This window comes from Chanos chanos, chromosome 7 (genome assembly GCF_902362185.1).
Source record: "Chanos chanos chromosome 7, fChaCha1.1, whole genome shotgun sequence".
Taxonomy (NCBI): Eukaryota; Metazoa; Chordata; class Actinopteri; order Gonorynchiformes; family Chanidae; genus Chanos; species Chanos chanos.
In genome coordinates, this window is record NC_044501.1 from 5,142,818 (window position 1) to 5,214,906 (window position 72,089).

Here is a 72,089-nt window from a genome sequence, read left to right on the forward strand (position 1 = left end):
AAACTGCTCTCTGACATACCTGGCATTCCTTAGGCAAGTTAATAAGTCCTAAATGAGAGAGAAAGAGAGAGAGAGAGAGAGAGAGAGAGAGAGAGAGAGAGATTTGGATTAAACTGTAAAAAAGGATTTGTTGACTCCAGTAAAGTCATCTTGCTTTGAGTGAGTTATGTCAATTTGTAGTGTCAAGTTTATTAGAGTTTATTAAATTAGCTGATTCAACTTGCAGTTTGTTGACCCAGCCTAACCCAGTCAAGTCATTTTGTTGTTTTGACTGAGTTTACTTTTGTCAGCGTATAGTGACAAGTTTATTACACTTAAATACATTAGCTGATACAAGTTACAGTTTGCTGACTCAACTTCCTGTGTCAAAGAATTTGGATTACAGAAGAATAGTTAAGAGAACTGAAAAAGACATTGGTTGAGCTTATTTCATTAAATTTATACAAATGTGAATCAACTTTGATCAACATGAAATAGCTTCACTTCTTCGGTTCTTGTTAGGAAACATAATGCTTTTCTTTACATCACTGGTTCAGTTAACTTCAGAACATATGTCAAAAATGGTCGTCTGAAATACAGTAAATAAGTTGGCCGCCATCTTCCTCTAACCATTGTTATCAAGTGGTACATTTAATTTTTATCTAGCTAGTTCATCAGTGGGCAATGTGAATTAATAATAATAATAATAATAATAATAATAATAATAATAATAATAATAATAAGCCCTCTTAGATTTCACTTAGCAAACTGGACAAATGCATAAATAATACTTTCAGATAAGTATTGCAGATGAGTCTCAGATATTCTTTTAAGTCCATTTGTGACTTTTCTCTGTCGACTCATTACAATGGTAGTCATTGCTCCTAAAACAACTAGAGTTTAAAAGAGTTTTTTTTTTCACAGTTCCCTCACACACACGAAAAAAAAGAAAAAAAAATCTAGATATATTCAAGTTTTTATATTTTGATAACTTGGCAAATGAGACCTGGGCTTGGATTTCACTTGGCAAATTTGAAAAATGGCTTAGAAGAAAAGGATTTGTACAGAAAATTGCTGGAAAATCCAGTAAAGTTGCAACGAATGGAATGTCACTCTATCTGTTTGAATATATCTAAAGTGCATAAGAAATGTTCCTTTTGGGGAACAACTGCTCACGTTCTGGAAAGGTCATTTGGACTGAGTTCAACATAATCCAAATAACGATCAAGATAACAATCAGAGCAAAGCTGTTAATAATGAGCATCTGTTGTCAGACTTGCTCAATACTTGACGTAATGCCAAAAACATGCACTTATGTTTGACATGTTTGCTTGTTGTATGTATTACTTTGAAAGTTTAACATTTTTCGGATAAGTATTGCACATGACTCTCAGAGATTCTTTTAAGCTCATATGTGACTTATTTCCCTCGACTCAGTGCAATGGTAGTCATAACTGTTAAAATCATAAAATTATTGTAATAACTTTTACACCTCTTTTCCTGACAGAAACTGTCTGAAAATATAACCACTATGGAGCAGGAGCGGTCTGAAAGAACAAATGATAAAAATAATCAAGGTATCAAAAAGTCCAACAGAGTGGAAATAAATGAGAGTAACTTAAATAGTCATTCAACAGACATGTATAACACGTTGTCCAACAAGAAAATTTTCCAATCTTGCAAAATGACACCTGCAAAAAATGACCTACCAGTCGTGGTTATAGACAGGGTGGTGAGCACTGTAGTTGATGGTGCAGAAGTTGATTGAATGTCAACAGGCTCTGAAAACAGGGGATAGTAGAAAGAATGAGAAACTGAAATCAGCATCAGTAACAAAAACAAATGTCATTTGGTTAAAGATTAGCATTCACAACCTAATGATTGATTTGGTTGATTTGGTCAATGTTAACTTTATTTCTATTGAATGTGTCCTCAGTGAGGATATGCACGTGTCACAGGTCAGATACAGGGCTAGTATTATAACAGTAAAGCTTGTAAAGCATAAAGCAGTAGCTACTGTCTCTACACCACCTTGGCCATTAATGTTTATCCATTTGAAATGCTGCAAATACTGTGTTTTTATAGTCTTCTGTTTGCTTTTGGTTTTGATATTGTATTTGTTTTTGCCCTTTTGAAATTTCCTCCGTATTCTAGATGTCTGAAGAGAGAGCAGCGTTTTGGAATCAACAGTATGAACAGAGTGGTCATAAACTGCCAATCCCTACTTTTCATTTACAAATATAAAAACCAGAAACACATCTGTCAGAATAAAGCCTCTATGGAGTTACTGTTGTCTATGACTGGACAGGTATTTCCCAAGCTACAATGACAGATCAGAGAGAATGTTCATAAGATTACCTAAACAGTATGCAGACTTGAAGTCTGGTGGCTTGACAAATTCATAGATGTAGTAATTTCCAGGACAGGCCTTCACTCGAATATGCGTTGAATTACTGGGACAGCAGACCTGTAGACTGTCCTCTCCAGCCTTTGGGTGGGAACCATTAAGCCACAGAGGGATCTGGGTGCCACATCTGTACTTAGGCACATGCGACTCAGGCATCTGAGTGCTCATTCCATGATAGAGAAGTCTGTACCAGCCTGACCAGTCTCTGTCACGGTCAGACCTCACTTTGCCGTCATAGGAGTTGATCGCTCTCCATGGCTCATCCAGAACATTATAGTTAAAGCATGGGTCAACACTGGGGCTGGTTACACCTGATATAAGCATTTCCAAATTAACAGGTCACTCTCCTATTCTGACTGCAATTCAGATCTATGCTTAATAATAAGATACAAGTCATTTTGTTGCTTTGACTGAGTTTACTTTTGTCAGCGTATAGTGACAAGTTTATTACACTTAAATACATTAGCTGATACAAGTTACAGTTTGCTGACTCAACTTCCTGTGTCAAAGAATTTGGACTACAGAAGAATAGTTAAGAGAACTGAAAAAGACATTGGTTGAGCTTATTTCATTAAATTTATACAAATGTGAATCAACTTTGATCATCATGAAATAGCTTCACTTCTCCGGTTCTTGTTAGGAAACATAATGCTTTTCTTTACATCACTGGTTCAGTTAACTTCAGAACATATGTCAAAAATGGTCGTCTGAAATCCAGTAAATAAGTTGGCCGCCATCTTCCTCTAACCATCGTTATCAAGTGGTACATTTAATTTTTATCTAGCTAGTTCATCAGTGGGTAATGTGAATTAATAATAATAATAATAATAATAATAATAATAATAAGCCCTCTTAGATTTCACTTAGCAAACTGGACAAATGCATAAATAATACTTTCAGATAAGTATTGCAGATGAGTCTCAGATATTCTTTTAAGTCCATTTGTGACTTTTCTCTGTCGACTCATTACAATGGTAGTCATTGCTCCTAAAACAACTAGAGTTTAAAAGAGGTTTTTTTTTTCACAGTTCCCTCACACACACGAAAAAAAAGGGAAAAAAAATCTAGATATATTCAAGTTTTTATATTTTGATAACTTGGCAAATGAGACCTGTGCTTGGATTTCACCTGGCAAATTTGAAAAATGGCTTAGAAGAAAAGGATTTGTACAGAAAATTGCTGGAAAATCCAGTAAAGTTGCAACGAATGGAATGTCACTCTATCTGTTTGAATATATCTAAAGTGCATAAGAAATGTTCATTTTAGGGACCAACTGCTCACGTTCTGGAAAGGTCATGTTTGACATGTTTGCTTGTTGTATGTATTACTTTGAAAGTTTAACATTTTTCAGATAAGTATTGCACATGACTCTCAGAGATTCTTTTAAGCTCATATGTGACTTATTTCCCTCGACTCATTACAATGGTAGTCATAACTGTTAAAAACACAAAATTATTGTAATAACTTTTACACCTATTTTCCTGACAGAAACTGTCTGAAAATATAACCACTATGGAGCAGGAGCTGTCTGAAAGAACCAATGATAAAAATAATCAAGGTATCAAAAAGTCCAACAGAGTGGAAATAAATGAGAGTAACTTAAATAGTCATTCAACAGACATGTATAACACCTTGTCTCACAAGAAAATTTTCCAATCTTGCAAAATGACACCTGCAAAAAATGACCTACCAGTCGTGGTTGTAGATGGTGTGGTGAGCACTGTAGTTGATGGTGCAGAAGTTGATCGAATCTCAACAGGCTCTGAAAACAGGGGATAGTAGAAAGAATGAGAAACTCAGCATCAGTAACAAAAACAAATGTCATTTGGTTAAAGATTATGGATGGTGAAGGATTGTGTGAAAGCATAATGAGATTGTATACAGCTAATAAGGTGGAGAAACATGTATGACATGCATGTATAGCATTCACAACCAAATGACTGATTTGGTTGATTTGGTCAATGTTAACTTCTTTTCTATTGAATGTGTCCTCAGTGAGGATATGCACGTGTCACAGGTCAGATACAGGGCTAGTATTATAACAGTAAAGCTTGTAAAGCATAAAGCAGTAGCTACTGTCTCTACACCACCTTGGCCATTAATGTTTATCCATTTGAAATGCTGCAAATACTGTGTTTTTATAGTCTTCTGTTTGCTTTTGGTTTTGATATTGTATTTGTTTTTGCCCTTTTGAAATTTCCTCCGTATTCTAGATGTCTGAAGAGAGAGCAGCGTTTTGGAATCAACAGTATGAACAGAGTGGTCATAAACTGCCAATCCCTACTTTTCATTTACAAATATAAAAACCAGAAACACATCTGTCAGAATAAAGCCTCTATGGAGTTACTGTTGTCTATGACTGGACAGGTATTTCCCAAGCTACAATGACAGATCAGAGAGAATGTTCATAAGATTACCTAAACAGTATGCAGACTTGAAGTCTGGTGGCTTGACAAATTCATAGATGTAGTAATTTCCAGGACAGGCCTTCACTCGAATATGCGTTGAATTACTGGGACAGCAGACCTGTAGACTGTCCTCTCCAGCCTTTGGGTGGGAACCATTAAGCCACAGAGGGATCTGGGTGCCACATCTGTACTTAGGCACATGCGACTCAGGCATCTGAGTGCTCATTCCATGATAGAGAAGTCTGTACCAGCCTGACCAGTCTCTGTCACGGTCAGACCTCACTTTGCCGTCAAAGGATTTGGTCGCTCTCCATGGCTCATCCAGAACATTATAGTTAAAGCATGGGTCAACACTGGGGCTGGTTACACCTGATATAAGCATTTCCAAATTAACAGGTCACTCTCCTATTCTGACTGCAATTCAGATCTATGCTTAATAATAAGATACAAGTCATTTTGTTGCTTTGACTGAGTTTACTTTTGTCAGCGTATAGTGACAAGTTTATTACACTTAAATACATTAGCTGATACAAGTTACAGTTTGCTGACTCAACTTCCTGTGTCAAAGAATTTGGACTACAGAAGAATAGTTAAGAGAACTGAAAAAGACATTGGTTGAGCTTATTTCATTAAATTTATACAAATGTGAATCAACTTTGATCATCATGAAATAGCTTCACTTCTTCGGTTCTTGTTAGGAAACATAATGCTTTTCTTTACATCACTGGTTCAGTTAACTTCAGAACATATGTCAAAAATGGTCGTCTGAAATCCAGTAAATAAGTTGGCCGCCATCTTCCTCTAACCATCGTTATCAAGTGGTACATTTAATTTTTATCTAGCTAGTTCATCAGTGGGTAATGTGAATTAATAATAATAATAATAATAATAATAATAATAATAATAATAATAATAAGCCCTCTTAGATTTCACTTAGCAAACTGGACAAATGCATAAATAATACTTTCAGATAAGTATTGCAGATGAGTCTCAGATATTCTTTTAAGTCCATTTGTGACTTTTCTCTGTCGACTCATTACAATGGTAGTCATTGCTCCTAAAACAACTAGAGTTTAAAAGAGGTTTTTTTTTCACAGTTCCCTCACACACACGAAAAAAAAGGGAAAAAAAATCTAGATATATTCAAGTTTTTATATTTTGATAACTTGGCAAATGAGACCTGTGCTTGGATTTCACCTGGCAAATTTGAAAAATGGCTTAGAAGAAAAGGATTTGTACAGAAAATTGCTGGAAAATCCAGTAAAGTTGCAACGAATGGAATGTCACTCTATCTGTTTGAATATATCTAAAGTGCATAAGAAATGTTCATTTTAGGGACCAACTGCTCACATTCTGGAAAGGTCATGTTTGACATGTTTGCTTGTTGTATGTATTACTTTGAAAGTTTAACATTTTTCAGATAAGTATTGCACATGACTCTCAGAGATTCTTTTAAGCTCATATGTGACTTATTTCCCTCGACTCATTACAATGGTAGTCATAACTGTTAAAAACACAAAATTATTGTAATAACTTTTACACCTATTTTCCTGACAGAAACTGTCTGAAAATATAACCACTATGGAGCAGGAGCTGTCTGAAAGAACCAATGATAAAAATAATCAAGGTATCAAAAAGTCCAACAGAGTGGAAATAAATGAGAGTAACTTAAATAGTCATTCAACAGACATGTATAACACCTTGTCTCACAAGAAAATTTTCCAATCTTGCAAAATGACACCTGCAAAAAATGACCTACCAGTCGTGGTTGTAGATGGTGTGGTGAGCACTGTAGTTGATGGTGCAGAAGTTGATCGAATCTCAACAGGCTCTGAAAACAGGGGATAGTAGAAAGAATGAGAAACTCAGCATCAGTAACAAAAACAAATGTCATTTGGTTAAAGATTATGGATGGTGAAGGATTGTGTGAAAGCATAATGAGATTGTATACAGCTAATAAGGTGGAGAAACATGTATGACATGCATGTATAGCATTCACAACCAAATGACTGATTTGGTTGATTTGGTCAATGTTAACTTCTTTTCTATTGAATGTGTCCTCAGTGAGGATATGCACGTGTCACAGGTCAGATACAGGGCTAGTATTATAACAGTAAAGCTTGTAAAGCATAAAGCAGTAGCTACTGTCTCTACACCACCTTGGCCATTAATGTTTATCCATTTGAAATGCTGCAAATACTGTGTTTTTATAGTCTTCTGTTTGCTTTTGGTTTTGATATTGTATTTGTTTTTGCCCTTTTGAAATTTCCTCCGTATTCTAGATGTCTGAAGAGAGAGCAGCGTTTTGGAATCAACAGTATGAACAGAGTGGTCATAAACTGCCAATCCCTACTTTTCATTTACAAATATAAAAACCAGAAACACATCTGTCAGAATAAAGCCTCTATGGAGTTACTGTTGTCTATGACTGGACAGGTATTTCCCAAGCTACAATGACAGATCAGAGAGAATGTTCATAAGATTACCTAAACAGTATGCAGACTTGAAGTCTGGTGGCTTGACAAATTCATAGATGTAGTAATTTCCAGGACAGGCCTTCACTCGAATATGCGTTGAATTACTGGGACAGCAGACCTGTAGACTGTCCTCTCCAGCCTTTGGGTGGGAACCATTAAGCCACAGAGGGATCTGGGTGCCACATCTGTACTTAGGCACATGCGACTCAGGCATCTGAGTGCTCATTCCATGATAGAGAAGTCTGTACCAGCCTGACCAGTCTCTGTCACGGTCAGACCTCACTTTGCCGTCAAAGGATTTGGTCGCTCTCCATGGCTCATCCAGAACATTATAGTTAAAGCATGGGTCAACACTGAGGCTGGTTACACCTGATGCAAGCATTTCCAAATTAACAGGTCACTCTCCTATTCTGACTGCAATTCAGATCTATGCTTAATAATAAGATACAAGTCATTTTGTTGCTTTGACTGAGTTTACTTTTGTCAGCGTATAGTGACAAGTTTATTACACTTAAATACATTAGCTGATACAAGTTACAGTTTGCTGACTCAACTTCCTGTGTCAAAGAATTTGGACTACAGAAGAATAGTTAAGAGAACTGAAAAAGACATTGGTTGAGCTTATTTCATTAAATTTATACAAATGTGAATCAACTTTGATCATCATGAAATAGCTTCACTTCTTCGGTTCTTGTTAGGAAACATAATGCTTTTCTTTACATCACTGGTTCAGTAAACTTCAGAACATATGTCAAAAATGGTCGTCTGAAATCCAGTAAATAAGTTGGCCGCCATCTTCCTCTAACCATTGTTATCAAGTGGTACATTTAATTTTTATCTAGCTAGTTCATCAGTGGGCAATGTGAATTAATAATAATAATAATAATAATAATAATAATAAGCCCTCTTAGATTTCACTTAGCAAACTGGACAAATGCATAAATAATACTTTCAGATAAGTATTGCAGATGAGTCTCAGATATTCTTTTAAGTCCATTTGTGACTTTTCTCTGTCGACTCATTACAATGGTAGTCATTGCTCCTAAAACAACTAGAGTTTAAAAGAGTTTTTTTTTTTTCACAGTTCCCTCACACACACGAAAAAAAAGAAAAAAAAATCTAGATATATTCAAGTTTTTATATTTTGATAACTTGGCAAATGAGACCTGGGCTTGGATTTCACTTGGCAAATTTGAAAAATGGCTTAGAAGAAAAGGATTTGTACAGAAAATTGCTGGAAAATCCAGTAAAGTTGCAACGAATGGAATGTCACTCTATCTGTTTGAATATATCTAAAGTGCATAAGAAATGTTCCTTTTGGGGAACAACTGCTCACGTTCTGGAAAGGTCATTTGGACTGAGTTCAACATAATCCAAATAACGATCAAGATAACAATCAGAGCAAAGTTGTTAATAATGAGCATCTGTTGTCAGACTTGCTCAATACTTGACGTAATGCCAAAAACATGCACTTATGTTTGACATGTTTGCTTGTTGTATGTATTACTTTGAAAGTTTAACATTTTTCGGATAAGTATTGCACATGACTCTCAGAGATTCTTTTAAGCTAATTTGTGACTTATTTCCATCGACTCATTACAATGGTAGTCATAACTGTTAAAAACACAAAATTATTGTAATAACTTTTACACCTATTTTCCTGACAGAAATTGTCTGAAAATGTAACCACTATGGAGCAGGAGCTGTCTGAAAGGGCCAATGATAAAAATAATCAAGGAATCAAAAAGTCCAACGTAGTGGAAATAAATGAGAGTAACTTAAATAGTCATTCAACAGACATGTATAACACCTTGTCTCACAAGAAAATTTTCCAATCTTGCAAAATGACACCCGCAAAAAATGACCTACCAGTCGTGGTTGTAGATGGTGTGGTGAGCACTGTAGTTGATGGTGCAGAAGTTGATCGAATCTCAACAGGCTCTGAAAACAGGGGATAGTAGAAAGAATGAGAAACTGAAATCAGCATCAGTAACAAAAACAAATGTCATTTGGTTAAAGATTATGGATGGTGAAGGATAGTGCGGAAAGCATAATGAGATTGTATACAGCTAATAAGGTGGAGAAACATGTATGACATGCATGTATAGCATTCACAACCAAATGACTGATTTGGTTGATTTGGTCAATGTTAACTTCTTTTCTATTGAATGTGTCCTCAGTGAGCATATATATGTGTCACAGGTCAGATACAGGGCTAGTATTATAACAGTAAAGCTTGTAAAGCATAAAGCAGTAGCTACTGTCTCTACACCACCTTGGCCATTAATGTTTATCCATTTGAAATGCTGGAAATATGGGGCTCTTAATATACTGTGTTCTTATAGTCTTCTGTTTGCTTTTGGGTTTGATATTGTATTTGTTTTTCTTCTTTTTAAATTTCCACTGTATTCCAGATGTCTGAAGAGAGAGCAGCGTTTTGGAATCAACAGTCTGAATAGAGTGGTCATAAACTGTGAATCCCTACTTTTCATTTACAAATATAAAAACCAGAAACACATCTGTCAGAATAAAGCCTCTATGGAGTTACTGTTGTCCATGACTGGACAGGTATTTCCCAAGCTACAATGACAGATCAGAGAGAATGTTCATAAGATTACCTAAACAGTATGCAGACTTGAAGTCTGGTGGCTTGACAAATTCATAGATGTAGTAATTTCCAGGACAGGCCTTCACTCGAATATGCGTTGAATTACTGGGACAGCAGACCTGTAGACTGTCCTCTCCAGTCTTTGGGTGGGAACCATTAAGCCACAGAGGGATCTGGGTGCTACATCTGTAATTAGGCACATGCGACTCAGGCATCTGAGTGCTCATTCCATGATAGAGAAGTCTGTACCAGCCTGACCAGTCTCTGTCACGGTCAGACTTATCTGGGGGTTTATAGTCGTCGGTCGCTCTCCATGGCTCATCCAGAACGTTATAGTTAAAGCATGGGTCAACACTGGGGCTGGTTACACCTGATGTAAGCATTTTCAAATGATCAGGTCACTCTCCTATTCTGATTGCAATTCAGATCTATGCTTAATGATAAGATACAAGGATACATAATGAAAGTAAGATCACAAATGCAGTTCACTAATCTGTAACTATGAATATGCTGTTTACTTACCTTCACTTACTGGAAAAGCCTTGTCCCACACATTCATCAGAACTAAAGCACCACCTAGTGGAGAGACACATTACCATGCATAAAGGTAACACAGGACTTTACTTAGGTACCTCACAGTACCTAAGTTTTCACACAGTTTACAAATGTCCCTTCGCAAGATTGAAAAATCAAGAACAAAAACATCCGTGTATACACATCATCAGTAAACTGGAATAACAGGCCCTTTAAGAGTTGTGAAATGCCCCATTACAATACCTGTTACTTATACTCTATCCTTTTATATACGCATGCCACAGTGTTAGACTATTACTGGGTATTTGACAAATGGAGATGATTTTTTTTTTTTTTTCACATTTCTAGATTTTAAGGGGAAAAAGATATTATAATACATAAAAATGGTTAGTTTTCAGGAACTTTCAGAAGTCACCAAGACTTCCTTATACTTCAATATCTTTTATCAGCTTTTTCTGTCAACACCTCACACAGTTGTGTAATGACCTCGTCTCCTCCCTCGCCGGTTTCAACCATTCACCGATCAGCGTCGCCGGTTTACTGATCATCGGCCGGATCACTCTCATCCCTTTCACCTGTCCTCACTCTGATTTCTCTGTACATTTAAACCCCTCACTTCCGTTGCTCTGGTGTGAAGTCTACACCTTTCATGTGTTTGCTGAGCAAATTTGTTACAGTTCTAACTAGTCTCCCATTACCAGCGTCTGTGTGTGTGTGTAACTTTTTGTGTCCTGTTTGCGCCTTGTCAAAGTCCAGTTTAAATCTTGTGTTTACTCTGTTTGAAACTTCCTACTCGTGTGGTTAAATATACTCCAGTTACTCCGCACCTGTGTCCAGCTCCGTGGTTTAAATCCTGACAAGTTGGCCCTGTGATGTGACATCATTTGTGATTGAAAACCATTCGATATGATAATTAAGATCTCAGGATTGAACGCATGCTCTGTGCAAAAAAAAAAAAAAAAAAAAAAAAAAAATCAATGCTCCCTTCAACACATCACCACAGATATATCCCATGTCTACATACTTTATATTTATTTTTCAACTCTTTTTTTTTTTGATGTACCAGCATTTTTGCCTCACAAACCTGTGGAAGGTTGTTGTAATATGTTCACATCATGATGAAATATATCATGTTCTTCATGAAATCTATGTTCATACTGTCCTTTATGCTCTGACTTTTTTATGAAATAGGTTTCCTTCTTTACGACTAGCACTACCTAACATTTAACTGTGATATCTGGTCTAAGTCATGAGGGCTTTTTGACCCAACTGTAGTTCATGCTCTTATTTTCCTTTAACTGTCTTGCATGTGTATCTGGCACAATACTGAACTTAGTAGGTGCATTTATGTCACAGTCATCTCCTTCATAGCTGGTTTGTACTCTGCTTGCTTTGGAAGTGGCTTTGGACAAAAGCATCTGCGACATGAATAAATGTAAATGTTAATGTAAATGAAATGTTTGCTTAAATTATCTGAGAGTAAACCAACTGAAGCTTTATAACCTACCTTTACTTCCCGTTCAAGACATAGCACCACACAGCATTACAGAAGACAAGGTACAATAGAGATAGAATGTAGAACAATTCATCTGATGTGTCAGATAAAGGTAAAATGTAATTTTGTTTGGGATGTTATTTTTGTTATCAGTAAACAGTGACATAAAAACATGCATTATCTTTTTAAAACGAATGAAAAAATGATTATAAATATAGTGAGCAATAAACACAATGAACCTAATCTCCCTCATCTCCTTCATCTCCTACTCCAATTCTTCACTCCTCTCTCCCCACTTCTCCGCTTTTTTCTTGTTTTATATTTCACTTTTCTCTCTTATTTTCATGACATATGTTAAATAAATCAAACTTAAAACAATCGAAACTTGAGTGTGGTCAAAGATCATCGGTGAGGAACACAGACTCCTGTGAAATAACACACAAGGCTTTTTGATCCATGCTGATATCATGACCTTTTTTTTTTTTAGCTTTCCCATGTGTAATTTCCATGTTGTTATATGTTGTTATATGTGTGTGTGTTTGTAACCAGTTTGCCTTAATTCCACCTAAATCCCAATTTAAGCAACATTAGATTCATTCTGTGCCGTTTGAATTTGACTGTTGTAATAAACGTTCACATTCTATTCTTTGAGCACGTCGTAAATCATTTTGTGGTCTACCGAATGTAGTGATCAAAGAGCTTAGTTATCTGGGAGAACTGAATTCGAAGAATATTATCATACTTGTTACATTAATACTATTATTTAATAAATGTTAATGCTAATGAAGAGTCATTTTGAATAATTTCTAAGTTTAGCGCACAGAGTGCTGAGCTAGAAATAGAATTCCTCAAAAGGAAACACCCTGTCCTGAACAACTTGACTCGAATCGAGTTCTCCAAAAAAAATTACGGTTATAGCTAAGCAATATTGGTATTCAGCCTAATGTTCACCATTGGCACAAAACTAAAGAAACACATGAGTTGTTTGATCAAAAACAACAAGTTGCATAGATCACGGCTTATGACAGCTGATATATGAGGATATGTTCACTTAACTGTTATTCCTACGGCAAAATTCCCAGCAACACCTGAGAAGCCTGGTCATTTCATACATCAAATGCGTCTCTTCTCAGTGTACAGTATGACAGTAAAACATGTGTCATGAAGGACTCTGAGAAAGCATCTACTGAAAACTTCTGCATCACAAGTCTCTGTTCAGTGAAATTTTAATTTGCATGTCTATGAGTCAGAAATGCTATCTTATCTCTCATCTCCGTAACATGCATGAGTATGTCCAGTACTGCTTTGCATAGTTGTTTTTAAAGAACCAGCATAAAGTAGGATCACGTTTCCTCTTTATTGTTCAAACTGGAAATTTAATGTGTTAAAAGTTAATATGTTTAAAAGAAATATTTAAATATATCTAATATGTGCTTGAAAAAGTGAATCTAATTATTCAACAAGTATGTGAAAAAATGAATCTAATTATTCAGCAAGTGTGTGACCTCATGAATAAATTCTTCATCCACAAATTCAATTTTATCCCTCAGCAGAGAACTTAACAAACCAGAAGACGGAACATCTTCTCACACAGAGTAATGTAGATATCCCTGTGTAACTATGTGTTATTTCCTTATGTAAACTCAACACACAGACAGAATGGTGCTTAAGGCTTAAATAGACCATACACTTTTACACTTTTAGTCAGCAGGTGTCAAGGAGGACATAAAGAGGAAACTTTGAGAGATCATGACTCTTGCTTTTGAATTATGACCATAAAATCCACATGAATAATATCCATAGGAATTAGAGGCACTGCTGGAATGCCACAGACACCATTAGAATGCAGTCAGTTTCTTTTGCAGAAGCATCTTAGCCTTTGAAATGACATTTTTTTGTCCAGGTCAATCATCAGTTCCTCATTCAGGATTCCTGTTCTGTGACGGAAGGTGCCAACTAACTAACCTGAATCTAATTATTCAACAAGTGAGTGACCTCATGAATAAATTCTTCATCCACAAATTCAAATTCATCCCTCAGTGGAAAATTCAACAAACCAGAAGAGGAAAAATCTACTCACACAGAGTGATGAAGGTCCCCATCCTTTTTCACCCTTCAGCCGAGTCAGACTTGTCTGCTCAGGTGCACAGATTGTAGAGAATAAGACAAATACAAACTACTGTGAGACAACAAGAGAAGAGGAGAGAGGGAGGAACTGGATACAGAGGAGGTCAAATGAAACCTCCACCTGACAGTGACGCACCTGCTTTTCTGTCAGTGTTGCTAATTCCTTTCACTTATTAAATGTTGTCCTTGCACACGTGTACAGCTTTTCTTCTTCCTCTTCTTCTTCTTCCTCTTCTTCTTCTTCTGCCATTGTTTTATGAACTCAGCTACTGTTATACTCATCATGTGAACATTGGCCATCACAGTTAACCATTCACCTCAGACTAAGGTGAAACTGACCTGCGACAGGAACTGGTTCCCTGGTCTTGATCACACTGAAAACAGTTTTGATTAATTAATATGTTTGGTAAAAACATTTAGTTATATTTAAATAAATAGTCAAAAGTATTATTCTTCACGACAGAATGAGGAAATCAGCGACTAGGCACTTCAGTGTGATATTTCTCTTCTGTTTGTGGTTTTTTGTTGTTGTTGTTGTTTTTGGGTTTTTTTTCTTTTTTTGTTCGTTTATTTTGACGTGCTCATTTGCACATGTGCTGTATTTTTATGTGGACCAGCACATATCTCTCACTCAACACTGAAATGCTGTTAGATCATTAGAATGATGATATGATCATTGCTGTATTACTGTATTCAGGGCAGTCAGGCAGAATCTTCTGAAACACAGGGTAAAGCCAGGGGGCTGGTAATGATCAAACAAATGGTCAACGGTGGTGTTCATGACAGAACAACCAAACTATGCCTGGAGACACTGGTAGAATGTGTTGATACAAGTGAGACAGTGGAATAATATTTCATACAATACATTCAACACATATTTATCACGGGATTTGTCTGTTGTTAAGGCATTGTAAAAGAAAAGACTAATAATTTAGGTTGTATTTTTGCTAAGAGAAACCATGCACAAATAAACACAATCATAATTCTTTCACAGTCAGATGATAATCAGTTCATATAAACTGTGTTCAAGGTCATTTCCTCCACTTACCGTTTCCTGGGCTCTGTTCTCTATCTCAAAGTGGGAAGGGAATTTGCATGTGGAGAATGACGTCTTCCTCATAGTCTCAGTGTGGTTGCCCTCAGCAATGACCCTGACACTGTTTTTGATTTAGTGACTGTTTAGTTAGACTCTTAACCAAGCAGTAATATAGTATTCATAGTAGTAGAAGTTTTCTGCATTAGTTATTTTACATGATTAGTATCAGGAGGAGGACACTGGGAAGTGAGGAACTAAGAGAGAGTACCTGACTGAACTCTTTGCTCTGACTGTGTTGTCAGGCCCTTGAACTGGTGAACTGATACACCACATTAAGAAGGTCTGACTAGACCACTGTTTCTTCAGTAAACTCCATCTCAAGGCCACTAAATGATTTAATAACATTAAAGACAAAAAGACGTTAAAAACGTTAAAGACAACTGACATGTCTAAAAGTTGAACTCACAGTAACAAACAAATTATCTGCCTGATGTCACACTGAGTCCTTCAGCGCATACAAATACGTGAGCTCTTTCGCATGACCGGCTGTATATTTTGAATATTTATAGGGAATGCGGCCAAATACGGAGTCACTCCTTTGATTAATAGCGCGTAGCTCAGGTACTTGAGAACAAAGTGCAGAAACCCATGTAGGCTATTACCGGTGAAACGTTTACGACTGCGAGAGGGTTTTTTTTTTTTTTATGGCTTGTTTTGTTTTATTTTTTAACGCCGTAATTTCCTACTCAACAGGAGCACACATCGGTAGAGTCGACGCAGCATCCTAGGGACTCTTTCACAATTGATTGTTGCAGTCAGACTGGAGTCAAAGGACGGGATGAGTGGACTAGTGTATCAGGAGTGTGTTTAACGGCGGACACGCTTAGGTTTTGCTGTGGACTGAAAAGGGTTTGCGATTTCATGAGTGAAATGCGGATCATTGTGCGTTCCTCAGACTTTATTGAATTTATGGCTGAGAACTTGTTTCACGTTAAATTGCCTAACTAGTGCACTCGATTTCCGAGTAAGTATTAAACCAACTGAAGTTGAGATAAGAAACCTGGCGAGCTCACATGCAAGCGACTGCCGTATCAACGAGTTGAGAGACTGGTGTACTTTGGTCGTTATTTATGAATTTTCTTTATTGTTGAGAGAGAGGGACATTGAGAACCTTTGTTACGGCGGAGTGACCGGCGTGCTCATTGGGATGCCCGTTCCACTGTTTCCCTGCGACATCCCGCCAGGGACTCATCTCATTTGAAAAAGAAAGTACGAATTCCTTGTTCCTCCTCATTTGAACGTGGATTTAATAGTGGTGCAAAGATTAAGCTATTTTGCACTGCGTATCGGGTATTGAGAAATAGGCCCTGCAACATCAAACTGTTCATTCGTTAGAGCAGATTCACATCATTTTTTTCATTTGTTCATTCACTCATTCATTCATTCACTCGTTCATTTTCTAAACTGCTTATCCTAATTAGGGTCATGGGGGGTGCGGGCGCCTATCCCAGCGCTCACTGGGCGAAAGGCGGGGAAACACCCTGGATACATCGCTAGTTTATCACAGCACATACATTTTGTCCTTTTTATTTACTCTTGTCCTTGCTAAAGCTCTCTCCCATCCTCTTATCTAATTAAGAATTTCCTGATTGGTAATGAACATAAAGTCATAAAGAACATAATGAGTGATGTATATTGCAGGACCAGTGTGTTGTGTGTTTGTTATATTCAATAATCATATAAACTCTGTGTTATGTACTTGAGAAAGGCCTGTCTGTGACCTTGTATTCTTTCTGAGTTGTAAAGTGGTTCTTCACAAAACCCAGATATTTCCTCTTATTTTGTGGTATATGTTATGTAGAAGATATTACTATGAAACATGCAGCACAACACAGGAAATGAGATTGGACAGACATGTGACGCTGTCCCTTTGTGTGTTTTAAGATGATCATGAATGATCTTGAAAGTATTGATATCCATCTATCTATCTATCTATCTATCTATCTGCACACACACACACACACACACACACACACACACACATTCTACCTTCACCACCATGACTGAAATTTACTTTTCATTTCAAAAGGATGACAAACAAGCAATCCTGTTTTTTCAGTACTCTTGTGTATGTGGTAGTTGTTCAGGGCAAAACTGTACTCCTGCATCAGTATGTTTTGTTCTTTAGTGTGAGGGAAATTCTCCTATATGGAAGAGATGTTGCTAAGTTTATGAAGAATAAACCAATATAGATAGTATGAATCAGTCTTTATTACATGATCATGGGAGAAGCACACCTCAGAGACGAAGCACAGTTGTCCCTGAGGTAAAGGAGTGCAGAGCTTTTCATACAGAGAGACAAACTTCCAAGGACATGTGTGGGCGTTTACAAGATACCTTATCCCATGGAGCACAGGATACCTAGTGTTCACTCCACACGTGTCACAGACACACAGAGGCCTTGTCTTCTACTTGATAAATGCTCATTGTTTTAACACACAGGTACATTTCACAGAATACAGTAATTAGGCAAGCACAGCTCCCTACAGTATTAATACTTCATCATGATAATAGTGATGAGGCACATTTTCCTTCTTAAAGTTACAGTCATGATGCAAAGTGATACTTTTCCCACCTTAGAAGAAATTCCTTGAATTAAACTTTTGATATAAACTCTAAGAAGAAGCCTTCCAGATCTGTAGATATTTGCTCAGGTTTTCAAATTTTTCTATTCCCCAAGAGAGGTTTATTTAGAGTAAAATGTGTCACAACAGAGTCAGATATCACCGCCTCCTGCCCTGCTCACTCAAGAAAAACTAAAAATGTTCAAATTAGGGGGAGGGGACATTAGCAGAACAGTGTCATTACTCCATAGCCAAGTTTCTGTAAGAAAAAACCAAATCTAGTACATGACAATTATATATATATATATATATATATATATATATATATATATATATATATATATGTATCATCTGTGACTTATTTGAAAGTAAATGAACTGATTCTCACTGAAATTCACCGGTTTTAACTGATTCTCACTGGTTTCTGTTAGCATGAAACACCTAGTTATTTTTTTTATCATGTATAATTGTGAATATCTAGCTACGGCCATTGGAACTTTAGCTTTTTAGTTTACTTGACTGAACTTTTTTAGACTTGGCAATAATTGCTTTAAGTTAAGATTTTGAAGCTTTTCATGGTCCAGCTGAATGTCTGTGATGAGAACTTTACTTGTGGCAACGCCACAGTGCGCCCCACCACCTCTTGTACTGCCTCCTGACCTGAAAACACAGATGAGAAGAGAAACAGACAGGGTCAGATGAGGGTAAGTCTATGGTCGCTGATACACCGTCTATGTGATGATACATGAAAGCTTGCGCACTTGAACACACAAAAAGCAGACATTACAAGAGAGTTGTAGTAACAGAAGGTCATTTCCATTCTAATTTCCCTGTCTACAATCAGATGGAAATACTTTACACCCATTAAAGCCCCTTTCAGATATAAAACCTGGAAAATTTCCATGTTAACTTTTCCAGCAATGTTGGAGGATTCTCCCTTTCACACTTGCAACCCATTTCCAGAACATACATGACATGAAAATCCTGGAAATGTAGGATATGATGTTAAACATACATGATGGAAGACGCTGTGTTCTGAACAAAATGGTGGGTGGACAGATAATATTGAGAGTCAGTTTGTTGACAATGTTACTAATTTACAATGCATTTTGTCAACAGCTTATATTATTACACGCAACATGGGGCTCACAAAGATATGTTCATGACATTAGAAATATGATGGATGATTAACTGGAGAGAGGCAGAAAAGAATATGAAGCAGCTAGACTCAGATATGTAAAATACGTCATCAAAGCGTAACACGCTTAGTAATTTTATTGCTTTGGTTTATACTTCAGTCTACCTAGAACACTGAAGAGAATGTCACTTAGTCTGGTCCTGGAACATTGTCATTTAAACTTTAATACTCTTTTTCACTTTTCACTTTTAAATTCTTTTAACTTTTCAAACTTTTTCAGCACTACATAGGACAGGGTCATAGCTTACACGTGTAACAGGTGAGACTAAGTAGGACAATGTCATAGCCACAGGTGTAACAGGGGAGACCATGTAGGACAAACTCATAGCTACAGGTCTTACAGGCTAGACTGTATAGGTCAAGGTCATACCCGGAGGTCTAACAGGGGAGACCAAGCAGGACTAGTTTAAAACTTAAGGTGAGAATAAGTGGCACAAAATAGCTACAGGTGTAATGAGTGAGACTAAATAGGCCCCTGGGGAATTGGAGTTGTAGTTACCTCTTCATTGAGGACACAGTGGACCAGGAAGATGAAGGTGCCTTGCTGGGAGTTGAAGAAAAGGAAAACAATCTCCATGACCTCACTGAATTGTGTGAAGAAGCCCAGTATCCATGGGCAACCGAGGATAACAAACTGGGCCAGGGATTTGAACACCATAGTCCTAGAGAGTAGGATACATGCATTTACAGACATTTTAACTATCTGATGGGTAAATACAGAATTAAATTTTCAAACTCCATTGGGTTTGTAGATTGTTTGTTACCTGGTGGATCTGAGCTGTGCGACCTCAGTGTTCACTTTCTTTATACTCCAGCTCAGACAGATGATTATGACAATGAAAAGAACCAAATTGACCTGGACAGGTAAACACAGAGTCAAATATTATCTTCTCTAGAAATAAGACTGGAAATACAGTGGGGGAAAAAAAAAATCTTTTTTTCACCAGTGATGAATGAAAACTCAGTGATATATCTGGCACTATTACAAGTGAATGTGATGCTATTCCATTTTTAGATAAATGTTCAGCTTGATATTGTCTTATGTTGCATGATCATTCATAGCATCTCAAATTCTCCCTTGGTCAAATACAGACTTATCTACAATGATGGACAATGTGTAATGTGTACATACTGCTAGAATGAAGCAGACAGGACCCAGGAAACTCCAGATGAAGTCACTGTCCATCTTAATCCAACACCTACAGACAGCAGAAACACACAATACAAAACAACAAACTGTCAGTCAGTAATAACATGGTAGTTAGCACTTTGCACTTTGTTTTGAACTTTGCATTCTCTCTTTATCATATTCAGCTGAAACGGAAAGACTGAACAATTCTGAGGAAGCCAATCATATCAAATCAGCATGTGACCTCATAATTCTCACTCTTATTGTCCAACACTCTGTCTCCTCTCTGTACTCACTCCTCACTGCCATATCCATCAGGCACCACCCCCACAGACACTGAGACCACGGCCAGAGAGATCACATAGCCAATCACAAGCAGGAATCCCCAGTGAACCACCTCCTTCTGTTTGGATCTGATCTTTGATAGGTTCTTGACTGTGATGAAGAGTAGTATGGCCTCAATGAACATCCACACAAACGCAGAGAGAAAAAGGAAATGGAGTGTTCCAGCTATTGCAGCACAAACTCTCTGAGGAGATAGAAAAAAGATCAGAAAGTTGAATGAACATCACATCATTGCATCAGCCCATCATCATGTGTATGAATGCTAAAAATGAGCATTTATGTTTGTGAAGTTCTAACTGGCCTATTGTTACCATTGTGGGGTTAACTGAAAATGTGAGACCCAGTGTGCAGTTTGAATTATTTTAATGTGTTATTTTGCCATGATTCCAACAAGAATGTATGAGTGAGTGGTTAAAACTGATGTATTTTCTGGGACGATGAAACTGAATTCAACTGACTCTTAAATGGTACTCTTCCACTTGACTGATGAAACAGGTTTAGTCCTACTACTGAAAAGCTACCTGACTCCAAAAGTAGCCACACCACCACCAAACTGAAAAGCAGTTAATCTAATAGCTTTGGTACTTGTGGCAACGCTACTGCTCGGCTATGGTTATTACCTTGTGGATGCGTATATAAGGCAGGAGATGTTGGGTGAGGAGGAAGAGGAGATGGGCCAGCAGCAGACAGAGAGAGAGGTTGAGTAGAGCTGTGTTGGTCACGCTTGAGTTCTTCCCCAAGACAGCAAAGGTCAACACAGCCAAGAACAGAAAGACCAGCCCAACAGTTACTGCTACTGTGCTCACAAGATCCTTGAGATAGTTGCTCTGAAAAACAACATTTTTTTTAAGCACACTGGTTCTTTTCCCTGTTTCAAAAACATTTCAACATTGAAGCTCTGTGAGGAGTGAATCCTTTGTTTGTCGAGTTTCATACATGCACGTTTACTCTCAATTTAACACATGGTAAATTAACACACTGTTAACCACACTGTAAATTGAGTCTAAGTTGTGCTGCCACTGATTACAGCCACTAGTCGTTTCCCTAAATATCAAAGGTCATCAGTGAATATTCCTCATACATTGAGTAGACTGTATGTTGTGATTATCTGCTCCTGTGTTACCTTGGGTGGTCTTTTAGTTTGCATGATGAGAGCGAAAGTGGACAGGTGTACACAGGAACAGACTGTGTAACTGGAGTTGGTCTCAGTGATGGAACAGCCGTCCACAACCCATTCACTAACGTTCCAGTACACACAGTCCAGCAGACCTTTAGGATCCATTTCCTAATCAAGAAAGGCATGGAGATGTAAAAAAAAAAACCTTTATTTAAAGGCTGAATGTGTCATGCTCAGCCATGACACCAGCAGATAAGTTAATGAAAAGGCAGAATCTTGATCCGAAAAAAGAGGTTCAGCAACAGGGAACTATCCAAGAAAACACACAGAGCTTACTACAAGGCTTGATCAGGAATTGTACACCAGATAGCAACTCAAAACTGAGCAAAGAACTGAAGAAAACAAGAGGCTTAAATAGACAGACAGACAGAACAAGACACAGGTGAAAACAATACATCAATAATGAACTAAACAGGCATAACAAAGACTGAGGACACCACATGGCCAAAAAAAGAACTACACTTTCCAAATACATGACAGGACCCCCCCCCCCCCCCCCCCCCCCCTCCGGAGAATGTCTCCCAATGTTCCTTCTGGCACAATCAGGATGTGTCTGGTGGAAGTCCCTGATAAGGTTGGGGTCTAGAATGGGGGCTGGAACCCAGGCTTGTTCCTCTGGGCCATACCCCTCCCAATCCTCCAGATATTGCAGACCTCCCTGAACCCAATGAAAGTCAAGGAGGCAGCGGACTGTATAAGCGGGTTGGCCATCAGTGATCCGAGGAGGTGGGGCTGGTCTATTAGCGGGAGCCAGGAGTCTAGTGATTACAGGTCGTAGACAAGAAACAGGGAAGTTGGGGTTGATCCGCAAAGCCCAGGGAAGTTGCAGATGGTAGGAGACCGGATCAACCCTTCTCAGGATCTTGAAGGGTCCCAAAAACCGAGGAGCCAGCTTGTGGGACTCCACCTGCAGGGGAAGGTCCCGTGAGGACAACCAGACCCTTTTCCCAGGGCGTAGTAATGATATGGGCCTGCGCTGGCGGTTGGCCTGGAGTTGGTGGCGTCATGCAGACCTAAGAAGGGCAGACCGTACCCTCAGCCAGACAGGTCTGCATCAGCGGATCAAGTTATGGGCCGACCGGACTCAAACATCAACCTCTTGGTGTTATGTGCATATTCTGCCCAGAGAACATACCTGCTCCAGGAAGAGGGGTTCGTGGAGGCCAGGCATCTGAAGATGGTCTTGAGGTCTTGGTTGAGCCTCTCCAACTAACCATTAGACTCTGAGTGGAAACCAGAGGAAAGACTGACAGTGGCCTGTGTCAGCTTGCAGAGAGCCCTCCAGAACTGTGAAGTGAATTGAGGTCCACGGTCGGAGACCATATCTACAGGGAGGCCAAACCCCTTAAAACTTGCTGGCAGACAAGTTCAGCGGTCTCTTGAGCAGGGGCGAGTTTGGGCAAGGGGACAAAACGACAGGCCTTGGAACACAATCCACGCTGATCGGGATGACTGTGTTTCCCTGGGAAGGAGTGAGACCTGTAATGAAGTCCATGGAGATGTGGGACCAAGGGCGTTTGGGTATGGTTAGGGGATTCCTCAGATGTGTCTCTGCTGGGTCTTTGTCCATGGCTCAGTCTTGCTGTAATGTATGACCTGGGAATCAAACCCGAGGCTCTGGCTTGAGAGCCCAGTGCCACCAAGTGCAAGACCCAAATGCAGGACGCAAGGCAAAAATAGGACAGTTAAAGTGATTTCTCTTTAATGAGTTAATCAGGGCAGAGGTATCCAAGACAGTCACGCAAAAATCAGTAAACAGAGAAAATGGCAGGCAAAAACAGAGGTTCAACAACAGAGCACAATCCAAGAAAACACCCAAAGCTTAGTACAAGGCTTGATCAGGAATTGCACACCAGGTCACAACTCAAGACTGAGCAAAGAAAACAAGAGGCTTAGATAGACAGACAGAACAAGACACAGGTGAAAACAATACAACAATAATGAACTAAACAGACACAACAAAGACTGAGGACACCACATGGCCAAAAAAACCCTGCACTTCCCAAATACATGACATCCAACTATCACACACAGCAGAGCTCCTGAAGTCTGGTCAGATCTGATCAACTTGACTCCTTAGCTCTGTGGATTGGGGTCTGAGCATTTGCTTCAGTTTCAGCAAGCACATCCTTTCTTAAGCTGCCAGTTACTCAGAGAACCTTTCTTTGATCACCAGAAGAGGCCACAGTCAGGTGGGATGTCTTCATCTTGTCTGAGAAGTCAGCATCTAATCCCGCATATCACTTAGGGTTTCTTCCACTGTGCATTCTTTCTTTAGATGTTCTGCATCTCGACCATCGGAAATTTTGTGTTGTTGAGTGATCCAGACAAAGACACAGTTTTGTTTTAATATGACAGTTGAATTTGTATTTTATATGGTTTCAGCAAGGAGGAAGACAAATTTCCTTCCTCGCATGGTACCATTCAAATGGGAAGCCCCGTTGGGGAATAAACCAGGAATTAAGAGAGAAGGAGTCATAAAGCATAGGAATACAGACCCAGAAACCCTGGAGCAGAGCGATGTCACATACTGAGAATGACAAGGTTAATGACTCCATTGACCAGAGACAGGGTCAGAGAAGTGGGCTTGTGACCAAACAGTCAGTTTGCTTCTCAGGACCGGCAGGAAAACGTCCATGGCTGAAGTGCCCCTGGGCAAGGCACATAACCCCCAACTGCTCCCCGAGCACAGGTGTGCTGCTCACTGCTCCTGTGCCTAGTGGCTGTATGTGCTCACTACTGGTGTTTAAGGATGGGTTAAATGCAGAGGTCAAATTCACTGCTCACAGTGTGTGTGTGCCATCACTGAGATGTAGCCTTTAATCTTAATCTTAATCTTAATCTTAATCTTAACAGATCAGCTCGATGATGTAATGATCTGGCAATCTGAAAGCTGGTGAGGCTGGAGATGAGACAATGTTGGATCACTGGACATGATTTGTGAGGTTGAGTCAACCTACTTGAGCATGCTGACATAATGAGTTAGCAAAAAGAACAAAAGTAATAAAGCTTACTCTGATGTGCCTCAGGGTGAAGTTAACTGGTTTGGTTAACGTTTTGTTGCTGGTTTTGGGAAGGAAGGCTGAGAAAAGAACAAAAGTAAAAAAGCTTACTTTGATGTGCCTCAGGGTGAAGTTAACTGGTTTGGTTAACGTTTTGTTAGTGGTTTTGGGCAGGAAGGCTGAGACCACTCTGGACGTCATCGTTTTGACTGTGTCGTTCTCTGTGCGAAATAAGGAGGGTTTCAGCATTTCTTCCATGTTCTTGTAGATGATGAGAGAGACAGCAGCACTTCCTGAGATACACAAATAAACGATTTATCCAGCAACACATTCAAAACATTCAAAAGTCAGACCACAGTATGTCTACCAGCATGAATCACCATTACAAAGACAGTACCCAAAAGCCCTCCCTCCCATGTAATGTTATTAATTGAAGTACTGCCTTTGAAAGTTAAGATGATGTTTAACTGTAAACATGAACAAACAAACAAACAAAAAAACAGGGCTGAACTGACAAGAAGTACATTCAGACAAGTTCACACACTTTACATTTCTAGCCAGCACTGTGACTGAGTTTGTATTTAAGCGAAGAAAACGAAATGGAGTAATGGAGGCAGATCTGCTTCATGAGGTTTACAACTTACCATTGTTATTTTTTGAAATACCAATAAGGTCGATATCCAGGAGAGCGTCGGGGGTGTTCAGCTGTAGAGTTTTCTTGAGGGTGGTGTTCCATCCAACAGTGAAGATTCTCACCTCTACCTCTACAAGAGACGCCGAGAATCAAAGACTATGTCTAGCCATATGCACGTGAGCATGTGAACAGCAGGACCTGTTTTTAATGAGAACTGATGAGCAGGTATCACCACTGAGACCCTAGAAATGATCAGAAATGATCACCACTTTGTTGAACTGATCTGGTGCCTTCTGTGGTCGATTTTGGTAATTACCTGTGCTGTTGAGAGTGATACTGATGTTGCTCTGGGTAGGAGTTGGCTTCACCACAGCAGATATCAGAATTTCAGTGGCCAGAAGAAACATGTTTCCCAGTGTGGCCAGCTTATTATCGTTTGGGGTATCAGCTATTATAATGCTCTGGTAATCAAACAGCTGACCTAAATAAGTCCTCACTGTCTGAAGACACAGAACAGAGAGATTAACAACACAATCTCTCCATTATTCACGCATACACAGATAGACAGACAGACAGACACTATTTTAGTTTGTAATGGAAATTGAATGTCTAGATTAAACAAATGTTAAGAACTGTATCAGTCATGTTGCATCACACCGAGTCACACCAAATCGTTCCATATTAAATTGTGTTCTCCCTGTATAGTAATGTAACCCATGTATTTAGATACGTATGGGATCGTCTTATAAGGAGGAAGCACACACCCCTAATATGTATAATATATACTGTATATATATGCATAGAGACACACACACACACACACACACACACACACACACACACATATATATATATATATATATATATATATATATACATATGGAGGGGGAGAGAGAGAGAAAGAGAGAGAGTGATGAGAAGGCAATGGGAGAGGTGGAGATGTGTGAATGACATATCATATTTAAGAACATTTATAGTGTAGCAAACATGAAAATAAAAAGATTTGACTTGAATACATGATACACTTTGACATTAAGATCCAAAACTGGCACATTTTTCATGAATGGGACCTCATACGCAGCTCTGTCTCTGCGTGCATATAACTCACCTCCTCTGGCAGTTCCATGACTGCTGACAGATTTAGTAGTTGCTTCAGGAGTTCATGACCACATTCAGCAGTTTTATCAACCTAAATATCAACCATCACAAAAAAAAAACATTTAGCCTCTGTCACCTCATGTTACAAAGTAACACAGCTACAATACAATAAAACCTGACTGATACCACTGGGGTCTTCAAAAGGCACAGGGCATATATGAAGACGTGGATTTGCCCAAAGCCGCACTGTGATACCTTATCGGTGACTATACATATCAGTTACACTCTCTCATATGGTCCTTATGTGTCAATAACTTGACCTAACTGAGAAAATGAGTCTACTTATGTCAACATAGCCCATGTGACATGGTTGTTAATACAGATTCCAGCCTGTGACCAGAATTACAGCTGAATGTAACTGAGTGAAACTCTTCCCTTTGCTGGGTGTTTGGAGGGTCCCACCACTTGAAACACATTGTTTCCTCATATTTTTGTTTAGTTTTTCAGTTAAATGAATGAAATCTGATGTTTTATTTTGGTGTGACCATGCCACTGACCTATTCCACAGTCAACTTGGGCTATGTTGGACACAACCATTCCTGTTTGACTCTCCTTCTCACCCACAAAGCATACAAGCAAATTGGAACAGAAAAGAAACTCTGAGTTTCACAAGAGTGTACACACATTTGATTGTGCAGTGTGAGAGGGACTGTTATAATTCAAAATATAGCATTGTTTTTTCACTATTTTGTTTATAGTGGATCATAATCATTTCCAGCAATGTTTCATTCATTTCATACTTATTTATGGATACTGCAATGTGACATACTCTCAGTATATAATTACCATGTATGTCATTTAACATCATTTGTTAACACAGAGGATAAGATCATGTGACCTGAGGTAAGAGTCATAAGCATGTCATAAATTGCTGAATAACTATCACAAGTATTAATTAACTTTCCAAAGTGATATTCTTAAGCTGCTCTCCAACATACCTGGCATTCCGTAGGCAAGTTAGTAAATCCTAAATGAGAGAGAGACAGAGAGAGAGACTTGGATTAAACTGTAAAAAAGGATTTCTTGACTCAACTTAATCCAGTAAAGTCATTTTGTTGCTTCGACTGAGTTAAGTTATGTCAATGTGTAGTGTCAAGTTCATTACACTTAAATAAATTAGTTGATACAATTTGCAGTTTGTTGACTCAGCTTAACCCAGTCAAGTCATCTTGTTGATTTGACTGAGTTTACTTATATCAGCGTATAGTGTCAAGTTTATTACACTTAAATATATTCGCTGATACAAGTTACAGTTTGCTGACTCAACTTCCTGTGTCAAAGAATTTGGATTACAGAAGAATAGTTAAGAGAACTGAAAAAGACATTGGTTGAGCTTATTTTATTAAATTTATACAAATGTGAATCAAGTTAGATCAACATGAAATGGCCTCACTTCTTCAGTTCTTGTTAGGAAACATAGTGCTTTTCTTTATATCACTGGTTTAACTTCAGAACATATGTCAGAAATGTACGTCTGAAATCCAGCAAAGAAGTTGGCTACCATCTTCCTCTAACCATCGTTATCAAGTAGTACATTTAAATTTTATCTAGTTAGTTCATCAGTAGGCAACGCGAATTAATCATCTAGTCCCTGCCTCAGATGTCCCGTCACCACAACTTTTGATGTATATTAAATTTTCAGTTCATTTTGCTTATTGAGCATATGTTAGCATGTTAGCAAGCTAGCTAGCCAGCCAGCCATGGGCTGGACATCTAGCAAATGTACATACTTGATAACAACGGTAAGAGGAAGATGGCGGCCAACTTCTTTGCTGGATTTCAGAGTGCTCAACACTGTGCGTGTGGCGTATTGCGGCACATGCGTGTAACATAAAATACCGAGGCTGATGTATGTTCTGAAGTTAACTGAAGGGAGTATTATAAGTTTTCAAGTGTTTTTTCAAGTTGAAGTGGTTGTAACTCATGATACTTTGTTGTAATGTGCAATGAGTTCACTCAGTATGATTGCACTTGCCCATCTGACTAAAACCCCAAATCCTTTTTTACAGTGTAGGCATACTTTACATTGGAGTTGGATTGTGTGACTTTGTTGTGAGACAATGAGCTGCTCAATGAATGAGAAGTATCAACAAATCCAATGTAGTGGAAATAAATGAGAGAAGCTTCAGTAGTCATTCAGTAGCTATATACAGCACATTGTTCCAGTCCTGAAAATTTCCCAATATTGCAAAATGAAACCTCCAAAAAAATGACCTAGCAGCAGTGGTCATAGATACTGTGGTGAGCGCTGTAGTTGATTGAGTGTCACCAACATCTGAAAACGGGAGGGTAGAGAGAATGAGAGACTATGTTGGAGATCAGTATTGGTGGTAACAACAAATGTCATCTGGCCACAAATGAAGTGAAGTCAAACAAATTCATTATGTTGAACTCTATTATATTTATATACTTTTTTGTTGAGATGCAATAGAGGTGCAGATGGCTATGGCTATTTTTGACTGCTTCTTTGATTTTCGAAGTTGTGGTAATTGTAATAATTGTAAATAAGTTGTAATTTTTGAATTGGTATATATGTCTAGCATGCTTTTGTGATTGTGATATTGTGGCTTTCAAAGACCAACTCATTATAATGGTATCACTGTGAACAATAAAAAAAATTTGGTAACTTCAAGCTCTAATTTCATGCAGCTTCTGTCAGGACAATGTAAGCATTTAGTGGAGGTGTTGCCGTTGCTCATGTCCAGAAAGGCTGATGATCCACATAAAACACGGTTATGCCGTTAGGGTGTCAATTAAAGGACTTTGAGAGGTTTTTAGAATGTTCTTACAAAAAATAAAAAAAAAGGAAAAAGATAAATATGTTTGTATACTTTGATAACTTGTCAAAATGGCAGAGTGAGCAAATGGCTTAGAAGAAAAAGTTTTGAGAAGAAAAGGGTTGGAAAATCCAATAAGGTTGCGATGAATGGGATTTTATGGTATCTGTATATATCTAAGTGGTGTAAGAAAGGTTCATTTTAGTGCCCAAATGCAAAATGTTTTGGGAGGCTGATGATCCACGGTTATGGTGTTTGGTAGCCATTTCAATGGCTTTCAGAGGTTTTTGGAGTCCTCTGTCACAATAATAATAATAATAATAATAATAATAATAATAATAATAATAATAATAATAAGCCCTCTTAGATTTCACTTAGCAAATTGGACAAATGGATAAGTAATAGTTTCAGATAAGTATTGCAGATGAGTCTCAGATATTCTTTTAAGTCCATTTGTGACTTTTCTCTGTCGACTCATTACAATGGTAGTCATAACTGCTAAAACAACTAGAGTTTAAAAGAGTTTTTTTATATAGTTCCCTCACACACACGAGAAAAAAATCTAGATATATTCAGGTTTGTATATTTTGATAACTTGGCAAATGAGACCTGGGCTTGGATTCCACCTGGCAAATTTGAAAAATGGCTTAGAAGAAAAGGATTTGTACAGAAAATTGCTAGAAAATCCAGTAAAGTTACAATGAATGGAATGTCATTCTATCTGTTTGAATATATCTAAAGTGCATAAGAAATGTTCATTTTAGGGACCAACTGCTCACGTTCTGGAAAGGTCATTTGGACTGAGTTCAACATAATCCAAATAATGATCAAGATAACAATCAGAGCAAAGTTGCTAATGATGAGCATCTGCATATACTGTCAGAGACAGACTTGCTCCATATTTGGTGTAATGCCAAAACATGCACTTATGTTTGACATGTTTGCTTGTTGTATGTATTACTTTGAAAGTTTAACATTTTTTGGATAAGTATTGCACATGACACTCAGAGTTTATTTTAAGCTCATTTATGACTTTTTTCCCGCCGATTGATTACAACGGTAGTCATAACTGTTAAAAACACAAAATTATTGTAATAACTTTTACACCTATTTTCCTGACAGAAACTGTCTGAAAATGTAACCACTATGCAGCAGGAGCTGTCTGAAAGAACCAATGATAAAAATAATCACGGTATCAAAAAGTCCAGCGGAGTGGAAATAAACGAGTAACTTAAATAGTCATTCAATAGACATGTATAGCACCTTGTCCCACAAAAGAATTTTCCAATCTTGCAAAATGACACCTGCAAAAAATGACCTACCAGTCGTGGTTACAGACGGTGTGGTGAGAACTGAAGTTGATCGAATCTCAACAGGCACTGAAAACAGGGGATAGTAGAAAGAATGAAAAACTGAAATCAGCATCAGTAACAAAAACAAATGTCATTTGGTTAAAGATTATGGATGGTGAAGGATAGTATGGAAAACATAATGAGGTTGTATACAGCTAATAAGGTGGAGAAACATGTATGACATGCATGTATAGCATTCACAACCAAATGACTGATTTGGTTGATTTGGTCAATGTTAACTTCTTTTCTATTGAATGTGTCCTCAGTGAGGATATGCACGTGTCACAGGTCAGATACAGGGCTAGTATTATAACAGTAAAGTTTGTAAAGCATAAAGCAGTAGCTACTGTCTCTACACCACCTTGGCCATTAATGTTTATCCATTTGAAATGCTGGAAATATGGGGCTCTTAATATACTGTGTTTTTATAGTCTTCTGTTTGCTTTTGGTTTTGATATTGTATTTGTTGTTCATCTTTTGAAATTTCCTCTGTATTCTAGATGTCTGAAGAGAGAGCAGTGTTTTGGAATCAACAGTATGAACAGAGTGGTCATAAACTGTGAATCCCTACTTTTCATTCACAAATATAGAAACCAGAAACACATCTGTCAGAATAAAGCCTCTATGGAGTTATTGTTGTCCATGACTGTACAGGTATTTCCCAAGCTACAATAACAGATCAGAGAGAATGTTCATAAGATTACCTAAACAGTATGCAGACTTGAAGTCTGGTGGCTTGACAAATTCATAGATGTAGTAATTTCCAGGACAGGCCTTCACTCGTATGTGCATTGAGTTACTGGGACAGCAGACCTGTAGACTGTCCTCTCCAGCCTTTGGGTGGGAACCATTAAGCCACAGAGGGATCTTGGTGTCACATCTGATCGGATTCACATGCGACTCAGGCATCTGGGTACTCATTCCATGATAGAGAAGTCTGTACCAGCCTGACCATTTTCTTTCACGGTCAGACCTATCTTTGCCGCCATAGAAGTTGATCGCTCTCCATGGCTCATCCAGAACGTTATAGTTAAAGCATGGGTCAACACTGGGGCTGGTTACACCTGATGTAAGCATTTTCAAATGAACAGGTCACTCTCCTATTCTGATTGCAATTCAGATCTATCCTTAATGATTAGATACAAGGATACATAATGAATATAAGATCACAAATGCAGTACACTAATCTGTAACTATGAATATGCTGTTTACTTACCCGCACTTACTGGAAAAGTCTTGTTCCACACATTCATCAGAACTAAAGCACCACCTAGTGGAGAGCACAAAGGTCACACAGTGCCTTATTTGTAACCGTTAAAGTTTTCACACAGTTTACAAAGGTCCCTTCTCTAGTTTGAAAAATCACCAAAAACTAAAGTCCAAGAACAAAAACATCAGTGTATACACATCATCAGTAAACTGGAAAAACCGGCCCTTTAAGACATGTGAAATGTCCCATTTCAATACCTGTTACATAAACTTGATCCTTGTATATACACAATTCCGTGTTGTTAGACTATTCCTGGGTATTTGACAAACAGAGGTGATTTTTTTTTTTCTTTTTTTTTTAAATTCTAGATTTTAAGCGGAAAAAAAAGATATTACACCACATAAAAATTGTTTGTTTTCAGGAAATTTCAGAGGTCACCAAGACTTCCTTATACTTCAATATCTTTTATCAACTTTTTCTGTCAACACCTCACACAGTTGTGTAATGACCGCCGGCTTCAAGAGCGCTGATGTCTGCCCATTCCAGTCTCCCCAGGACAAGAGTCTGAGCCCATGGAAGTCGGAGCCACTCGCCTGACCGCCAATGAACGCCGTTGTCGGATTGAGCAGGGTTTGTGCCTTTACTGCGGCGAGGGGGGTCATTCCAAGCTGCCCGATTAGACCTGCTCGCGCTCGCGGGATGGGAAAGGAGGCGCTCACCTGGAACACGACCCCCCCACAATCAGGTAAGTGCTTCATTATTCAACATCTCTGTCAAACCATTTCACATCCCTGTGATGGTGCACTCTGGTGATTCCTCCTCCTCTGTTACAGTCCTGCTAGATTTGGGGGCGGTGGGGTACTTCATCTGCCTCTCCATGGCCCAGACTCTTTGTCCCTCCCCTCCGTCGTCTATCCTGCCCGGTCTCCATTCATTCCCTTGATGGCCGTCCTTTGGGTAGTGGGATAATCACCCACGTCAACGACCCAGTTCATCTCACTGTGGGGGCTCTCCATCAGGAAAATCTCTCTCTTCTGGTCCTCCCAACATCCACTCATCCTCTCATCCTCGGACTCCCCTGGTTACAGGAGCATGACCCTTCCATCTCCTGGTCCAAGAGAGAAATCACAGCCCGGTCCTCGTCCTGTCACCAGCGCTGTTTGCCTCTCTTCTGTGCGTCCATCAGTGTGGAGAGTCCTCCAGTTGCAGCAACAGCTGAGATCCCTCGCCAGTATCATGACCTAACTGAGGTTTTTAGTAAACACAAGGCCACCTGTCTCCCTCCTCATCACCCGTGGGACTGCGCCATATACCTCCTGGCCGGTGCTTCACCACCTCTTGGCCATGTCTAACCCCTCTCACTAAAAGAAACACAGGCTATGGAGGAATACATCAACGAGGCACTCCAGCAAGGCTTTACCTGTCCTTCAACGTCACCAGCTTCGGCAGGCTTCTTCTTCATGGAGAGGAAAGATGGGGGTCTCTGTCCATGCATCGATTACGGAGGACTCAGTTCAGTCATTGTGAAGTACTGGTACCCACTCCCTCTGGTTCCATCGGCCATAGAGAGGCTTCAATATTTCACTAAGTTGGATCTCCGAAGTGCTTACAACCTGGTCCAAATCCAGGAAGGAGAATAGTGAAAAATGGCTTTCAGCACCAAGTCCGGCCATTATGAATATTTGGTGATGTCATTCGGCTTGGCGAACTCACCCTCCGTCTTCCAGGCCAAGTTAAACGAAATGTTGAGAGACATGCTCGGGAGGTTTGTCATTGATGATGTCCTTATCCATTCTGCCAGTCTCCCTGAGCATGTTGCCCATGTTCGCCAGGTCCTGGCCCGTTTGCTGCAGTACCATCTCTACGTGAAGGCGGAGAAGTGTGTGTTCTACCAAACCACAGTCTCTTTCCTAGGCTATGTGATCGGCCCAGAGGGAGTGAGGATGGAGGAGAACAAAGTCAAAGCGGTGACTGGATGGCCAGAGACCAGAACAATTAAAGAACTCCAATGTTTTCTGAGCTTCGCCAACTTCTACTGCTAGTGTATCCGAAACTTTAGCTCTGTGGCTGCCCCCCTCTCGGCCCTCCTCAAGGGATCAGCCTTGACGGCTCTCCTGGAATGACTCGGCCAGGGCTGCCTTCCGCCAGCTGAAGGAGCGATTCACCTCAGCACCCATCTTGATAATGCCAGATCCTCAGAAACGGTTCATTGTGGAGACACTGATGTGGGGGCAGTTCTCTCACAACGACATGGTGAGCCGCCCAAAATGTTCCTTTGTACTTTTTTTTCCAGGAACTGTCCCCAGCCGAGAGGACTTATGGCGGTGAAGTTGGCGCTGGAGGAGTGGAGACACTGGTTAGAGGGGTCTCAGCAACCATTCCTGGTGTTGACTGATCATTGCAACCTGGAGTTCATTAGAGGAGCAAAGCGGTTAAATCCACATCAAGCCAGGTAGGCCCTTTTCCTCTCTCGGTTTAACTTTGTCATCACATTCCGCCCAGGATCAAAAAACAGGAAGGCGGATGCTCTCTCATGTGTCCATGGGTCAGTTGGCGCCTCCCCAGAGGACAAGACAATCATTACTCCTTCGTCGATTGTCGCTCCAATTCAATGAACTATCGAGGAGGATATCCGAAGGGAGCTTAAAAGGGAACGTGCACCGGCAAATCGACCCATGGATAAGACGTACGTCCCCTCAGCTCTTCGAAACAGACTTGTCACTTGGGCGCACACCTCTCTTTCCTCCGGACACCCAGGAATAACACGAACCATTCATCTCCTCTCCACTAAATACTGGTGGCCCCCCCTTGGCCTCTGACATGAGGCACTGCGTGCGTTCATGCTCAATCTGCGCCACTACCACGTCCCCGAGGGAAGTCTGTAAAACTGCTCCCCCTGCCTATTCCACAGAGGCCCTGGTCCCATGCTGCCGTGGACGTTGTCACCGACCTCCCTCCATTGGATGGGAACACTACGGTCTTGGTAGTGGTCGATCGTTTGTCTAAAGCATGTCGCCTAATTCCCTTTGCTTCTCTCCTCTGCCCTCCAGGTTGCAGATGCCTTGTTTGTCCATGTCTTCCGTTGTTTTCGCCTTCTGGAAGACATCCTATCCGACCGTGGCTCTTAGCTCACATCGCGCATTTAGAAGGCATTCATGGAACGGCTGGGAGTCACGGTGAGCCTCACTTCTGGGTACCACCCGAGACCTCACGCTCTGCCTACCATGTCAGAAATTCAGTCCCTGGTTTGTGGGGCCCTTCAAGGCCCTTTGGAGGGTCAATCTGGTCAGTTACACTCTACAGTTACCACATAACTACGAATTTTCACCCACTTTTCACATTTCTCTCCTTAGGCTGGTGATTCCTGGTCCACTGGCTGATGCGCTTCCCTGGGATACACCACCTCCCACGCTGGACAGCACACCCTGCTGGACTCCAGATACTGCCAGGGATGCATGCAGTTGACTGGGAGGGGTACGGCCCAGAGGAGCGAAGCTGGGTTCTTTCTTCAGACATTCTTGACTCTAACCTCATCACTGACTTTCATCGAGCCCACCCAGACTGCCCTGCTCCTTGCCCCCGGGGACGTCTCCCAGGCCACCGGGGGGGTGGTACTGTAACGACCTTGTCTCCTCCCTCGCCAGTTTCAACCATTCACCGATCAGCGTCGCTGGTTTACTAATCATCGGCCGGATCACTCTCATTACTTTCACCTGTCCTCACTCTGATTTCTCTGTACATTTAAACCCCTCACTTCCGTTGCTCTGGTGTGAAGTCTATACCTTTCATATGTTTGCTGTGCCGATTTGTTACAGTTCTTACTTGTCTTTGCTACTCCGTTTTTCGGGTATCCCATTACCCACATCTGTGTGTGTGTGTAACCTTTTGTGTCCTGTTTGCGCCTTGTCAAAGCCCAGTTTAAATCTTGTGTTAACTCTGTTTGAAACTTCCTACTCGTGTGATAACATATACTCCAGTCACTCCGTACCTGTGTCCAGCTCCGTGGTTGGCCCTGTGATGTGACATCATTTCTGATTTAAAATAATTCAATACGATAATTAAGATCTCAGGATTTAACGCATGCACTTTACCAAAAAAAAAAAAAAAAAGATCAATGTCCCCTTCAACACATCACCACATATATTTACCATGTCTACAAAATTTATATTTATTTCTCAACTCTTTTTTTTTTTTTTTTGACGGGCCGGCATTTTTGCTTCATAAACCTGTGGAAGGTTGTTGTAATATGTTCACATCATGATGAAATATATCATGTTCTTCATGAAATCTATGTTCATACTGTCCTTTATGCTCTGACTTTTTTATAAAGTAGGTTTCCTTCTCTACAACTAGGTCTGGCTATCACTTAACTGTGATATCTGGTCAAAGTCATGGGTTCTTTTTGACTCAGTTGTAGTTTCTTGCATGTGTATCTGGCCAAATACTGCAGTGCAACAGTAATCTCCTGAATGGCTGGTTTGTACTCTGCTTGCTTTGGAAGTGGCTTTGGACAAAAGCATCTGCTACATGAATAAATGTAAATGTAAATGTAAATGAAGTGTTTGTTTAAATTATCTGAGAATAAACCAACTAAAACTTTATAACCTACCTTTATTTCCTGTTCAAGACATAACGTTAGGACATAGCATCACACAACATTACAGAAAACAAGGTGCAATAGACAAAGAATAGAGAGCAATTCATCTGATGTGTCAGATAAAGGTTAAATGTAATTTTGTTTGGGATGTTATTTTTGTTCTCAATAAACAGTGACATAAAAAGATTAATTATTTTTTTAAAACGAATAAAAAAATTATTAGAAATATAGTGAGCAATAAACATGATGAACCTAATCTCCCTCATCTCCTTCATCTCCTTTTTTTTTTTTTTTTTCTCCTACTCCAATTCTTCACTCCTCTCTCCCCACTTCTTTTTTTTTTTTCTTCACTTTCTCTCTCATTTTCATGACACATGTTAAATAAACCAAAGTTGACAATAGTCGAAACTTGAGTGTGGTCAAAGATCATCGGTGAGGAACATAGACTCCTGTGAAATAACACACAAGGCTTTTTGATCCATGCTTTTATCATGATCTTTAGCCTTCGTCTGCTTTTGAAGCAAAGTCCCGTTAGCGTCGACTTTCCAAAAACCCCTCGACTCCCACACCTCTTTTTCCCCTCTGGACTCCCACACCTCTTTTTCCTCTCCTTCCTTCACTACTTTAATGTACGTAACTCAACTAGAACATCTCCCAGACAGCTGCTTTTGGTTAAGCATATCTCTTCATAAATAATAATCCATAAACGTGCAAAGTTGTTGTGTTCATGCATACTGGTGGTTGTTATCACTGCCTAGCATACTTTTTTTTTTTTAGCTTTCCCATGTGTAATTTACATGTTGTTATATGTGTGCGTGTGTAGCCATTGTGCCTTAGTTCCACCTAAATCACAACTTGAGCAACATTAGATTCATTCTGTGCCGTCTGAATTTGACTGTTGTAGTAAACGTTTACATTCCATTATTTGAGCAAGTCGTAAATCATTTTGTTGTCTACCGGATGCGGTGATCAAAGAGCTTAGTTATCTGGGAGTATTGAATTCGAAGAATATTATCATACTTGTTACATTGGTACTATTGTTTAATAAATGTTAATGCTAATGAAGAGTTATTTTGAATAATTTCTAAGTTTAGCGTACAGAGTGCTGAGTTGGAAATAGAGTTCCTCAAAAGCAAACACCCCGCCCCGAACAACTTGACTGGAGTCGGATTCTCCAAAAAGATTGTGGTTATAGCTAAGCGATATTGGTATTCAGCCCAATATTCACCATTGGCACAAAACTAAAGAAACACATGAGTTGTTTGATCAAAAACAACAAGTTGCATAGATCACGGCTTATGATAGCTGATATATGAGGATATGTTCACTTAACTGTCATCCCTATGGCCAAATTCACAGCACCACCTAAGAGGTCTGGTCATTTCATACATCAAATGCGTCTCTTCTCAGTGTACAGTATGGCAGTAAAACATGCGTCATGAAGGACTCTGAGAAAGCATCTAGTGAAAACTTCTGCATCACATGCCTCTGTTCGGTGAAATTTTAATTTGCATGTCTATGAGTCAGAAATGCTATCTTATCTCTCATCTCCGTAACATACATGAGTATGTCCAGTACTGCTTTGCATACTTGTTTTTAAAGAACCAGCATAAAGCAGGATCATGTTTCCCCTTTATTGTTCAAACTGGACATTTAATGTGTTAAAAAGAAAAAAGAAATATATAAATATATGTAGTATGTGCGTGGAAAAAGTGAATCTAATTATTCAACAAGTGTGTGACCTCATGAACAAATTCTTCATCCACAAATTCAAATTCATCCCTCAGCCAAAAACTCAACAAACAAGAAGACGGAACATCTTCTCACACAGAGTAATGTAGATATCCCTGTGTAACTATGTGTTATTTCCTTATGTAAACTTAACACACAGACAGAATGGTGCTTAAGGCTTAAATAGACTATACCCTTTTAGTCAGCAGGTGTCAAGGAGGATATAAAGAGGAAACTTTGAGAGATCATGACTCTTGCTTTTGAATTATGACCATAAAATCCACATGAATAATATCCATAGGAATTAGAGGCACTGCTGGAATGCCACAGACACCATTAGAATGCAGTCAGTTTCTTTTGCAGAAGCATCTTAGCCTTTGAAATGACATTTTTTTGTGCAGGTCAATCATCAGTTCCTCATTCAGGATTCTTGTTCTGTGACGGAAAGTGCCATCTAACTAACCTGAATCTAATTATTCAACAAGTGAGTGACCTCAAGAACAAATTCTTCATCCACAAATTCAAATTCATCCCTCAGTGGAAAACTCACCAAACCAGAAGAGGAAAAATCTACTCACACAGAGTAATGTAGGTGCCCATCCTTTTTCACCCTTCAGCCGAGTCAGGCTTGTCTGCTCAGGTGCACAGATTACAGAGAATGAGACAAATACAAACTACTGTGAGACAACAAGAGAGGAGGAGAGAGGGAGGAGCTGGATACAGAGGAGGTCAAATGAAACCTCCACCTGACAGTGACGCACCTGCTTTTCTGTCAATGTTACTAATTCCTTTCACTGATTAAATGTTGTCCTTGCACATGTGTACACCTTTTCTTCTTCTTCTTCTTCTTCTTCTACTTCTTCTACTTCTTCTTCTTCTTCCTCTTCTTCTTCTTCTTCCTCTTCTTCTTCTTCCTCTTCTGCTAGTGTTTTATGAACTCAGGTACTCTTGTACTCATCATGTGAACAATGGCTATCATATTTAATCATTCACCTCAAACTATGGTGAGACCGACTGCTACAGGAACTGATTCCTTGGTCTTGATCACACTGAAAACAGTTTTGATTAATTAATATGTTTAGTTAAAACATTTAGTTATATTTAAATAAATAGTCAAAAGTATTATTCTTCACTACAGAATGGAGAAATCAGCGACTAGGCACTTCAGTGTGATATTCCTCTTCTGTGTGTGGTTTTGTTGTTGTTGTTGTTGTTGTTGTTTTTGTTTTTCTTTAAATGTGCTCATTTGCACACCTGCTGTATTTGCATGTGGGCCAGCACGTATTATTCACTCAACACTGAAATGCTGTGAGATCATTAGAATGATGATATGATCATTGCTGTATTACTGTATTCAGGGCAGTCAGACAGAATCTTCTGAAACACAGGGTAAAGCCAGGGGGCTGGTAATGATCAAACAAATGGTCAACGGTGGTGTTTGTGACAGAACAACCAAACTATGCCTGCAGACACTGGTAGAATGTGTTGACACAAGTGAGACAGTGGAATAATATTTCATACAATACATTCAACACATATTTATCACGGGATTTGTCTGTTGTTAAGGCATTGTAAAAGAAAAGACTAATGATTTAGGTTGTATTTTTGCTAAGACAAACCGTGCACAAATAAACACAATCATAATTCCTTCACAGTTAGATGATAATCAGTTCATATAAAATGTGTTAGAGGTCATTACCTCCACTAACCTTTTCCTGTGCTCGGTTCTCTATCTCATAGTGGGAAGGGAATTTGCATGTGGAGAATGATGTCTTCCTCATAGTCTCAGTGTGGTTGCCCTCAGGAATGACCCTGACTCTGTTTTTGATTTAGTGACTGTTTAGTTAGACTCACAGCCAAGCAGTAACATAGTATTCATAGTATCAGAGGTTTTCTGCATTAGTTATTATACATGATTAGTATCAGGAGGAGGACACTGGGAAGTGAGGAACTAAGAGAGAGTAGCTGACTGAACTCTTTGCTCTGACTGTGTTGTCAGGCCCGTGAACTGGTGAACTGATACACCACATTAAGAAGGGCTGACTAGACCACTGTTTCTTCAGTAAACTCCATCTCAAGACGACTAAATGATTTAATAACATTAAAGACAAAAAGACGTTAAAACGTTAAAGACAACTGACATGTCTAAAAGTTGAACACACAGTTACAAACAAATTATCTGCCTGATGTCACACTGAGTCCTTCAGCACATACAAATACGTAAGCTCTTTCGCATGACCGGCTGTATATTTTGAATATTTACACGGAATGCGGCCAAATACGGAGTCACTCCTTTCATTAATAGCGCGTAGCTCAGGTACTTGAGAGCAAAGTGCAGAAAACCATGTAGGCTATTACCAGTGAAACGTTTAGGACTGCGAGAGGTTGCCTTTTTTTTTTTTTTTTTTTTGGCTTGTTTTGTTTTGTTTTTTTAACGCCGTAATATCCTACTCAACAGGAGCACACATCGGTAGAGTCGACGCAGCATCCTAGGGACTCTTTCACAATTGATTGTTGCAGTCAGACTGGAGTCAAAGGACGGGATGAGTGGACTAGTGTATCAGGAGTGTGTTTAACGGGGGACACGCTTAGGTTTTGCTGTGGACTGAAAAGGGTTTGCGACTATCATGAGTGAAATGCGGATCATTGTGCGTTCCTCAGACTTTCTTGAAATTATGGCTGAGAACTTGTTTGACGTTATATTGCCTAACTAGTGCACTCGATTTGCGTGTAAGTATTAAACCAACTGAAGTTGAGATAAGAAACCTGGCGAGCTCACATGCAAGCGACTGCCGTATCAACGAGTTGAGAGACTGGTGTACTTGGTCGTTATTTATGAATTTTCTTTATTGGTGAGAGAGGGGGACATTGAGAGCCTTTGTTACGGCGGAGTGACCGGCGTGCTCATTGGGATGCCCGTTCCACTGTTTCCCTGCGACATCCCGCCAGGGACTCATCTCATTTGTAAAAGAAAGTACGAATTCCTTGTTCCTCCTCATTTGAACGTGGATTTAATAGTGGTGTAAAGATTAAGCTATTTTGCACTGCGTATCGGGTATTGAGAAATAGGCCCTGCTACATCAAACTGTTCATTCGTTAGAGCAGATTCACATCATTTTTTTCATTCGTTCATTCACTCATTCATTCATTCACTCATTCATTTTCTAAGCTGCTTATCCTAATTAGGGTCATGGGGGTGCTGGAGCCTGTCCCAGCGCTCACTGGGCGAAAGGCGGGGAAACACCCTGGATACATCGCTAGTTTATCACAGCACATACATTTTGTCCTTTTTATTTACTCTTGTCCTTGCTAAAGCTCTCTCCCATACTCTTATCTAATTAAGAATTTCCTGATTGGTAATGAACATAAAGTCATAAAGAACATAATGAGTGATGTATATTGCAGGACCAGTGTGTTGTGTGTTTGTTATAATAATCATATAAACTCTGTGTTATGTACTTGAGAAAGGCCTGTCTGTGACCTTGTATTCTTTCTGAGTTGTAAAGTGGTTCCTCACAAAACCCAGATATTTCCTCTTATTTTGTGGGATATGTTATGTAGAAGATATTACTATGAAACATGCAGCACAACACAGGAAATGAGATTGGACAGACATGTGACGCTGCCCCTCTGTGTGTTTTAAGATGATCATGAATGATCTTGAAAGTATTGATATCCATCTATCTATCTATCTATCTATCTATCTATCTATCTATCTGCACACACACACACACACACACACACACACACACATTCTACATTCACCACCATGACTGAAATTTACTTTTCATTTCAAAAGGATGACAAACAAGCAGTCCTGTTTTTTCAGTACTCTTGTGTATGTGGTAGTTGTTCAGGGCAAAACTGTGCTCCTGCATTAGTATGTTTTGTTCTTTAGTGTGGGGGAAATTCTCCTATATGGAAGAGATGTTGCTAAGTTTATGAAGAATAAACCAATATAGATAGTATGAATCGGTGTTTATTACATGATCATGAGAGAAGCACACCTCAGAGACGAAGCACAGTTGTCCCTGAGGTAAAAGAAGTGCAGAGCTTTTCATACAGAGAGACAAACTTCCAAGGACATGTGTGGGCGTTTACAAGATACCTTATCCCATGGAGCACAAGATACTTGGTGTTCACTCCACATGTGTTACAGACACACAGAGGCCTTGTCTTCTACTTGATAAATGCTCATTGTTTTAACACACAGATATATTTCACAGAATACAGTAATTAGGCAAGCACAGCTCCCTACAATATTAACACTTCATCATGATAATAGTGATGAGGCACATTTTCCTTCTAAAAGTTACAGTCATGATGCAAAGCGATACTTTTCCCACCTTAGAAGAAATTCCTTGAATTAAACTTTGATATAAACTCTAAGAAGAAGCCTTCCAGATCTGTAGATATTTGCTCAGGTTTTCAAATTTCTCTATTCCACAAGAGAGGTTTATTTAGAGTAAAATGTGTCACAACAGAGTCAGATATCACCGCCTCCTGCCCTGCTCACTCAAGAAAAACTAAAAATGTTCAAATTAGGGGGAGGGGACATTAGCAGAACAGTGTCATTACTCCATAGCCAAGTTTCTGTAAGAAAAAAACAAATCTAGTACATGACAGTTATATATATCATCTGTGACTTATTTGAGAGTGAATTAACTGATTCTCACTGAAATTCACCGGTTTTAACTGATTCTCACTGGTTTCTGTTAGCATGGAACACCTAGTTATTTTTTTTTATCATGTATAATTGTGAATATCTAGCTACAACCATTGGAACTTTAGATTTTAAGTTTACTTGACTGAACTTTTTTAGACTTGGCAATAATTGCTTTAAGTTAAGATTTTGAAGCTTTTCATGGTCCAGCTGAATGTCTGTGATGAGAACTTTACTTGTGGCAACGCCACAGTGCGCCCCACCACCTCTTGTACTGCCTCCTGACCTGAAAACACAGATGAGAAGAGAAACAGACAGGGTCAGATGAGGGTAAGTCTATGGTTGCTGATACACCGTCTATACTAAGGCAAGTTTACCGACAAACTCTTGAGAAGTCAAAAAACACAAAGGTAAAAATATATGAAGTGATATGTGATGATACATGAAAGCTTGCGCACTTGAACACATAAAAAGCAGACATTACAAGAGAGTTGTAGTAACAGAAGGTCATTTCCATTCTAATTTCCCTAGCTACAATCAGATGGAAATGTCAAGCTGTAAGATAGATCTTTACACCCATTAAAGCCCCTTTCAGATATAAAACCTGGAAAAATGTCCATGTTAACTTTTCCAGCAATGTTGGAGGATTCTCCCTTTCACACTTGCAACCCATTTCCAGAACATACATGACATGAAAATCCTGGAAATGTAGGATATGATGTTAAACATACATGATGGAAGACGCTGTGTTCTGAACAAAATGGTGGGTGGACAGATAATATTGAGAGTCAGTTTGTTGACAATGTTACTAATTTACAATGCATTTTGTCAACAGCTTATATTATTACACGCAACATGGGGCTCACAAAGATATGTTCATGACATTAGAAATATGATGGATGATTAACTGGAGAGAGGCAGAAAAGAATATGAAGCAGCTAGACTCAGATATGTAAAATACGTCATCAAAGTGTAACACGCTTAGTAATTTTATTGCTTTGGTTTATACTTCAGTCTACCCAGAACACTGAAGAGAATGTCACTTAGTCTGGTCCTGGAACATTGTCATTTAAACTTTAATACTCTTTTTCACTTTTCACTTTTAAATTCTTTTAACTTTTCAAACTTTTTCAGCACTACATAGGACAGGGTCATAGCTTACACGTGTAACAGGTGAGACTAAGAAGGACAATGTCATAGCCACAGGTGTAACAGGGGAGACCATGTAGGACAAACTCATAGCTACAGGTCTTACAGGCTAGACTGTATAGGTCAAGGTCATACCCGGAGGTCGAAAAGGGGAGACCAAGCAGGAATAGTTTAAAACTTAAGGTGAGAATAAGTGGCACAAAATAGCTACAGGTGTAATGAGTGAGACTAAATAGGCCCCTGGGGAATTGGAGTTGTAGTTACCTCTTCATTGAGGACACAGTGGACCAGGAAGATGAAGGTGCCTTGCTGGGAGTTGAAGAAAAGGAAAACAATCTCCACGGACTCACTGAATTGTGTGAAGAAGCCCAGTATCCATGGGCAACCGAGGATAACAAACTGGGCCAGGGATTTGAACACCATAGTCCTAGAGAGTAGGATACATGCATTTACAGACATTTTAACTATCTGATGGGTAAATACAGAATTATATTTTCAAACTCCATTGGGTTTGTAGATTGTTTGTTACCTGGTGGATCTGAGCTGTGCGACCTCAGTGTTCACTTTCTTTATACTCCAGCTCAGACAGATGATTATGACAATGAAAAGAACCAAATTGACCTGGACAGGTAAACACAGAGTCAAATATTATCTTCTCTAGAAATAAGACTGGAAATACAGTGGGGGAAAAAAAAAATCTTTTTTTCACCAGTGATGAATGAAAACTCAGTGATATATCTGGCACTATTACAAGTGAATGTGATGCTATTCCATTTTTAGATAAATGTTCAGCTTGATATTGTCTTATGTTGCATGATCATTCATAGCATCTCAAATTCTCCCTTGGTCAAATACAGACTTATCTACAATGATGGAAAATGTGTAATGTGTACATACTGCTAGAATGAAGCAGACAGGACCCAGGAAACTCCAGATGAAGTCACTGTCCATCTTAATCCAACACCTACAGACAGCAGAAACACACAATACAAAACAACAAACTGTCAGTCAGTAATAACATGGTAGTTAGCAATTTGCACTTTGTTTTGAACTTTGCATTCTCTCTTTATCATATTCAGCTGAAACGGAAAGACTGAACAATTCTGAGGAAGCCAATCATATCAAATCAGCATGTGACCTCATAATTCTCACTCTTATTGTCCAACACTCTGTCTCCTCTCTGTACTCACTCCTCACTGCCATATCCATCAGGCACCACCCCCACAGACACTGAGACCACGGCCAGAGAGATCACATAGCCAATCACAAGCAGGAATCCCCAGTGAACCACCTCCTTCTGTTTGGATCTGATCTTTGATAGGTTCTTGACTGTGATGAAGAGTAGTATGGCCTCAATGAACATCCACACAAACGCAGAGAGAAAAAGGAAATGGAGTGTTCCAGCTATTGCAGCACAAACTCTCTGAGGAGATAGAAAAAAGATCAGAAAGTTGAATGAACATCACATCATTGCATCAGCCCATCATCATGTGTATGAATGCTAAAAATGAGCATTTATGTTTGTGAAGTTCTAACTGGCCTATTGTTACCATTGTGGGGTTAACTGAAAATGTGAGACCCAGTGTGCAGTTTGAATTATTTTAATGTGTTATTTTGCCATGATTCCAACAAGAATGTATGAGTGAGTGGTTAAAACTGATGTATTTTCTGGGACGATGAAACTGAATTCAACTGACTCTTAAATGGTACTCTTCCACTTGACTGATGAAACAGGTTTAGTCCTACTACTGAAAAGCTACCTGACTCCAAAAGTAGCCACACCACCACCAAACTGAAAAGCAGTTAATCTAATAGCTTTGGTACTTGTGGCAACGCTACTGCTCGGCTATGGTTATTACCTTGTGGATGCGTATATAGGGCAGGAGATGTTGGGTGAGGAGGAAGAGGAGATGGGCCAGCAGCAGACAGAGAGAGAGGTTGAGTAGAGCTGTGTTGGTCACGCTTGAGTTCTTCCCCAAGACAGCAAAGGTCAACACAGCCAAGAACAGAAAGACCAGCCCAACAACCACTGCTACTGTGCTTACAAGATCCTTGAGATAGTTGCTCTGAAAAACAACATTTTTTTTAAGCACACTGGTTCTTTTCCCTGTTTCAAAAACATTTCAACATTGAAGCTCTGTGAGGAGTGAATCCTTTGTTTGTCGAGTTTCATACATGCACGTTTACTCTCAATTTAACACATGGTAAATTAACACACTGTTAACCACACTGTAAATTGAGTCTAAGTTGTCCTGCCACTGATTACAGCCACTAGTCGTTTCCCTAAATATCAAAGGTCATCAGTGAATATTCCTTTTACATTGAGTAGACTGTATGTTGTGATTATCTGCTCCTGTGTTACCTTGGGTGGTCTTTTAGTTTGCATGATGAGAGCGAAAGTGGACAGGTGTACACAGGAACAGACTGTGTAACTGGAGTTGGTCTCAGTGATGGAACAGCCGTCCACAACCCATTCACTAATGTTCCAGTACACACAGTCCAGCAGACCTTTAGGATCCATTTCCTAATCAAGAAAGGCATGGAGATGTAAAAAAAAAAAACCTTTATTTAAAGGCTGAATGTGTCATGCTCAGCCATGACACCAGCAGATAAGTTAATGAAAAGGCAGAATCTTGATCCGAAAAAAGAGGTTCAGCAACAGGAAACTATCCAAGAAAACACACAGAGCTTACTACAAGGCTTGATCAGGAATTGTACACCAGATAGCAACTCAAAACTGAGCAAAGAACTGAAGAAAACAAGAGGCTTAAATAGACAGACAGACAGAACAAGACACAGGTGAAAACAATACATCAATAATGAACTAAACAGGCATAACAAAGACTGAGGACACCACATGGCCAAAAAAAGAACTACACTTTCCAAATACATGACAGGACCCCCCCCCCCCCCCCCTCCGGAGAATGTCTCCCAATGTTCCTTCTGGCACAATCAGGATGTGTCTGGTGGAAGTCCCTGATAAGGTTGGGGTCTAGAATGGGGGCTGGAACCCAGGCTTGTTCCTCTGGGCCATACCCCTCCCAATCCTCCAGATATTGCAGACCTCCCTGAACCCAATGAAAGTCAAGGAGGCAGCGGACTGTATAAGCGGGTTGGCCATCAGTGATCCGAGGAGGTGGGGCTGGTCTATTAGCGGGAGCCAGGAGTCTAGTGATTACAGGTCGTAGACAAGAAACAGGGAAGTTGGGGTTGATCCGCAAAGCCCAGGGAAGTTGCAGATGGTAGGAGACCGGATCAACCCTTCTCAGAATCTTGAAGGGTCCCAAAAACTGAGAAGCCAGCTTGTGGGACTCCACCTGCAGGGGAAGGTCCCGTGAGGACAACCAGACCCTTTTCCCAGGGCGTAGTAATGATATGGGCCTGCGCTGGCGGTTGGCCTGGAGTTGGTGGCGTCATGCAGACCTAAGAAGGGCAGACCGTACCCTCAGCCAGACAGGTCTGCATCAGCGGATCAAGTTATGGGCCGACCGGACTCAAACATCAACCTCTTGGTGTTATGTGCATATTCTGCCCAGAGAACATACCTGCTCCAGGAAGAGGGGTTCGTGGAGGCCAGGCATCTGAAGATGGTCTTGAGGTCTTGGTTGAGCCTCTCCAACTAACCATTAGACTCTGAGTGGAAACCAGAGGAAAGACTGACAGTGGCCTGTGTCAGCTTGCAGAGAGTCCTCCAGAACTGTGAAGTGAATTGAGGTCCACGGTCGGAGACCATATCTACAGGGAGACCAAACCCCTTAAAACTTGCTGGCAGACAAGTTCAGCGGTCTCTTGAGCAGGGGCGAGTTTGGGCAAGGGGACAAAACGACAGGCCTTGGAACACAATCCACGCTGATCGGGATGACTGTGTTTCCCTGGGAAGGAGTGAGACCTGTAATGAAGTCCATGGAGATGTGGGACCAAGGGCGTTTGGGTATGGTTAGGGGATTCCTCAGATGTGTCTCTGCTGGGTCTTTGTCCATGGCTCAGTCTTGCTGTAATGTATGACCTGGGAATCGAACCCGAGGCTCTGGCTTGAGAGCCCAGTGCCACCAAGTGCAAGACCCAAATGCAGGACGCAAGGCAAAAGTAGGACAGTTAAAGTGATTTCTCTTTAATGAGTGAATCAGGGCAGAGGTATCCAAGACAGTCACGCAAAAATCAGTAAACAGAGAAAATGGCAGGCAAAAACAGAGGTTCAACAACAGAGCACAATCCAAGAAAACACCCAGAGCTTAGTACAAGGCTTGATCAGGAATTGCACACCAGGTCACAACTCAAGACTGAGCAAAGAAAACAAGAGGCTTAGATAGACAGACAGAACAAGACACAGGTGAAAACAATACAACAATACTGAACTAAACAGGCACAACATGGCCAAAAAAACCCTACACTTCCCAAATACATGACATCCAACTATCACACACAGCAGAGCTCCTGAAGTCTGGTAAGATCTGATCAACTTGACTCCTTAGCTCTGTGGATTGGGGTCTGAGCATTTGCTTCAGTTTCAGCAAGCACATCCTCTCTTAAGCTGCCAGTTACTCAGAGAACCTTTCTTTGATCACCAGAAGAGGCCACAGCCAGGTGGGATGTCTTCATCTTGTCTGAGAAGTCAGCATCTAATCCTGCACATCACTTAGGGTTTCTTCCACTGTGCATTCTTTCTTTAGATGTTCTGCATCTCGACCATCAGAAATTTTGTGCTGTTGAGTGATCCAGACAAAGACACAGTTTTGTTTTAATATGAGAGTTGAATTTGTATTTTATATGGTTTCAGCAAGGAGGAAGACAAATTTCCTTCCTCGCATGGTACCATTCAAATGGGAAGCCCCGTTGGGGAATAAACCAGGAATTAAGAGAGAAGGAGTCATAAAGCATAGGAATACAGACCCAGAAACCCTGGAGCAGAGCGATGTCACATACTGAGAATGAAAAGGTTAATGACTCCATTGACCAGAGACAGGGTCAGAGAAGTGGGCTTGTGACCAAACAGTCAGTTTGCTTCTCAGGACCGGCAGGAAAACGTCCATGGCTGAATTGCCCCTGGGCAAGGCACATAACCCCCAACTGCTCCCCGAGCACAGGTGTGCTGCTCACTGCTCCTGTGCCTAGTGGCTGTATGTGCTCACTACTGGTGTGTAAGGATGGGTTAAATGCAGAGGTCAAATTCACTGCTCACAGTGTGTGTGTGCCATCACTGAGATGTAGCCTTTAATCTTAATCTTAATCTTAATCTTAACCGATCAGCTCAATGATGTAATGATCTGGCAATCTGAAAGCTGGTGAGGCTGGAGATGAGACAATGTTGGATCACTGGACATGATTTGTGAGGTTGAGTCAACCTACTTGAGCATGCTGACATAATGAGTTAGCAAAAAGAACAAAAGAAATAAAGCTTACTCTGATGTGCCTCAGGGTGAAGTTAACTGGTTTGGTTAACGTTTTGTTGCTGGTTTTGGAAAGGAAGGCTGAGAAAAGAACAAAAGTAAAAAAGCTTACTTTGATGTGCCTCAGGGTGAAGTTAACTGGTTTGGTTAACGTTTTGTTAGTGGTTTTGGGCAGGAAGGCTGAGACCACTCTGGACGTCATCGTTTTGACTGTGTCGTTCTCTGTGCGAAATAAGGAGGGTTTCAGCATTTCTTCCATGTTCTTGTAGATGATGAGAGAGACAGCAGCACTTCCTGAGATACACAAATAAACGATTTATCCAGCAACACATTCAAAACATTCAAAAGTCAGACCACAGTATGTCTACCAGCATGAATCACCATTACAAAGACAGTACCCAAAAGCCCTCCCTCCCAGGATCACCTCCCTCACAGTAAATAATTCACCTTTTCCACGGGTGTACTGTAATAAGTTGAAATGTTATTAACTGAAGTACTGCCTTTGAAAGTTAAGATGATGTTTAACTGTAAACATGAACAAACAAACAAACAAAAAAACAGGGCTGAACTGACAAGAAGTACATTCAGACAAGTTCACACACTTTACATTTCTAGCCAGCACTGTGACTGAGTTTGTATTTAAGTGAAGAAAACAAAATGGAGTAATGGAGGCAGATCTGCTTCATGAGGTTTACAACTTACCATTGTTATTTTTTGAAATACCAATAAGGTCGATATCCAGGAGAGCGTCGGGGGTGTTCAGCTGTAGAGTTTTCTTGAGGGTGGTATTCCATCCTACAGTGAAGATTTTCACCTCTACCTCTACAAAAGACAGTGAGAATCAAAGACTATGTCTAGCCATATGCACGTGAGCATGTGAACAGCAGGACCTGTTTTTAATGAGAACTGCTGAGCAAGTATCACCAAAGCACTGAGACCCCAGAAATGATCAGAAATGATCAGCACTTTGTTGAACTGATCTGGTGCCCTCTGTGGTCGATTTTGGTAATTACCTGTGCTGTTGAGAGTGATACTGATGTTGCTCTGGGTAGGAGTTGGCTTCACCACAGCAGATATCAGAATTTCAGTGGCCAGAAGAAACATGTTTCCCAGTGTGGCCAGCTTATTATCGTTTGGGGTATCAGCTATTATAATGCTCTGGTAATCAAACAGCTGACCTAAATGAGTCCTCACTGTCTGAAGACACAGAACAGAGAGATTAACAACACAATATCTCCATTATTCACGCATACACAGATAGACAGACAGACACTATTTTAATTTGTAACAGAAAATGAATGTCGACATTAAACAAATGTTAAGAACTGTATCAGTCATATCGCATCACACCGAGTCGCACTAAATTGTTCCATATTAAATTGTGTTCTTTCTGTATAGTATTGTAACCCATGTATTTAGATACGTATGGGATCGTCTTATAAGGGAGAAGCACACACCCATAATATGTATAATATATACTGTATATATATGCATAGAGACACACACACACACACACACACACACACACACACACACACACATATATATATATACATATGGAGGGGGAGAGAGAGAGAAAGAGAGAGAGTGATGAGAAGGCAATGGGAGAGGTGGAGATGTGTGAATGACATATCATATTTAAGAACATTTATAGTGTAGCAAACATGAAAATAAAAAGATTTGATTTGAATACATGATACAATTTGATATTAAGATCCAAAACTGGCACATTTTTCATGAATGGGACCTCATACGCAGCTCTGTCTGTGCGTGCATATAACTCACCTCCTCTGGCAGTTCGACAACTGCTGACAGATTTAGTAATTGCTTCAGGAGTTCATGACCACACTCAGCAGTTTTATCAACCTAAATATCAACCATCACAAAAAAGAACATTTAGCCTCTGTCACCTCATGTTACAAAGTAACACAGCTACAATACAATAAAACCTGACTGATACCATTGGGGTCTTCAAAAGGCACAGGGCGTATATGAAGAAGTGGATTTGCCCAAAGCCGCACTGTGATACCTTATCGGTGACTATACATATCAGTAACACTCTCTCATATGGTCCTTATGTGTCAATAACTTGACCTAACTGAGAAAATTAGTCTACTTATGTCAACATAGCCCATGTGACATGGTTGTTAATACAGATTCCAGCCTGTAACCAGAATTACAGCTGAATGTAACTGAGTGAAACTCTTCCCTTTGCTGGGTATTTGGAGGGTCCCACCACTTGAAGCACATTGTTTCCTCATATTTTTGTTTAGTTTTTCAGTTAAATGAATGAAATCTGATGTTTTATTTTGGTGTGACCATGCCACTGACCTATTCCACAATCAACTTGGGGTATGTTGGACACAACCATTCCTGTTTGACTCTCCTTCTCACCCAGAAAGCATACAAGCAAATTGGAACAGAAAAGAAACTCTGAGTTTCACAACAGTGTACACACATTTGATTGTGCAGTGTGAGAGGGACTGTTATAATTCAAAATATAGCATTGTTTTTTCACTATTTTGTTTATAGTGGATCATAATCATTTCCAGCAATGTTTCATTCATTTCATACTTATTTATGGATGCTGCGTACTCTCAGTGACATACTCTCAGTATATAATTACCATGTATGTCACTTAACATCATTTGTTAACACAGAGGATAAGATCATGTGACCTGAGGTAAGAGTCATAAGCATGTCATAAATTGCTGAGTCACAAGTATTAATTAACTTTCCAAAGTGATATTCTTAAGCTGCTCTCCAACATACCTGGCATTCCTTAGGCAAGTTAATAGGTCCTAAATGAGAGAGAAAGAGAGAGAGAGAGAGAGAGAGAGAGAGAGAGACTTGGATTAAACTGTAAAAAAGGATTTGTTGACTCAACTTAACCCTGTCAAGCCATCTTGTTGATTTGACTGAGTTTACTTATATCAGCGTATAGTGTCAAGTTTATTACCCTTAAATACATTAGCTGATACAAGTTACAGTTTGCTGACTCAACTTCCTGTGTCAAAGAATTTGGATTACAGAAGAATAGTTAAGAGAACTGAAAAAGACATTGGTTGAGCTTATTTCATTAAATTTATACAAATGTGAATCAAGTTGGATCAACATGAAATAGCCTCACTTCTTCAGTTCTTGTTAGGAAACATAGTGCTTTTCTTTATATCACTGGTTTAACTTCAGAACATATGTCAGAAATGTACGTCTGAAATCCAGCAAAGAAGTTGGCTACCATCTTCCTCTAACCATCGTTATCAAGTAGTACATTTAAATTTTATCTAGTTAGTTCATCAGTAGGCAACGCGAATTAATCATCTAGTCCCTGCCTCAGATGGCCCGTCACCACAACTTTTGATGTATATTAAATTTTCAGTTCATTTTGCTTATTGAGCATATGTTAGCATGTTAGCAAGCTAGCTAGCCAGTCAGCCGTGGGTTGGACATTCAGCAAATGTACGTACTTGATAACAACGGCAAGAGGAAGATGGTGGCAAACTTCTTTGCTGGATTTCAGAGTGCTCGACACTGTGCGTGTGGCGATGACATCGTATTGTGGCACATGCGTGTAACATAAAATACCGAGGCTGATGTATGTTCTGAAGTTAACTGAAGGGAGTATTATAAGTTTTCAAGTGTTTTTTCAAGTTGAAGTGGTTGTAACTCATGATACTTTGTTGTAATGTGCAATGAGTTCACTCAGTATGATTGCACTTGCCCATCTGACTAAAACCCCAAGTCCTTTTTTACAGTGTAGGCATACTTTACATTGGAGTTGGATTGTGTGACTTTGTTGTGATACAGTGAGCTGCTCAATGAATGAGAAGTATCAACAAATCCAATGTAGTGGAAATAATTATTGAATTGGTTAATATGTCTAGCATGCTTTTGAGATTGTGATATTGTGGCTTTCAAAGACCAACTCATTATAATGGTATCACTGTGAACAATAAAAAGAATTTGGTAACTTCAAGCTCTAATTTCATGCAGCTTCTGTCAGGACAATGTAAGCATTTAGTGGAGGTGTTGCCGTTGCTCATGTCCAGAAAGGCTGATGATCCACATAAAACACGGTTATGCTGTTAGGGTGTCAATTAAAGGACTTTGAGAGGTTTTTAGAATGTTCTTACAAAAAATTAAAAAAAAGGAAAAAGATATGTTTGTCTACTTTGATAACTTGTGAAAATGGCAGAGTGAGCAAATGGCTTAGAAGAAAAAGTTTTGAGAAGAAAAGGTTTGGAAAATCCAATAAGGTTGCGATGAATGGGATTTTATGGTATCTGTTTAAATATATCTAAGTGGTGTAAGAAAGGTTCATTTTAGTGCCCAAATGGAAATGTTTTGGGAAGCTGATGATCCACGGTTATGGTGTTTGGTAGCCATTTAAATGGCTTTCAGAAGTTTTTGGAGTGCTCTTTCACAATAATAATAATAATAATAATAATAATAATAAAAATAATAATAATAATAATAATAAGCCCTCTTAGATTTCACTTAGCAAATTGGACAAATGGATAAGTAATAGTTTCAGATAAGTATTGCAGATGAGTCTCAGATATTCTTTTAAGTCCATTTGTGACTTTTCTCTGTCAACTCATTACAATGGCAGTCATAACTGCTAAAACAACTAGAGTTTAAAAGTTTTTTATAGTTCCCTCACACACACGAGAAAAAAATCTAAATATATTCAGGTTTGTATATTTTGATAACTTGGCAAATGAGACCTGTGCTTGGATTCCACCTGGCAAATTTGAAAAATGGCTTAGAAGAAAAGGATTTGTACAGAAAATTGCTAGAAAATCCAGTAAAGTTGCAACGAATGGAATGTCACTCTATCTGTTTGAATATATCTAAGGAGTGTAAGAAATGTTAATTTTAGGGAACAACTGCTCTTCTGGAAAGGTCATTTGGACTGAGTTCAACATAATCGAAATAACGATCAAGATAACAATCAGAGCAAAGTTGTTAATAATGAGCATCTACATCTGTTGTCAGAGACAGACTTGCTCAATATTTGGCGTAATGCCAAAACATGCACTTATGTTTGACATGTTTGCTTGTTGTATGTATTACTTTTTTGAATAAGTATTGCAGATGACTCTCAGAGATTCTTTTAAGCTCATATGTGACTTATTTCCATCGACTCATTACAATGGTAGTCATAACTGTTAAAAACACAAAATTATTGCAATAACTTTTACACCTATTTTCCTGACAGAAATTGTCTGAAAATGTAACCACTATGGAGCAGGAGCTGTCTGAAAGGGCCAATGATAAAAATAATCAAGGAATCAAAAAGTCCAACGTAGTGGAAATAAATGAGAGTAACTTAAATAGTCATTCAACAGACATGTATAACACCTTGTCTCACAAGAAAATTTTCCAATCTTGCAAAATGACACCCGCAAAAAATGACCTACCAGTCGTGGTTGTAGATGGTGTGGTGAGCACTGTAGTTGATGGTGCAGAAGTTGATCGAATCTCAACAGGCACTGAAAACAGGGGATAGTAGAAAGAATGAGAAACTCAGCATCAGTAACAAAAACAAATGTCATTTGGTTAAAGATTATGGATGGTGAAGGATTGTGTGAAAGCATAATGAGATTGTATACAGCTAATAAGGTGGAGAAACATGTATGACATGCATGTATAGCATTCACAACCAAATGACTGATTTGGTTGATTTGGTCAATGTTAACTTCTTTTCTATTGAATGTGTCCTCAGTGAGGATATGCACGTGTCACAGGTCAGATACAGGGCTAGTATTATAACAGTAAAGCTTGTAAAGCATAAAGCAGTAGCTACTGTCTCTACACCACCTTGGCCATTAATGTTTATCCATTTGAAATGCTGGAAATATGGGGCTCTTAATATACTGTGTTCTTATAGTCTTCTGTTTGCTTTTGGGTTTGATATTGTATTTGTTGTTCCTCTTTTTAAATTTCCACTGTATTCCAGATGTCTGAAGAGAAAGCAGCGTTTTGGAATCAACAGTCTGAATAGAGTGGTCATAAACTGTGAATCCCTACTTTTCATTTACAAATATAAAAACCAGAAACACATCTGTCAGAATAAAGCCTCTATGGAGTTACTGTTGTCTATGACTGGACAGGTATTTCCCAAGCTACAATGACAGATCAGAGAGAATGTTCATAAGATTACCTAAACAGTATGCAGACTTGAAGTCTGGTGGCTTGACAAATTCATAGATGTAGTAATTTCCAGGACAGGCCTTCACTCGAATATGCGTTGAATTACTGGGACAGCAGACCTGTAGACTGTCCTCTCCAGCCTTTGGGTGGGAACCATTAAGCCACAGAGGCATCTGGGTGCTACATCTGTAATTAGGCACATGCGACTCAGGCATCTGAGTGCTCATTCCATGATAGAGAAGTCTGTACCAGCCTGACCAGTCTCTGTCACGGTCAGACTTATCTGGGGGTTTATAGTCGTCGGTCGCTCTCCATGGCTCATCCAGAACGTTATAGTTAAAGCATGGGTCAACACTGGGGCTGGTTACACCTGATGTAAGCATTTTCAAATGAACAGGTCACTCTCCTATTCTGATTGCAATTCAGACCTATGCTTAATGATAAGATACAAGGATACATAATGAAAGTAAGATCACAAATGCAGTTCACTAATCTGTAACTATGAATATGCTGTTTACTTACCTTCACTTACTGGAAAAGCCTTGTCCCACACATTCATCAGAACTAAAGCACCACCTAGTGAAGAGACACATTACCATGCATAAAGGTCACACAGGACTTTACTTAGGTACCTCACAGTACCTAAGTTTTCACACAGTTTACAAATGTCCCTTCGCAAGATTGAAAAATCAAGAACAAAAACATCAGTGTATACACATCATCAGTAAACTGGAATAACAGGCCCTTTAAGAGTTGTGAAATGCCCCATTACAATACCTGTTACTTATACTTAATCCTTGTATATACACATGCTGCAGTGTTAGACTATTACTGGGTATTTGACAAATGGAAGTCTTTTTTTTTTCAAAATTTTAGATTTTAAGGGGAAAAAAGATATTATACTACATAAAAATGGTTAGTTTTCAGGAACTTTCAGAGGTCACCAAGACTTCCTTATGCTTCAATATCTTTTATCAGCTTTTTCTGTCAACACCTCACACGGTTGTGTAATGACCTCGTCTCCTCCCTCGCTGGTTTCAACCATTCACCGATCAACGTCGCCGGATCACCCTCATCCCTTTCACCTGTCCTCACTCTGATTTCTCTGTACATTTAAACCCCTCAGTTCTGTTGCTCTGGTGTGAAGTCTACACCTTTCATGTGTTTGCTGAGCAGATTTGTTACAGTTCTAACTAGTCTCCCATTACCAGCGTCTGTGTGTGTGTGTGTAACCTTTTGTGTCCTGTTTGTGCCTTGTCAAAGTCCAGTTTAAATCTTGTGTTAACTCTGTTTGAAACTTCCTACTCGTGTGGTTAAATATACTCCAGTTACTCCGCACCTGTGTCCAGCTCCGTGGTTTAAATCCTGACAAGTTGGCCCTGTGATGTGACATCATTTGTGATTGAAAATCATTCAATATGATAATTAAGATCTCAGGATTGAACGCATGCTCTGCGAAAAAAAAAATAAATCAATACTCCCTTCAACACATCACCACATATCTTTCCCATGACTACAGACTTTATATTTATTTTTCAACTCTTTTTTTTTATGTACCAGCAATTTGCCTCACAAACCTGTGGAAGGTTGTTGTAATATGATCACATCGTGATGAAATATATGTTCTTAATGAAATCTATGTTCACACTGTCCTTTAAGCTCTGACTTTTTATGAAGTAGGTTTCCTTCTTTACGACTAGCACTACTTAACACTTAACTGTGATATGTGGTCTAAGTCATGAGGGCTTTTTGACCCAACTGTAGTTCATGCTCTTATTTTCCTTTAAGTGTCTTGCATGTGTATCTGGCCCAATACTGAACTTAGTAGGTGCATTTATGGCACAGTCATCTCCTGAATGGCTGGTTTGTACTCTGCTTGCTTTGGAAGTGGCTTTGGACAAAAGCATCTGCTACATGAATAAATGTAAATGTAAATGTAGATGTAAATGTAAATGAAGTGTTTGCTTAAATTATCTGAGAGTAAACCAACTGAAACTTTATAACCTACCTTTACTTCCCGTTCAAGACATAGCACCACACAGCATAACAGAGAACATAATAGAGAACAATTCATCTGATGTGTCAGATAAGGGTTAAAAGTAATTTTGTTAGGGATGTTTTGCTATCAGTAAACAGTGACATAAAAACATTCATTATCTTTTTAAAATGAATGACAAAATGATTAGAAATATAGTGAGCAATAAACACAATGAACCTAATCTCCCTCATCTCCTTCATCTCCTACTCCAATTCTTCACTCCTCTCTCCCCACTTCTCCGCTTTTTTCTTTTTTTATTTCACTTTTTTCCTTTTATCCTGACATATGTTAAATAAATCAAACTTGACCACAGTCAAAACTCGAGTGTTGAGAAAGATCATCAGTAAGGAACATACACACAAAGAACAGACACAAGGCTTTTTTATCTATGCTTTTATCATGATTTTTACATTTAAAAAAAAAATAATAATAATAATAGTAAAAGTGCCTATTACAGTCACACCGCAGGACACTGGATGTTTAAATCGAAAATACTTAAAGAAAAGAGGCATACTTAAAAAATAGCAATAAAAACACACTATCCTTCATTATTTTTTAATCTTGTGGAATTTAAAATAATAATTAATATGTTCTTTCAGTTGATTACTGTAAAATGAAGTGTCATTTCGTTAAACCGACTACACTAAACCAATGAACTAAATAGGTAATGTTACGCACAGCCTTGTGTCGGGTGACAGTTGGAGGAGAGACTTCTTACTTTGCAGTATATGCGCCCTTAATTGTTTCACTCATTGTGAGATTAAAAATAGAATCGTCCGTCTGGGTAGAGGGTCCCCCAAAAGGAGAATTAACATTTCCAATTCAAATAAAGACCTGACGCTTTGCTTTCAGACAGAGTCTGTCACTCAGTCAGCCAGAAAGCGCGTACCTCCCCGTCTCAGTCCAGCCTCATCCGTTCGGAAGATCCACGAAGCGAAAGCCTTCCTCTGCTTTCGCACCAAAGCCCTGTATACTTTCCATATACTGTGGACTCCCACACCTGAACGTGGCTGGGCTGGGCCTGTTCTTCCTCTTTTTCCTCTCCTTCCCTCACTACTTTAATGTAAGTAACTCAGCTAGAACATCTCCCAGACAGCTACTTTTGGTTAAGCAGTTAAGCATATCTCTTCATGAATAATAATCCATAAACGTGCAAAGTTGTTGTATTCACGCATATTAGCGGTTGTTATCACTGCCTATCATACTTTTTTTTTTTAGCTTTCCCGTGTGTAATTTACATGTTGTTATATGTGTGTGTGTAGCCAATTTGCCTTAGTTCCACCTACATCCCAATTTAAGCAGCATTAGATTCATTCTGTGCCGTTTGAATTTGACTGTTGTAATAAACGTTTACATTTTATTCTTTGAGCACGTCGTAAATCATTTTGTTGTCTACCGAATGTGGTGATCAAAGAGCTTAGTTATCTGTGGGAGCTGAATTCGAAGAATATTATCATAGTTGTTACATTAATACTATTGTTTAATAAATGTTAATGCTAATGAAGAGTTATTTTGAATAATTTCTAAGTTTAGCGTACAGAGTGCTGAGTTGGAAATAGAGTTCCTCAAAAGCAAACACCCCGCCCCGAACAACTTGACTGGAGTCGGATTCTCCAAAAAGATTGTGGTTATAGCTAAGCCATATTGGTATTCAGCCCAATATTCACCATTGGCACAAAACTAAAGAAACACATGAGTTGTGTGATCAAAAACAACAAGTTACATAGATCACAGCTTATGATAGCTGATATATGAGGATATGTTCACTGAACTGTCATCCCTACGGCCAAATTCACAGCAACACCTGAAAGGCCTGGTCATTTCATACATCAAATGCGTCTCTTCTCAGTGTACAGTATGGCAGTAAAACATGTGTCATGAAGGACTCTGACGAAGCATATAGTTAAAACTTTTGCATCACACATCTCTGTTCTGTGAAATTTTAATTTGCATGTCTATGAGTCAGAAATGCTATCTTATCTCTCATCTCTGTAACATGCATGAGTATGTCCAGTACTGCTTTGCATACTTGTTTTTAAAGAAATAGCATAAAGTAGGATCATGTTTCCTCTTTATTGTTCAAACTAGACATTTAATGTGTTAAAAAGAAAAAAGAAATATATAAATATATGTAGTATGTGCATGGAAAAAGTGAATCTAATTATTCAACAAGTGTGTGAACTCATGAACAAATTCTTCATCCACAAATTCAAATTCATCCCTCAGCCAAAAACTCAACAAACAAGAAGATGGAAAATCTTCTCACACAGAGTAATGTAGATATCCCTGTGTAACTATGTGTTATTTCCTTATGTAAACTCAACACACAGACAGAATGGTATTTAAGGCTTAAATAGACTACACCCTTTTAGTAGCAGGTGTCAAGGAGGATATAAAGAGGAAACTTTGAGAGATCATGACTCTTGCTTTTGAATTATGACCATAAAATCCACATGAATAATATCCATAGGAATTAGAGGCACTGCTGGAATGCCACAGACACCATTAGAATGCAGTCAGTTTCTTTTGCAGAAGTATCTTAGCCTTTGAAATGACATTTTTTTGTCCGGGTCAATCATCAGTTCCTCATTCAGGATTCCTGTTCTGTGACGGAAAGTGCCATCTAACTAACCTGAATCTAATTATCCAACAAGTGAGTGACCTCAAGAACAAATTCTTCATCCACAAATTCAAATTCATCCCTCAGCGGAAAACTCACCAAACCAGAAGAGGAAAAATCTACTCACACAGAGTAATGTAGGTGCCCATCCTTTTTCACCCTTCAGCCGAGTCAGGCTTGTCTGCTCAGGTGCACAGATTACAGAGAATGAGACAAATACAAACTACTGTGAGACAACAAGAGAGGAGGAGAGAGGGAGGAGCTGGATACAGAGGAGGTCAAATGAAACCTCCACCTGACAGTGACGCACCTGCTTTTCTGTCAATGTTACTAATTCCTTTCACTGATTAAATGTTGTCCTTGCACATGTGTACACCTTTTCTTCTTCTTCTTCTTCTTCTTCTTCTTCTTCTACTTCTTCTACTTCTTCTTCTTCTTCCTCTTCTTCTTCTTCTTCCTCTTCTTCTTCTTCCTCTTCTGCTAGTGTTTTATGAACTCAGGTACTCTTGTACTCATCATGTGAACAATGGCTATCATATTTAATCATTCACCTCAGACTATGGTGAGACCGACTGCTACAGGAACTGATTCCTTGGTCTTGATCACACTGAAAACAGTTTTGATTAATTAATATGTTTAGTTAAAACATTTAGTTATATTTAAATAAATAGTCAAAAGTATTATTCTTCACTACAGAATGGAGAAATCAGCGACTAGGCACTTCAGTGTGATATTCCTCTTCTGTGTGTGGTTTTGTTGTTGTTGTTGTTGTTGTTTTTCTTTAAATGTGCTCATTTGCACACCTGCTGTATTTGCATGTGGGCCAGCACGTATTATTCACTCAACACTGAAATGCTGTGAGATCATTAGAATGATGATATGATCATTGCTGTATTACTGTATTCAGGGCAGTCAGACAGAATCTTCTGAAACACAGGGTAAAGCCAGGGGGCTGGTAATGATCAAACAAATGGTCAACGGTGGTGTTTGTGACAGAACAACCAAACTATGCCTGCAGACACTGGTAGAATGTGTTGATACAAGTGAGACAGTGGAATAATATTTCATACAATACATTCAACACATATTTATCATGGGATTTGTCTGTTGTTAAGGCATTGTAAAAGAAAAGACTAATAATTTAGGTTGTATTTTTGCTAAGTCAAACCATGCACACATAAACACAATCATGATTCTTTCACAGTTAGATGATAATCAGTTCATATAAACTGGGTTAGAGGTCATTACCTCCACTTACCTTTTCCTGTGCTCTGTTCTCTATCTCATAGTGGGAAGGGAATTTGCATGTGGAGAATGACGTCTTCCTCATAGTCTCAGTGTGGTTGCCCTCAGCAATGACCCTGACACTGTTTTTGATTTAGTGACTGTTTAGTTAGACTCATAACCAAGCAGTAATATAGTATCCTTAGTAGTCGAAGTTTTCTGCATTAGTTATTATACATGATTAGTATCAGGAGGAGGACACTGGGAAGTGAGGAACTAAGAGAGAGTAGCTGACTGAACACTTTGCTCTGACTGTGTTGTCAGGCCCTTGAACTGGTGAACTGATACACTACATTAAGAAAGTCTGACTAGACCACTGTTTCTTCGGTAAATTCCATCTCAAGGCCACTAAATTATTTAATAACATTACGATAAAGACAACTGACATGTCTAAATGTTGTATAGGCTACAAGTTGAACACACAGTAACAAACAAATTATCTGCCTGATGTCACACTGAGTCCTTCAGCGCATCCAAATACGTGAGCTCTTTTGCATGACCGGCTGTATATTTTGAATAACTATTGGGAATGCGGCCAAATGCGGAGTCACTCATTTGATTAATAGCACGTATCTCAGGTACTTGGGAGCAAAGTGCAGAAACCCATGTAGGCTATTACCGGTGAAGCGTTTACGACTGCCAGAGGTTTGCTTGTTTTGTTTTGTTTTTTAATGCCGTAATATCCTACTCAACAGGAGCACACATCGGTAGAGTCGACGCAGCATCCTAGGGACTCTTTCACAATTGATTGTTGCAGTCAGACTGGAGTCAAAGGACGGGATGAATGGACGAGTGTATCAGGAGTGTGTTTAACGGCGGACACGCTTAGGTTTTGCTGTGGACTGAAAAGGGTTTGCGACTATCATGAGTGAAATGCGGATCATTGTGCGTTCCTCAGACTTTATTGAAATTATGGCTGAGAACTTGTTTCACGTTATATTGCCTAACTAGTGCACTCGATTTCCATGTAAGTATTAAACCAACTGAAGTTGAGATAAGAAACCTAGCGAGCTCACATGCAAGTGACTGCCGTATCAACGAGTTGAGAGACTGGTGTACTTTGGTCGTTAGAATTTTCTTTATTGGTGAGAGAGGGGGACATTGAGAGCCTTTGTTACGGCGGAGTGACCGGCGTGCTCATTGGGATGCCCTTTCCACTGTTTCCCTGCGACATCCCGCCAGGGACTCATCTCATTTGAAAAACGAATTCCTTGTTCCTCCTTATTCGAACGTTGATTTAGTAGTGGTGTAAAGATTAAACTATTTTGCACTGTGTATCGGGTATTGAGAAATAGGCCCTGCTACATCAAACTGTTCATTCGGCCGAGGACTGCTCATTGTGAATGTTGAGAGGCATACTGATCATGAGGAACATGTGCGAGGAGATTTTTCTAGGTCAGTCTTGTGTATACATATATGGACCTGCCAAACATGGGCGTAATTTATTATCATCTTAAAACACTTGAGTATAACAAAGAGGTACAGTTTCTCTCTCATCTTTTCGCTGCTGTTTTCTGATCTACTCATCTGTTTTACAGTAATACATTTTCTGTCACACATAGCAGAAAAACGAGAAGAAAAAACACGTGGTTTGTGAAGAGCCAGTTTATTCAGTGCACACGCACTCACAAAACAATCACAAAACAACTCTACAAAATAATGTATAATATTGTTTGCAATAATGTGTTGTATCCTAATAATATGTAAGCATATCTGTTGAGTAGATCTTTGTTTGCTGGACCGTACCATTGCCTGAACAACCTAAAGAATATAAATGGTAAATTAAAAATATCAGTAAGTTCTGAACATTCTAAACTAATCTCCATTTGAAAGAGAGAGAATAAAAGATCATACATGGGCCTTTCTCAAGTGCATACCAAAGAGTTTATGTTATTGCCGAACATGACAAACACACAACATATAGCATAGTATATCCCCTCCCCAAAACGTAAATATAATTGTTGTGAAACAGCTGTGAAAATATTTAAGATATTAATCATTTAATTATTATGTAATAATAGTAATTTATTAATTTGTGTATTTAAATGCATTCTTTCTCAAATGGAAATCCATGTGAAATGAAACATCCATACTAAATAATAAATAAAACAAATTCTCATTTCAGCCAGTCATGCAATCGGTACCATTCATTGTGTTGTATCTGACATCATCATAATACACCAACATTTTTCTGTGACATCCATCAGACATTATTGCTTTTAATATTGACCACTAATCTTTTTAAGTGGAGATTCTCTTTAAACAGAGATTCTGAAGCCTTTCATGGTCCAGCTGAGTGTCTGTGATGAGAACTTTACTTGTGGCAATGCCACAGTGTGAGCCACCACTTCCTGTACTGTTTCCTGACCTGAAACCACAGATGAGAAGAGAAAGAGGCGGAGTCAGACCAGACTCACAGTTAGCAGTCACCAATACAGAGTCAACTGCATGCCAAGTTTACTGACAGATTGATGAGCGGTCAAAAAACTTGGAAAACACATTTATATTAAGTGATTTATGGAAAGAAAGGTACATCAACTTTCAGCCACTTGAACTTTTGAACGGCTTGAAATTACAAGAGAACTGTAGTAGCGTCAAGGTCATTTCCATCTAATTTAAATATCTGGAATGAGATGCAAAAGGCAAGCTGAAGACTGGTCTAATTATATTCAGTAATAGTCATGAGTCCTAATTAGGTAAAACAAAAATACAGAGAAAACATTTATTGAAGATGGGAGTACATAAAAAATATCATGTTTATAAGGGCCCATGATTTTCAGAAATGTTTTGGTCTAGTCATTAGTTGCACAGGCAATAGGAGTGAACCAGAACATATGAATGGGCAGTGTAAAAATGTCACTTCATCATTCTGCTGAAGTAGAAGAAGTACTGTTAATTCAGAGCGAGAACACTTCAGCAGACTTAGTGACAAAGAGACTTGAAATGACAGCAAAACTCAGACGGAGACCAGGTAGGCCATGCCTTCATTTGGTCTCATCTAAATAAAGTGTCAGCTAAAGATTGAATATGCCGAAACGTTCCTGCCCAAAAGCAGGAAAAAGCATGGAAAATAAAAAAATGTTTGCCTGACTAGCTGGTATATTTGTCTAAAAAGACTGTATATTCAAGGAGTAGTACCAGTAAAATATCTTATTCAAAATGCATTCAAGCACAGTTTTCCTAAAAATACTGGATATTATACACATTTACGTAAGCAGAGCAATGGAAACTTCTGCTTTCTGTACAGCCTTGTAAACAGGGAAGAACCTTTTATTTTCTAGACAAGTGTCACGCTGGTGGAGTGGTGCAGGGCCCAAGCGCAAGACACAGATTGTAGTGACAAAAAGGACTTTACTTACAAAACTGAAGATAAAAATACAGGTGCAAAACAGGAACAAAAACCGATAACAAAAAGGTGCTGCCTAACAGTGTGCAAACAAACACAAACAACGATAGACAAAGGACAGGTGAAACACAAGGGCTAAAATACAAGAGGAAAACTAAACAGGGCAAACATGATTGGATAAACTTAACAAGGGGGGAACGAGGTTAATTAATACAAACAGGATCAGGTGAGGGGTGAAAACACACACGGAGGAGGAGCACAAGACATTTCAAACTAAAAGTCTAAAGATAAGGTGCAGGCCGTGACAACAAGTAAAGACAGGTTGCTTAAAAGTTACAGTTACATGTAAACTCACATGTAAAAATGGGTAAGATGGGTAAGGCCATAGCTGCAGGTATAATAGGGGAGACTAAGTAGGTCAATGTCAGAGCTATAGGTATAACAGGGGTGACTAAGTAGGCCAATATCAGAGCTATAGGTTTAACAGGGGGGACTAAGTAGGCCAGTGTCAGAGCTACATGTGTAACAGGGGAGACTAAGTGAGCCAGGGTCATAGCTACAAGTGTAGCTACAGGGGAGAGTAAGTCGGTCAAGTCCATGGCCACAGGTGTAACAGGTGAGACAAAGTGGGAAAAGGTCATAACTACAGTTGTAACATGGTTGTAACAGAATAAGCAGGCCCCAGTGAAATGGATTTGTAGTTACCTCTTCATTGAGGACACAGTGGACCAGGAAGATGAAGGTGCCTTGCTGGGAGTTGAAAAAAAGGAAAACAATCTCCATGTTCTCACTGATGTGTGTGAAGAAGCCCAGTATCCAGGGGCAACCGAGGATAACAAACTGGGCCAGGGCTTTGAACAACATAGTCCTAGAGAGTAGAATCAAATTATATAAAGACATTTGAATTCTCTTATAAGTAAATATGGAATTATATTTTCATACTCCATTGGGTTTGTAGATTGTGTGTTACCTGGTGGACCTGAGCTGTGAGACTTCTCTGTTCATATTCATTAGAGTCCGTCTGAGAGTGGTGATTACGGCAATGAAAAGAACCAAATTTATCTGAACAGGAAAAACAAGGGGTGAAATATTGTCTTCCCTCAAAGTCAGACTGGATGTACAGCAAAAACGAACACTCATCCATCTCCTATTATTTTTCCAGTAGAAAATTATCAAAGAGGAATGGACCTCAGTGAGAAATCCAAGAGTGTTACTTGTGAACATGATGCTGTCCCAGTTTTTAAAGAAATACCTAATTTGATATGGTTTTATGTTGCATGATCATTCACAGCATTACAAATTCTCCCTTGGTCAAATACAGACTTATCTACAATGATGGAAAATGTGTAATGTGTACATACTGCTAGAATGAAGCAGACAGGACCCAGGAAACTCCAGATGAAGCCTCTGTCCATCTTAATCCAACACCTGCAGACAGCAGAAACACACAATACAAAACAACAAACTGTCAAAATAAAGACAAATGACAAAAACAGAGTGTATAGACAAACTAAACACTGCATAATTGACAATGAAAAATTATACTAAACATCATACTTTGTTTTGAACTTTATCATATTCATGTCAATCATATCAAATCAGCATGTGACCTCGTAATTCTCACTCTTATTGTCCAACACTCTGTCTCCTCTCTGTACTCACTTCTCACTGCCATATCCATCAGGCATCACCCCCACAGACACTGAGACCACGGCCAGAGAGATCACATAGCCAATCACAAGCAGGAATCCCCAGTGAACCACCTCCTTCTGTTTGGATCTGATCTTTGATAGGTTCTTGACTGTGATGAAGAGTAGTATGGCCTCAATGAACATCCACACAAACGCAGAGAGAAAAAGGAAATGGAGTATTCCAGCGAACACAGCACACACTCTCTGAGGAGAAAGAAAACAGAACATATAATGACCATGATCCCTCCTCATTCTCCTCTTCCTCCTCACTGACATCATCATCATCATCATCATCATCATCATCACCATCTTCGTCTTCTCTAATTTTAGGGAACTGTGGAAAATGAAAGCAGAGGATTACTACGCCACGCTAGGAAATAGTGATAAGTCATTACCATTACCTCGTGGGGTTTGATATAGTGCAGGAAATGTTGGGTGAGGAGGAAGAGGAGATGGGCCAGTAGCAGGCTGATACAGAGGTTGAGTCGAGCTGTGTTGCTCACTCGTGAATTCCTCCAAAAAAGGGCAAAGGTCAGCATAGACAAGAAGAGGAAGACCAGCCCGATTGGCACAGCAATCTTGTTCATCAGCTCCAAAAGATGATTGCTCTGCAAAGAACAATTTAGTTCAACAATTTTCTCCTTCCTCTAGTTTATTATTTTGTTCTAAAACTGAAACTGTTCCAAAGTACAATGTTAAAGCATCAGGGAAAGAGAGATAAAGACCATATGAAGTCTAGTTACTTGAATTATGAATATACTAGCCTGTAGTATGTTGTGTTGTTGGTTCATTTTGGTGAATTTAACAGTCAGGCTACAGACAGTGGACTAAGAGTAGGGAACACAAATGGATTGTATATCAGACCTCCTAACTCATTATATCTTATCACAGATGACGTTTGGCATCCAAAGACCGAGATGTGTTCTCCTGAATACCTGAAATAACTAAACCAACTATCCCTATTTAAGATTTGAAGATTTAGAAGATATGAAGCCTTTTTTTATGTCATGCTTGAGTTAACTACTGAATGACAGTTGACACCGCCTCCGCCACAACTTAGGGGCTAGGGTGAGGTTTAATGGAGACATCTACCCAGGTACTTTGTTGAAGTTCCCCAAGTACCAAGTGCCTTGTTCAAGGGCACAACTAAACTATATGAACATCCTCAGATCACTGCTGGAGTCTATTCCAGCACTGCTTTGGTTCCTGCTACGAAGCCCTGACAGACAGATGTACACATGATCTTATATTGGTTTGGATTATACCAGCAGCATGGCTGTTCTTTCTTAGACTCTGTAGACTAAATAATAGTGTCTTAGTGTATGTATTCTTCTCTTACATCGTGTGGCTTTGTTTGCATGATGAGAGCAAAGGTGGACAGGTGTACACAGGAACACACGGTGTAGCTGGAGTTGCTGTTTTCAATGCTACAGCCATCCTCTATCCATTCACTAATATTCCAGTACACACAGGATAGGTTGCCTTCGGGATCCCATTTCTAGTCAAGGAGGACAACACACATAATTACCTCTCTTCCCTTCACTAACAGAGACTTCTTCATTAATTTTATATTGCAACATAAAAACAATCTTTCAAACTGAATACAAATTTTTAGAATGTGCAAAGCTAATACAGCACAAAGGGTAACATTTCAGTATAGATGGTATATGTACTAATATTAATATTAGTATCATTATTAGTATTAGTATCCGTACATGTGTTAACTAATGATATATATGACTAATACATCATTGTTAAAATGCTCAGTAAAGTCTACATTAAGTGTTATTAATCATTTCATAAGCCTGTTCTCTACTCTCACTGAATGGTTCATTCAATATGGAGAGATATATTAGGTATATAATAGTGATTAACACATAATCCTTCATATATATTCCTGCATACCACATGACCCCAATACTAAAGTGTTACTCCACAAGACACGTTGAGCACACGGCACAATTCAAACAATGCTAAAACACCACAGACGTGGTTACAGGAAGAATTCAGTCAGCAGTCAGTATAGCTCCATGTCCATTACATCAAACTCCTAATTTATCCCATCACTGGCTGTGTTTTATATCCTTACACTGATGTGTTTCAGGGTGAAGTTAACTGGTTTGGTTAACGTTTTGTTGGTGGTCTTGGGCAGGGAGGCCGAGACCACGGTGGACATCATCGTGTTGACTGTGTTGTTCTCTGAGCGGAAGAGAGAGGGTTTCAGCATTTCTGCCATATTGTTGTAGGTCATGAGAGAGACAGCAGCCTTTCCTGCAATACACAGATAAAGAGGCTATTCAAAAACTCACCTACAGAGGGAATTTTTACAGTCAGTTAGTTCCCGCTGCCATTGCTTAAGCGCAATTCCTGAACTGAAATGCAGTTTATTAATGTAGCTATTATTAATGTGTTTAAAAGTTAGGGCAGTGATTCACAGTGATTGAGTTTTTCATTGAGAAAAGAGCTGATATTGTTGCTCTTTTCTAACTGCAACACTGGGAGCAGACATATATTTAACCAGTTCACAGGGTATTATCTCATCTGGAGATTTCAAACCTACCCTCGTTATGTTCTGAGATAGCAATGAGGTCGATATCCAGGAGAGCATCAGGCGTGTTCAGCTGTAGGGGTTTCTTAAGGGTTGTATGCTGTCCAACAGCAAAGACTCTGACCTCTAAAAGACAGAAAAAATTCATCAAACAATATATCTGACTACATGTGTGTACAAACCTGTATGTAGTGTGAGTGTGCACCAACACACCAAAGTACTTTTGTTTATGAAAACTACCTCATAAATACTGCATTCATAGATAGATAGATAGATGGATAGTTCTTTTTCTGTAGGTTACATGTGGCGCTAGTGTTAATAATTATCATTTAACTTGTCTTTATTATTATCATTATCTGCAGATCCTCTTGTAGTTTGATATTTGTTATATGGTGGTCTCTGTAGTTACCTGTGGCGCTAGTGTTAATATTGTTGTTGCTTTGGGTAAGAGTTGGCTTCACCAGAGCAGTTACCAGTGTTTCAGTGGCCTGAAGCACAGAATTTCCCAGTTTCGCCAGTTCCTCAGAGTCTGTGGTATCAGCCATTTTACTGTTCTGATAAGCAGACACTTGACCTAGAACATTTGTCACCGTCTGACCAACAAACAAAGAGATTAAAAGCAAAGCACTTACTATTCACGGACAGACAGACAGTCTGCAGACTATTAATTTTGGGGATTTCTGGAAACTTCTGCCACCTTTCTCAAATGAATTACTTGAGAATTTTGAGCCTTGTCTCTTGAGAGTAGTCTGTTTCAGTTAAAACCAATACACAACTGCAACAAATGTCACACAGTTAACACATAATAAGAAAAAGGTTCACATATTGAAAGCAGTTTGGATATTATCAGTATTTAAAATGTTATTTTTTGACCATGTTTATCAAATACATACACCACATATACCACATTTAAGGACAACCGTAATGTAATGAGCATGAGAAGAAGCAGATTTGATCTAAATGTGCAAAACATTTTGACACTTGGGTGCAGTCATGGTAAATAGCACATTTTTCATCCATGCCGCTCACTAGAAAACTGCATGTTTAATTCAGTAATACTCACCTCCACTGGCATCTCAGCGAGCACTGACAGGTTTAGTAATTGATTCAGCATTTGAAGCCCGCATTCAACGGTATCATTAACCTAAATAGTAATATTTAATTACAAACCACATTTCCCATTTTTCCCATGTGCTACCAAATCTTACAATTACAGTAAAAATGGATTGACCGTGTATGGTTCATCAACACATATAAAGCATGTTTGAAACGTGATGTATCTAAAGCTACACTATGGTGTCATAATGGCAACTGCTAACATGAGTTACACTGTCTGACAAGGTCATTATGGCAGGAACATGACTGTGTGATTAATTGAAATGAGAAAACATTACATGGTTACATGTTGTAGCTGCCCATGCCGCGTGACTGTGATTTTTGCCTTGAGCAGATTTATTATGCCATATCACATTTTGAATAGCCTCACTAAGGCACTGTGTTATTGTTCATGCCGTGGTGTCTAATTGTGTCGTGATTTGAACAGTGTCATAACCACGCTGGGGCACTTAACAGTAGTTGTCTAGACTGGACATGGCATTGTATGACATGAGACGATGATACATTCATGACCATATCATAAAATCTAAATAAATAACACAGAATTGTCTAAATTTTCACAATCATATTCTTAAGCCATTGCTCCATATACCTTGCATTCCAATGAAAACTGAATTGACTGTTCTACAAGGGGGGAGAGAGAGAGAGAGAGAGAGAGAGAGAGACATTTGGGTTAGTTATGTTTTAGCTTAGAGCCAGTGAAAAGATTGATTCAAATTCAATACTGAATGGATGATAGGTTGTCTAATGGGTGCTCAGAACTAATGGCTGATATTATTTATACAGTCACTATGCCCATATGGAATGCGATTAGTTCTCAAATGTACTGCAGTATGCACTGTGGTTGGGGAAATGACCCAGTGGTTCCTCTTTTGTCTACTTAGTGCCACCTAATAAGCAAAATGTCGCAAACATGGACTGCTACTTTGTAATCACCTCAAATATTTCTGGTCCAAGACAGTTGTACTATCGACTCAAGAACTAGGCATGTTTTTGTGAAAAAGACCACTACCACGGACAAAGATTAGTTCTTGGTGACCATACATTTTGGACAACATCAATTCGTTTGACATTTCAGAATGATGATACATTTCCTTTGGTAGCGCATGTGAAAATTTGGCACTGGGGGCACTGAGATTAGAAACTGGGAATATTAATAATTTTATGACTTATTGTTTTTGCTCAGCAAGACCAGTAAAGTAAGAATGAGAATCATGAAGCCAACCAAAAAATACAGAGCTCTTAAAAAATTTGAAAAGAAATAATAGGGTTATAGCAGCTGAACTGTACCTCTATACAGTTATCTACAACTTTAACTCTATTAAAGCTGAATGCGCATCAGATTCCTTTAATAAGCTTTAATAGATAGACGAAAAAAGCAAATCCAACTTCAGGTTTTAAGGGAAACTGCTGTGTGGGTTTTTGTTTTTTTTTTGAGTTTACTCAAATTCTGAACAAAGAATATATATTTAAAGTTCACCTTGAATGTGAATTGTGTAACTCAAAAGAACCACTTAGTGGATTGTCTTAAAATACTTTAATACCCAATAAAACAAAACAAACAACAAAAAAACTGCCATACGAGTTGCTTTTATAAAACTTTTTATACCACTGTATCCAAAAGCAATTTTCCTAAAGTTTTCCAAATCTTGCAAAACTGAACTCGCAAAAGCTGACCTACCAGCAGGTCTTGTTGTGAGAGGTGGACTTGTGGTTGAGTAAATGGTACTAACATCTGAAAACAAGAGGAATGTGTAAAATTTGATATTTGTTGGAAGATGCATTAATGTTGCAGACTTGAACATGTCTGTATCGAAATGGTTATAAACAGTTATACATATGGTTATAAAATGTGGAGATCATGTATTGTACAATTGATTGACTGATTATGTGTGTTGTACTGTATAGAACAGCCTATATACATAGTATAATGACTAGCCTTTATATACATCAAAATCAAAACTACCTCTGCAGACATTTGGTACTAATTGTGAGCTATATTCAATTATGTTTCTTTTTTTTCATGAGTTCCACAGAATTTATTTAAAAAATAAACCATGACACCCTCTCCTCCTCCCCACCACAC

General features: G+C 39.1%; 3 protein-coding genes across 3 annotated transcripts; all 3 read right to left on the reverse strand.

Annotated features, from left to right (window-relative positions):
• Positions 1-18,301: 18,301 nt before the first annotated feature.
• LOC115817209 (adhesion G protein-coupled receptor E3-like) lies at positions 18,302-33,172 on the reverse strand. The gene is made up of 16 exons (XM_030780474.1): positions 33,098-33,172; positions 32,509-32,628; positions 32,171-32,396; positions 31,684-31,737; positions 31,441-31,531; positions 31,172-31,347; positions 25,497-25,676; positions 25,187-25,304; positions 24,658-24,835; positions 21,491-21,652; positions 20,988-21,194; positions 20,319-20,551; positions 20,026-20,092; positions 19,658-19,749; positions 19,393-19,555; positions 18,302-18,355 (listed from the first exon to the last, which is right to left on the reverse strand). The coding sequence occupies exons 1-16, from the start codon at positions 33,170-33,172 to the stop codon at positions 18,302-18,304; spliced, it is 2,196 nt and encodes a 731-aa protein (XP_030636334.1).
• Positions 33,173-42,900: 9,728 nt separating this feature from the next.
• Positions 42,901-56,405, reverse strand: LOC115817210 (adhesion G protein-coupled receptor E3-like). Its single transcript, XM_030780476.1, has 14 exons — positions 56,360-56,405; positions 55,883-55,936; positions 55,371-55,730; positions 54,628-54,699; positions 50,218-50,397; positions 49,903-50,020; positions 49,317-49,494; positions 46,180-46,341; positions 45,677-45,883; positions 45,008-45,240; positions 44,715-44,781; positions 44,347-44,438; positions 44,082-44,244; positions 42,901-42,954 (listed from the first exon to the last, which is right to left on the reverse strand). Exons 1-14 carry the CDS (start codon positions 56,403-56,405, stop codon positions 42,901-42,903), a joined length of 1,986 nt encoding a protein of 661 aa, XP_030636336.1.
• A 7,211-nt stretch (positions 56,406-63,616) lies between these two features.
• LOC115817211 (adhesion G protein-coupled receptor E3-like) lies at positions 63,617-69,962 on the reverse strand. Its single transcript, XM_030780477.1, has 11 exons — positions 69,951-69,962; positions 69,297-69,480; positions 68,900-69,013; positions 68,429-68,610; positions 67,679-67,837; positions 66,741-66,947; positions 66,311-66,543; positions 66,010-66,076; positions 65,619-65,710; positions 65,354-65,516; positions 63,617-63,670 (listed from the first exon to the last, which is right to left on the reverse strand). The coding sequence occupies exons 1-11, from the start codon at positions 69,960-69,962 to the stop codon at positions 63,617-63,619; spliced, it is 1,467 nt and encodes a 488-aa protein (XP_030636337.1).
• Between the last annotated feature and the right edge of the window lie 2,127 nt (positions 69,963-72,089).

Coding starts and splice junctions, on each gene's coding strand:
- LOC115817209 (XM_030780474.1), bottom strand. CDS start 33,172: ATGCATGGACAGAGACCCCCATCTTTCCTCTCCATGAAGAAGAAGCCT. Junction 31,532..31,683: donor GACTTTTCCAGTAAGTGCGG/GTAAGTAAACAG, acceptor TGCTTACATCAG/GTGTAACCAGCCCCAGTGTT. Junction 20,552..20,987: donor CTTATATACGCATCCACAAG/GTAATAACCATA, acceptor CTATCTCCTCAG/AGAGTTTGTGCTGCAATAGC.
- LOC115817210 (XM_030780476.1), bottom strand. CDS start 56,405: ATGGTTGAAACCAGCGAGGGAGGAGACGAGGTCATTACACAACCGT. Junction 55,731..55,882: donor GGCTTTTCCAGTAAGTGAAG/GTAAGTAAACAG, acceptor TGCTTACATCAG/GTGTAACCAGCCCCAGTGTT. Junction 50,021..50,217: donor TATCACTCTCAACAGCACAG/GTAATTACCAAA, acceptor TTGTAGAGGTAG/AGGTGAAAATCTTCACTGTA.
- LOC115817211 (XM_030780477.1), bottom strand. Junction 67,838..68,428: donor TCACCCTGAAACACATCAGT/GTAAGGATATAA, acceptor CTCCTTGACTAG/AAATGGGATCCCGAAGGCAA. Junction 66,948..67,678: donor TGCAAACAAAGCCACACGAT/GTAAGAGAAGAA, acceptor TGTTCTTTGCAG/AGCAATCATCTTTTGGAGCT.